This window comes from Pinus tabuliformis, chromosome 1_2, assembly GCF_031772625.1.
Source record: "Pinus tabuliformis cultivar Carrire ecotype Pingquan chromosome 1_2, CPIR1, whole genome shotgun sequence".
Lineage (NCBI taxonomy): Eukaryota > Viridiplantae > Streptophyta > Pinopsida > Pinales > Pinaceae > Pinus > Pinus tabuliformis.
This window is the reverse complement of record NC_142298.1, coordinates 29,837,155-29,909,243: the sequence shown is the minus strand read 5'-3', so window position 1 is coordinate 29,909,243 and position 72,089 is coordinate 29,837,155. Positions and strand designations below refer to the sequence as shown.

Here is a 72,089-nt window from a genome sequence, read left to right as displayed (position 1 = left end):
TTATAGCAGGAATTGGAGTAGGTTTCTCTTCTTTTTCTGCATTTGAAGTCTTTTTCTGTGGATTTTCTAATATGGTGTCTGGAGATTTCTCCACTGTCTCCTTGGAGGGGTTGAAGTGGATGGTTGATCATTAGGGGGTTCTTCATGGGTTATATCTACAATGGTGGGACTAGAAGGGTTCTGATTTGCTCTAGGGAGGATTTGGAGAGTTTTAGTAATTGGATCTACTTTGGTTTTCTTGGGTTGATTTGGTACTATTTTCTTGATCTGGTCAGGAGTGTCAGAATTCTTTTTACTCCTCAAATTGTATTGTTTATGTACCTCAAAAATGGCAGAATCATACCCTTGCTTATAATCAAATGATTCTTTAGATTGGGTCTGCAATTGTTGCATCATATGCATTTCCTACTCATCTTGGGTCAAAAAGATAGTTTCCTCATCATCCAATCCCATTAAGTTTATGTGTGTATCTTGTTCATGGTCATCTGAGTGGGATGTTTCAGCATAGTTTTCTTGAAAGGGAGGCCTAATATTTTGATCAGGTCCATTCTTTCCAGTATTTTGGTTTTGATTATTTCTAAAGTTTGGGTTTCTCACTGGGAGATAAGGTGTTGCTGAAGTTGGACCAGCACAAGGCCTCCCAAATGCCAGAGCTCAAGTTTGTGACTTCGGTATGGTGTGCTCGTGAATCAAGAAATCTGATTTTCCCTTTAGATTCTGGGAGGCTATTTGTCACGCCCCCAAGTCGGCAGTGGTCTTTCAACCACTCTTAGCAAGGTGCGACACCACCGAACACTTTCTTTTCACCAATACTTATGTTCGTGGACTACGCCTAACCACTTACTCCTACTTAGTTTGTGTTTCGGAAACAAGTACTATTACGTTTATCCTTTATACCAATGAACACCCATACACATTCATTATCAACAGCAATTATAAATGATGAACACAATTGCACAGTATAAAGGGAGGGGCAACTCCCTGAACAATGAGTTTGCCCGAAATATATATTATACAATCTTCAATGTTACAAGATTTTACAAGTATACTTGGAAGTAAAAAGTTTCATACTTATCCAATTTTACAATCAAGGCAAACTCGGTTGCCTTCCTTTGTTCACCTTCGTGCACACTTGCACGATGGGCGGGCGCTCACCCGAGCCACCAAGACACCCACACCAAGACTTAGCACAAATCGGGCGCTCCACACGTTCACCATGCACGCCTCACCCAATCACCGGGCGCACCTTGCCCGCACCTTCACCCAACACCAAGTGCAACCTTCCACCATGCGACTAGCCCAAGGATGGGCACATGAGACTTGTGCCTTCACCTTCTTGTCTTGCGCACTAGAATTGCACACTTCTACTTCTTGTGCGAAGATGTGATGATCGAATGTGATGCTAAAAAAATCCAACGTTTCCACAATATATACCAAAGCTTGGGGCTAAGTCTGCCCCCCCGCCGACTTGCCCAACGCTTATGCAAACCCCTTACTTCATAACCAAATTCCCACCACACATATCGACTTTGCTTCTATCGTAAGTTGGTCTCAAACATATCGTTCAATGCTCCCATGCGTATATACACCAACGCTCTCCTTATTATCATCGCATAATCAAGGTGACCGTCGCATAACTCATCGCATAAGTGTCGCACAACCGCAGCTCGCCCTCCAACCGGTCGCTTGCCCATGGTCGCTCATCGCCAAACGCGGTCGCACTTCGGGCAGAACTGCAGGATGTTACATCCTCCTCCACCTGAAGTCGTTGTCGTCCTCGACAACATATCATCCTGGTAGCCATCTACCAAGATCATCAATATCCATGATGTCAATTCCTCCACATACTGCAAACATCCCTGCAACATATGTAGAACCATCGTCTCCATCATGTCTCCCCTTAGCAACCATCTGTCACCAAGATAACCATGCCAAGGTATACACCTCATCGGTATGTCATACATCAAACATCATCTCAATCCATGATCATCGACCACCCTATCATAATCTCCACATGTTGCTCTCCATCGTGGAAGGTTGGCCCCTCCATCCAAGCTACATGCTTCCCGCAACATCTTGTTTCGACCTCATCATGTGTCATCATGTGAACTGCTGCCATGATACTCCAAATTCTAACACATTTCTGCCATGTGCCAGCGTGTCATCCCAACAGCAACATCATTCTGTACACTGGATCCCCTCATGACTCGAACTAGTTGGGTAGCTAATCCAACTGTCACGCCCAAACCATGAGAATGCACATCCTCATGCCACCATCAGTTGTTTCTCAGAAAATCCCGTCACATCCTCAACTCGATCAAGAATCCATCATCATACAAGTGTAAGCCATGATCAGGTCCATGAAGTAGTCCTCATCTCATCTGCAACATGTCATGATGCTTGATGCCAAGCAATCCTTGCATCATCTGTCATACCTGCTCAACCTGTTTTAAGGACTCACTTCCATGAGCAGCTAACAATGAGCCCCATCTTCTTGTCCATCTAAGAAGATGTGGAGGGAGTGGAGCCTGAAGGCTCTCGCTCACTAATCAACTCAATCCATCTGTTAGGATCCTCAATCTCCATCCTCTATAGATAAGTGACTCAATCCTCCTCCTGAAAATTCGGCCTCACATATACCTCATCATCATCATCATCCTCAACTACTTCTATCCTTCTTGACAAATCCAAGATGCTATCTGAAAGTGTCCTGATGACTAATGACTGCTCGGTAAGCTTTGTCTCAACCATGGACAACCGCTTACTCATATCTCCCATCCGCTTCTCATCCTCCATTTGCATCACTGCCAACTTACAATCAGGTCTTGTCACTCCAATGGTTGGCACACCAATGGGTACATCTTCCCTTCCATCATAAATGTACAACTTCCTCAAATGTGGAACAATCATAGCATCAAACTGTTTCATGAATTCCATCCTCGACACAGCCTCATAGTCATCAATCCACACTACAGTGAAGTCGACCTTCCCCATCCATTCACCAAGTGTTGTGTCCACCCTTTCAGCTATACCAAGAACTTCAGCATGAGGAGAATTGACTGTCTTCATCTGTACCATTGCCAGTACAAATTTTAGCCCAATTCTTCTCACAGTATCTTCACGCATGAAGTTGTTAGAGGCCCCACTATCTACCATAGTGAGTATATCAGCACCTCCAACCTTCATCCGAACATACTCCAACCTATTCCTCTTAGGATCCCTCTGAGGGACCACCTCTGTAGTAGTAGCAGCACCAAGTATCTGCGTCATCACCATAGAAGCTTCTTCATTCCTCGCATTAAATTGTGCAATCGCAGCCACTTTCGGTCTAGAAGGACAATTCTTCACCGTATGTGGTCCAACACATATCAAACACTTCAAGGCTTTGTTCATCTTCGAATCATCATTCAATTTTGAAGCATCATCCTTCTTCTTCTCTTTCGGCTTATCGGACTTCTTCTTCTTATCATCAAAAGTCTCATCATAATGCTCCACCAACCTGTTAACAGTAGAAAAAGCTTTCTCAAGTGTTATAATTCTTTGCCTCTTCACTTCGTTGCGTGCCCAAAGCTTCAACCCAATAATGAAATTGAACACATTTTCCCTCTCCACCATGTCAGGAAGTTCCAGAACCGCACTTGCAAACTCCCGCTGATATGTCTGTAGGTTCCGGGTCTGCTTTATGAACTTAATTTTCATCCTTGCTTCCCACGTTTCATCCCGAGGATTGAAATGAGCATGTGAAGCTTTATTCATGTCATCCCACAAAGTAATGTCACCAGCACTGCCATTACCAATCTGATCCATCAGTCTTTGCCATCACATCTTAGCATCCTTTGTCAAGAACTGAGCAGCTACCTTGACCCTCGTCTCATCATCAGATAGACCCAATTGTTCCAATTATTGCTCCATGTCCGATAGAAAGTTTCCAAGAGTCTTTGCACTCCTTGTACCATCGTAAGATTCTGGTTCCTTGACTTTCACATGAGGCACTCCTCCACTTGAGTTATGCCTCACGACCTTCTTCAACACCGCGATCTCATCTCTGGCTTTGTCAAGAGATTTCTTCAAGTCCGCGATCTCTGCCAGACCCTGGTCCCTTGCTTCTTCAACCTCTTTGACTCTTACTTCAATTTGTGTACACATAAGATCAGTGTACTCGTGTTGTGTCCAGAGCTGATCGAGCTCTTCCTTCATCTTTGAATTGGCCTCTTGCTCCTTAGTGAACAAGTCCATCTTCTTCTCCCAGGAAGTCTCCATAACCTCCATCCTCATCAACACCTTTTTCATAAGTGTTATTGTGGCATCTTGCACATCGTGACTAGACCCAGCCTGAGATTCAACTGCCATTGCTAACAACTTCCTTCTCTTTTGCAATCTAGTTTCAACCATCCAACAGCTTCACCAAGATGCCTACAACCTGAACCAACTCTTGTTTCACTTGTGTGAAACAGCTTCCTTCACCTGCAAGTACCTACTTCACTGTCTTCAATTTACAAGTGTCTACACACCTGCACTTCATCACGAGCAACCTTGCTCACCAGCTCCAACCGAGCTCTGATACCAACTTCACTTCGGTGAAGTTGTGTAGCAGCTTCAACCAGAATATCAACTTTGATACCAACTGTCACGATAGTGCAGTGGGATCAGCACTTCATCATCAACCCGGTCATCAGCCAGCTCTGATACCAACTTCACTTCGGTGAAGTTGTGTAGCAACTTCAACCAGGATATTAGCTCTGATACCAATTGTCATGCCCCCAAGCCAGCGGTAGTCTTTCAACCGCTCTTAGCGAGGTACAACACCACCGAACACTTTCTTTTCACCAATACTTATGTTCGTAGACTACGCCTAACTACTTACTCCTACTTAGTTTGTGTTTCGCAACCAAGTATTATTATGTTTATCCTTTATATCAATGAACACCCATACACATTCATTATCAGCAGCAGTTATAAATGATGAACCCAATTGCACAGTATAAAGGGAGGGGAAACTCCCTGAACAATGAGTCTGCTCGAAATATATATTATACAATCTTCAATGTTACAAGATTTTACAAGTATACTTGGAAGAACCAAGTTTCATAGTTAGCCGATTTTACAATCAAGGAAAACTTGGTTGCCTTCCTTCGTTCACCTTCGTGCACACTTGCACAATGGGCGGGTGCTCACCCGAGCCACCAAGACACCCACGCCAAGACTTAGCACAAACCGGGCGCTCCACACGTTCACCGTGCATGCCTCACCCAATCACTGGGCGCACCTTGCCCGCACTTTCACCCAACACCATGTGCAACCTTCTATCGTGTGACTAGACCAAGGATGGGTGCATGAGACTTGCGCCTTCACCTTCTTGTCTTGCGCACTAGAACTGCGCACTTCTACTTCTTGTGCGAAGATGTGATGATCGAATGTGATGCTAAAACGCTCCAACGTTTCCACAATATATACCAAAGCTTGGGGCTAAGTCTGGCCCCCAGCCGACTTGCCCAACGCTTGTGCACACCCCTTACTTCATCGCCAAATGCCCACAACACATGTCGGCTTTGCTTCTATCGTAAGTCGGCCTCAAACATATCGTTCAACGCTCCCATGCGTATATACACCAATGCTCTCCTTATTATCGTTGCATATGTTCGTCGCATAATCAAGGTGACCGTCGCATAACTCGTCACATAATTGTCATACAACCGCAGCTTGTCCTCCAACCGGTCCCTCGCCCATGGTCGCTCGTTGCCAAACACGGTCGCACTTCGGGCAGAACCGCAGGACGTTACACTATCCATTGGACAACACCTCCTCAGTCGATGTAGCCAATCTTGGTAGGCGCGTGTAATCATGCACGTTACATATCAAGACAACCTTCTATATGGTTGTTTTAACTCTTTGCAATAAAGATTTAATTTTAACCAAGTAAAAAGCTAACATTATTATCAAAAAAAATTGTTGAAAATATGGTTTCTTATAATAAGATTTTCATAACGTGTTTTTAATAACGTATGTGTCTTTCTGCTTAAAAAAGGGGGTAAATAAGAACTCAACTCTCCATTAGCTAACAAAAACCATTTTCAATATTTAATTGGCTGTAAATAAAACACGCTAAAACATGTGTTAAAACTTTAAGTTTAATGTTTTGAGTTCTGTGCTGCGGGTAATACAAACTAGCATGCCTATTATTATAGTCCAAAAGTCATAAGCAAGAAGATATGAACACATATATCCAAAAGTCATGATTGAAAAACTATATGAAAACTCTTCATTAATTCCGCACTGGGTAATACAAACTAGCATGCCCATTATTATAGTCCAAAAGTCATAAGCAAGAAGATATGAACACATATATCCAAAAGTCATGATTGAAAAACTATATGAAAACTCATTAATTCCGATAATCTTAAATCAGTCAAACTAGGAATATATGACTTGCACTCGCTTCCCTTTTTGTGGCACATACAATTTGAAAGTAAATGAAGAGATAATAGAGTGCTTTTATTCTAGGGATTTGAATTAAGTGCAGACTCATCAAAAGTCACATAATCATGGCTGTAAAATCATTCAATCTCAACTGAAATTATTACTGCCAGAGGTGGATGTATAAATACATGGTTGGTACTCTTATTGGGAAGATGATACTACGGGGAACTGTATTTATGTATACGGCCGGAATACTATTATGTGAATATTAAGGGCATAAGGCGATGTTGTAATTAGCACCAGAAGGGCAGCTAAAGGTGCTAGTATTATCGTCTTTCGCATAGCTATAAGCCTGTGGGCACTGCCCCTTGAAGAACATGGAATAGTTGAAAGGAGGGCAGTTGTCGGCATAGCCTCCCGTGCAGCAGTATTGGGGAGTATTAAGAGCAGCACAAGCACTGTCGCGTCCATCAACTACTTTCAATTCTGTGGGGCAGCTAGCAGTTATGTTGCTGCTGCAGACAAGTATTTGGCAGCTAGTATCCGAGGGAGTTATCGAAAGAGGGAGATTGAATCCATCAACGAGATATATGTCATACCTGTCTCGACCGTTGTCCCCAGAGTATATTCAGCCAGCGTTGCGGGAGGCCGTCCAGCGGCTTGACAGCTGAGCAAGCCTCCGCAGTCGCCAGTGTTGCAGCTGCCTTCACCAGAGGCGTCGAAAGAGCAGCCCGTGCATCCCCAAAATTTGCCTGTTCTTGTTCCTGCGGGCACGTCAACACTCCATGATTGGCCCTGCCCCAGCAAGGCCCAGGCGCAGGTGTGCGGGTGGACCGAAGCAACAAGGCAAAAGACAAAACATAACAACAGAAAAGCATTCCTGGTACCGCAGGCCATGTCAGGTCGAGGCACAGGGCGGGCCTTCCCGCGGGCAGGGATGCAATTTGACGGACATGTCATTAGGCATTTTGACCGTATTTGACGGTTGGATTTCGTGGATGCCGTTTCTTGTGAAGCACTGGGAAGGGTAGAACACTTATTTTTAGAAAATGTTCTTACGCCCATTTATTTTAGATCTAACAGTGTGTTATTTTAGCAAGTTGACAACTTGACATATTCTCACTGCAAGTCTGCAACCACGATAGATTTGCCACTCGATTAAAAAGGGAAACTTACCTTTATTAGCGTTTAAGAATATTAGTTGTTTGAGTATATCAGCGATGGCGGATGATTATTGATCTGAACATCCTTTCCATCTTTCTTTCTGCTCCCTTTTATAGAGTACACCACCTTTCTTCTACATAAAAAACACCAAAAAAAATAGGGCCAAGGTCGTAAAGTACCAGTAAAAATGCCAATCAGCGCCATTGTTGCCCCTCCATTTCACAGTTCGGAACGCAATGGAAATTTATGATACAGATTGATGGTGGCGTGGCTTCATCGTCAAACTGCGCAAGCGCAAAGAAAGAGCTCTGGGCTGTTTACTTCCCACAATCGCACTCTCAAGGAATATGCTCATTGAAAGCTACCCCAGCGGAAAATGGGATCGGAGGAAACTGCGAATTGGCCCCTCAGGTTAGGCATTGAATTTTTTTCTTCAGACACTCCGAGTCTGAGTCGCTGCCAACTTTTAATTTTTTTATTTCATAACCCTTGGCAAGTGAATTTGAGTTTTATTAAGTATAATTTATTTTCCTTTAATCTGAATATATGAACCAGATATAGATGCATCTTCTGTGTATAATTAAATTTGGGGTAATTTATTTCTGTGCAAATAAGCTCCAACTTTCCACCTTTGTCATCTTGAATTAAATTAGCCACTGGTTTTACTTCTCTTTTTCTGATAATCAATAAAATAAAAATCTATCACCAAAGAAAGAGAGGGAAAGAACCGAAATAATAATAAAGGAGTAAATTTCATTATTAATCAAATCTTATTGAAATTGGAGATTTATCATTATCTAAAATCTCATATTATGCAATCTTGCAATATCTACATGTAATAATAATTTGATTTTTTAGAAATATAATTGATTTGTATCGTATTTTACTTAAAAATCACGGCATTCAATTTTTATATTTATTTAATACTTCTCAATCATGAATATTCACTGTATTTTCTTTTAAAATCCTAAAAATCATCAGTTTCAACTTTTCATTTATTTTATACTTTTTCATAAAAGACTAAATATTAATTACAAAAATTATTTGAATTTTATCGCAATCATGAAAGACTAAATATTATAATAATTTGAATTTTATCAAGTAAAAAGTTTAAAAATCATTTGCAATTTAAACTTTTTAGTTATTATATGCTTTCGCTGGGAAGACTAAATTTGATAATAATTTAAATTTTAACGAACGAAAAGAACTTCCGTGGTATTTTCGTTAGATTTATTTTCGAGTTCTCTAAGAAAAATGATTTCTATATATTCTCTTTTACAACTCCTCATTCATCCATCTATTATATATACTCTCTTTTGCACTCGTCCATCTATTTGAAGACGAATTTTAAATTATATCGGAAAGGCGAAAGAAAAACTAGTTAATAATTATAACAAGTTAATAATTATAAAACTAATCTATAGATATCTAAAAAAATTCCTTTGAAATTAATTAGTTCAATACTAAATGCAATAATAATTTAAATTTTATTTAGAATAAAAAATTTCCATCGTTAGTGTCAACTTCACATTGATTTTAGACTTCTCAATGGTTGAATTTTATTAAACATAAACAATTTACATGATATTTTCCTTCATAAAAATTTACATGATATCCAAGGCATATAGGAAGTCCATATTTTAATTGAGTTTTACATTAAAAGCTAATTCATAAGAGATTTGATGTACCATATTTAATTACAAATATTCTAAGTTGCATTGGAACAAATACGGGTATATGATTTGAAACGGATACGGTAAATTTTCAAAACATTAGAATATGATACGGCAAGGAATGACATGCGTGTATATATATATATATATATATATATATATATATATATATATATATCAATTCAGCATAAACATTTTCATCATCATTAGTGATTATTATAACATTGAACATATTATCATCATCATTAATAACGTAATCAAAAATGCTACATCCTTTGTGCTTTCGGGTCCAACTCTTTCAAAGAACATGTCATGCATGGCAAATGATATCTATCTTCCTTGCATGACAATTAAAAGGCCCAGGGGATCATTGGAATATGCCATCAAGACCTATTTGAACATTTGAATCGTCTTAATGTCAGCATGGTCTCATGACTATATGCAGTCACAAGATTGGCTAGAGAACAAGGAAAATTTTAAGGATGGAAAAATTTCTTGAAGTTTAAAAACATTGGCGAATCTCACTAATCCCTAATATGCAAACTATAAAATGTTTATTGATATATTTGTAAAATTATTCAAATTTATAATGAATTTATATATAGCCTCTATACAATGTTGGCGATTTTTAAGGTAAAATAATTTTATATTCTAAAATTTGGGCGAATCGTCTTTTATAAAATTGGAAATTGGCGAATCTTTTTTGTGGAAAAATCATGGAAAATTAGCCCACTGGGCGAACATTAGCCCCTAAAATTTTCCATGCTAGAGAAGATTTGTTATATTGGAGGGATTTATGAAATCAGGGGCAAAATCAATGACAATTAACAAAACCTTAACCAAAATGAAAATTAATCACCCAAATAAATCTCTTTACGAAGACATTCATCAAACCCTTTTATTTGCATTTTTGAACATCTATCATTTTCTTACTAAGAATCCTTGATAATATATGGAGTGTAGTTGTTTCTAAAGATTTAGAAAATACTCTATGAGACTCTGTTTATAGTGAGTTTATTTGCATATCTGATTTCTTCATTTTTATTATTTATTTATGGCTATATAAATTTTCAAGCTTTTTAACATTTTAAGTGTGGATTTTGATCACAATTTTTGTGGATCCGTTTCCGTATTTCCAAAAAAAATTAAATCCCTTGGAAACATATCCAATTCCAAATCTAAAGTTTCTAATTTTTTGAAACGACAAAAAAACATTTTTACAGTGTTTTGGACAAGAATCATATTCCTTGATGTATCAGAAACAGGGATCCACATCTGGAAAATTCTTCAGGAGTTTCTAGTAACTTAGCAAATATTATGTTACAAATCTGTTAAATAAGAGTGCCAAGCCGCAGTGAGCTCTGTGATCATGGATTGGTGAAGGGTTAATCTATTATGAGAACATCAGGGTAAACTTTTAAACATAACGTTTTTTGAGGTGAAGCATAAAGATCCAAAAAGTCAAAAAAAAAATTATGACGGGTAAAGAGAAATCCAAATTCCAACCCTACCCGTGGGTGTAGTGACCAGGGGGCAGGTTGGGTAGTAAAAAAAATGTAGGGCGGGTCTGCACGGAGCGTTGGGCGGGCAAGCTGACACGGCCACCTGGCGTGCGAGTTGACACAGAACGTCAGGCAGGCGAGTTGACATAGATCGTCGAGCTGGTGAGTTGACACCGAGCATCGGGTGGGCGAGCTGACACGGGCATCGGTTGGCTGAGTTGAGGAAGCGTCGGGCACGACGAGTTCGGGAACGACGATTCGGTTGTGTGAACGGTGAAGTGCGACGCGGTTGGGATGACGCTGCATGGTAGGGTGGGACGCCCTAAACGGTGGACTTGGGACTTAGGCAAGGCCGCATATTACCATACTGAAAACCTACTAATTAAAGTTGTATTTTTCTTAAGTAGTTTCCAACCACACTAATGTTGCAAAGATACCTTCTAAATACATCTTCGTTTACCATGCAAAGATATACTATTTAGAAATTCATATTTGTTTACTATATTGAATGTAATAATATTGTTATCATTATGAATATGTTAGATATCATTTTTGGGATTCAACTGCGTTAAGTAAGTCATTCAAACGTATGACCATTTCCATGAGAGGTAGTCGTAACTGACTAATTTCTCATGATTTTTGAATAGTTCACTTAGCACTCATTGCATCGGGTGATGCTCACAGGGGTGAAGAAGTGGGATTGAAACTAGTGAAATGTGGAGAACGAATCACATAGCATCAATCATCACTTCCGGGGCTTGCACCCGGTAACCAGGACTTCCCAGGAGGTCACCCATCCCAGAACTCCTCTGGCTCAAGCGCGCTTAATTATGAATATGATTATATATTATTTTGATTTAAAATTAAAGTATTAAGACAAAAATTTGGAACACCTTATTTTTTCAATGCAAAGAACTTGGAGTATAAATATAATATATCATTGTTAAATTGAGACTTCTGTGATCCATAATAGTTGTAAGAAGAGCTTCGGCGTAAATCACATATAGAAAGAGATCTTTGTCGACGCGTTTCGAGCCAGCAAGTGTGGCTCTTTGACAACAACGATGAGCCACATTTGCTGGCTCGAAACGCGTCGACAAAGATCTCTTTCTATATGTCATTTACGCCGAAGTTCTTCTTACAATAATATATCTTATTAAATTGAGTAATTTTTTACATACTTTGTCAAATTAATAAATATAATCTATTGTATTAAATTGCTTTATTTTTTCCTTACTTTATCAAATTTATGTGTGTGAATGTTATATAGTTATTATTGTAAATATAATAACGCCTTATATAAATGGGATTTTTTTTTTAACTAAAAAATAATAAAAAGAAATTTATGTTGATGATAATTAATTGAAGATAAGAGTCACAATAAATTATTACTTAAAATTTAATATAAACTATAATAATAATAACCCTTTAAAAATATAACATAACATTAATAAAAAATATAAATATATCAATTGAAAATTAATTCTATTATTATTATTATTATTTAAAATACATCACATGATAATTTAAAAATAAAAAATTATAATTAATTAATTGATGATGATGACGGTTAACGTTCGCTGAGACCAAATAATGGTCTATCGGACCTAAAGAAACAAATTATCTATTTTTATTTAAGATTTTATTCCTATGCTCAAAAAGCTTGGAGAGAAGCCTCCCGAGCTCACTATAATTTTGACATTGTAAAAGGCTAGGAAGGTCAGTATTGTAACAAAGATTGTGAAACTGAGATCTAATGTGGTTATACGCAGGGCACTCTAAGAGGAAGTGGTTTTCATCCCTGATGTTCTTATTCTTACATATATGGCAGATCCTTTCCGTCCATGGCATTTTAGGAACTGCCCAACGACCTGTTTCACTATGGAGCTCATGAGAATTCGTTCTAATCTTTGCTATATTAATTTTCTTCTTTGAGCTAGTTAAAATAGAGAGATACTTTTGATCTTCTAGGGTGGGGTTGATGACCTTCTTATAATAACTTAATTTTCTTTTAGCCGCTAAGTCTTTCTCACACCATATTTTTTCTTTGAACTTAGAAGTAACAATATCTTTAATGTTATTTACGTTTTGCAATGCATCATTTTCGTTGATCTCCCAGTAGTTTAACCAAGCCCTTGTGTCTTTATGCCACCCTCGATTGAGCCTTAGGTGGTTTTGGCTAGAATTTAAAGCTAGCTTAGGAAGTCTATGATCGTTTATGTTACTGATTTTGTGCTTGTACAATAGAAACCTAAGCATAGCTAGGCTCTCAATAGGGGAAAGACCTGCTTCTATAAGGAGAATAGGATAGGGTCTATTACTTTTAATTTTCAGGTTATAAGTTATAAAACGCTTCTGGATTTTCTCAATCTTTCTCCATGATTCTCTGGAGATGCTGCAACCCCAAACCTCACAGCCATATAAGATAACAGGAGTGACTAAAGTTTCAAAGAGGAACTTCTTTTTATCCCATATTACAAGGTTTGCAATTTTACAATTATTTTCAAGACCATAGTAAGCTTTCCACCCCCCATTAATCCTTTTCTCAATGCTATGGTTCCAGTTGAGCTTGTGATGAATATCAATTCCTAGATACTTGTAAGAATACACTTCCTCCAAGTTATTATTGTCATACATAAAATTAGCGTAAGTGTCCTTCTTGGATTTGATAATCATAACTTTTGTTTTGTCAGTTTTAACAGTCATACCCATGGTAGAGCAGAAATCCTTAAGAAGCCTGAGTTGCTTATTAAGATCAGATGATCACCTTGCCAAAAGAACAATATCGTCAGCATAAAGAAGAAGGATGACGACTATCCCAGCTAAGATCGTGCCACCACATCCTGCTTCCTCTAAATAGCCTTCGAGCTTATCGATGTAAATTCCAAATAGGGTAGGGGAGAGGGGGCAACCTTGTTTAACTCTGATGTTACACTTAATATCTTTCGACCACCCTTCATTGCTCTTTAGCTTGGCAATTACATTCTCGTATAACCTTATAGGGGCAGCTCTCAACTCGAGAGGAACCTTTAGCTCTTCTAATTTATTCCAAAGGTTGGATCTAGGAACCGTATCGAAAGCCTTTCTAAAGTCCACAAAGCAACAAAATAAATTGGATTTATCATTACGACATTCCTCCGCAATGATCCTAAGCGTAAAAAGGTGGTCTATTATTGAGTGATACCTTCTGAAACCTGCTTGGCCTTTAGCCCGCTTACCTTCACTTTCAAGCCATATGCTTAACTTTTTTTCCAAAATACTACCATATAACTTGGCTAAGAGAGGGTTGATCATAATTGTTTGATAATTAGAGGGGTTATTTGTATCCCCACTTTTAAAAATAGGGATAATGAGGATCTCAGTCCAAGGTTTAGGGAACTCTTGCTTGACTGCTTGATTGAAAAGCTTGTGGATGTGGGGGATGAGGACAGGACCTCCAATTTTTAAGATTTCCGCTTGGTAACCTTCAATGTCCTTAGCTTTCCCATTAGCGAGGCGATTAACCCAAAACTTAATTTCTTCTAAAGAGAAATCTTATTTCGTTGTGAGAAGGGTTTCCAAATTATCCATGACATTTGGAGATTCATAAAGCTTTTTAAGATAGGAATTCCAATCGCAAAGAACAATTTTATTATTATTCTTAGTCTTCCTAGTTAGAATCTGCCTCCAAAATTTCTTAGGAGCTACCTTAGAGAGGTGTAAGAGATTCTCCTGTCTTTGACGAATGTACTGCCTCTTTTTCCTTTTAGTTAGGGCTTTGTATATTTTTATCTTGTCCATTTTAAGAGATTCATCAACAACTTCCTTAATTTCTCTCCTTGCACTTTTACAATCTTTGTCATACCATGGATTGGTTTTGCTATTTATTTTATTATTTGAAACTTCAATTGAGAAATTGTTAATAGAATATGAGAGGGTTGTAGTAAAATTATGATAGAGGTCTTCTATGTTGTCTATATTAGATAAAGGAAGCAAATTAGTTTTTAATTCATTTAGAAAGAGATCATTTTTATTTCTATCAAATATTAATTTCTTTTGGCTATAAGTATTATTTTCTATGGGAACTCTATGCATGAAAAAATTGAGAGTTATAAGTAAAGGCCTACGATCAGATTCAGGTTCATGGTCATTTAAGATGTAAAAATTTATTATTTCGTTGTATAATGGGAGATCGGAAATAACATAGTCTACCACGCTGCTACCAAGCCCATGGATGCAAGTCATCTTGCTAGAATTGGGCCACTTCTTTAGACCGTTGCAAATTATGAGATCCTGAGCACTACAGAGCTTGACTAGCTCCGACCCAAACAAATTTTCCCCGAGATCTTCAAAGTTCCTTTTGTACCTGCTAGCCAGAGTAGGGTCTTCATCTAACCAAAGAGGATTAGGGTTGGAATGATTGCTTAGAATAATAGCTTGGTTGTTTGAAGTTCGAGCATTAAAGTCACCTATTAAAAGGATATTACCGTCATTCCTTGGGCTAGAAATATCATTCTCTAAACCATTGTAAGGGTTAGTTTTATCTAGATTCTTCTTCTTATAGAAGTTAGAATTAATGGGGGGAAAATAACATATTGCTATGTAGGACTTTTTATTATTAATGTCTTTGATCTCTATCCAACTATATTGGTTGTGAGGGTCGTTTTTATAAATCCTAACATGGGGGGAGATGTTCTTCTGAATGTAACAAGCTATTCCCCCAATGCCTCTACGGGAGGATCGCTTGTTCCAGGTAGACCATAGCGTAAAGCCATCTATGTTAGGGGCCTTAGATTCTTCGTGCTCCCAAGTTTCAACAAGAAAAATAATATCAACATCATTTGAAATCCAACTTAGCCTGGGACCTTTGTTCCATGGGAAGCCCCGACAATTCCAAGAAAGGATCCGGAGCATGTTTAATTGCTATTGATTACTATCTTTTTGGTTTCTATCTCGAATAAAGGCTTTTCTATTTCTGATTATTGCCCATTTTCCTTCCTTTCTAGCTTCTTTTACCTTTTGAACCTCCTTTCTTAATTCTGCTTGGTCTTTTGGAATGAGATCTTCATTTATGAATATTCCCATTCCTTTTAGACTTGAGGTTTTACTAAGTATGTCGTGCTTATGATCAGTGGAGCTCACCTTTATGCGGATTAGTCTTCCTTTATTCTCGGTTAATTTCCCCAACCTTGTTGCTTCTGTGAGACACAATGTTTCAATTTGTAATCTATTATGTAGTTCTATCTGGGCTAAGGCTAAAGTATCCTCATCTACTTCCTCTTTTAAACCGAATATTATAAGGTTTAAGGCACGTAATTTATATAATCATTTACTTTAACGTTCATAACATCATCCAGAGTTATTTACTTAAACCACATTTATAAAATCATCCATAGTTATTCACTTTAACATTTATAAAAGCATCTTTAATCATTTGATAGATCATTTAAGATCACTTAAAGATATCCAAATTGATGGATATACCCATTAACATATCTAAAATAGCATTACTCATTTACAAATTAGAAGTAAAATGCCTTTGGCTTTGGCATTTATAGGAATTAGAAGTAAAACGCCTTTGGCTTTGGCATTTACAGGAATTAGAAGTAAAACGTCTTTTGCTTTGGCATTTACAGGAATAGAACTTCTTGCAACCATGCACGCAATTGTATTCTTATTATAAATATGATACTACAATCAACAACCATGCATGCAATGGTATTCCTATTATAAATATGATACTACAATCAACATGATTGTAATACTCTTATTAAAGGTATGATACTACATAGAAATCGGTTTACTAGCGATGGATTTTATGTAACGACTAGAGAATCAGTGTGATAAACTTCTAATAAAGGGCAGAATATAATGTTGTAATTAGCACCAGAAGCGCAAGCGTGGGTTTTCGTGTTACCACTGGGATATAGGTAGGCATCTGGGCACTTGTTCATTTTGCAAGTCAGTGCTTTGCAGCTACTGTCGGAGGGAGTTAGGGAAAGAGGGACATTGAAACCATCAATTACAGAGAGGTCATAGAAATCTTGATTGTTGCCCCCATTCAGAGTATATTCAACCAGTGTTGTAGGAGGATGTCCCGAAGTTAGAAATAATTGATTCCTACTTGTCTATTTTTGTAATTCTCCATTTTAGGAGTTTGTTCCTACATAATAGGAATATAGTTTCTCCTAGTTTAGTGTGTGGCTGAGAGAATCTCTCAACCACACTACTGTACGTCTAAGATAGCATCCTATCTTGAGACTATTAATTGTATAAATATGTGTGTAATTCCTTCATTCAAATTAATAGAATATATTATTGAGTGTGTGTAATTTTTATCTTGGTATCAGAGCCTGTGAGGGCCTGGCCCCTCCTAGGCAGAGGAAATAAAAGAGTGTATTTGGTTTTTCTTTAGTGTTTCTTCAAAACAGGCACCGGCGGTGGGCTCAAATTGACCGTTGGCTTACTTTGCCTCGGTTTCCGGATACGCTGATTGGAACCACAGAGCACCAAACCCTAGCCTCATGGCGTCAAGCACGAAAGCCTCAAATTCGAGGATAGCTCGAGGACGAGAGTGAACGGCGAGAGTTTGAACCCTGTGCTCTCCAGGAAGAGCGATCCAGTGTTGTATTTTTTTTCTGTTGGAGTCTATGATGGCCATGGCAGATTGGAAAAGGTCTCTGGCAGCATATAAAAACAATCCCCAGAAATGGCAGAAGGCCGTCAGATCTTTGAGTAACTGTGTGCCTTACTAAAGATACTTCCCGATGGAGGTCTCGGGTTCGAATCTCGTCCGGGCAGCATCGATACTTCTGCTTCTGCTTCTTGCAGCGGTGTGCATGGGTGCCATGGACGCCGACGATGACGTGCTGAACTGGGCGGTGAAGTAGGGACATTGCAAGTGGTTCGATCGGTGGTTGCTTTGACAAAGAGGAGGAAATGCTGATGGACTCGGAATCGAATCGGAGGAGTTTGTGGTGGAAGAGGACCTATATTAGTTATGGTGCCCTCGCCAGAGACAGGGTGCCGTGCGCGAAGCGCGGGGTTCCTTATTACAATTGTGGACGTGGTTCGCAGGCCAATCCTTATACTCGTGGCTGTACCCGGATTACGCGCTGCGCCAGAGATACTGGCTGAACTATGCTTCTAATTCTCTGCCAGGATTCGAGCTTGGTCATCTTACAATAATAATATTTCCTCTGTTCTTGTTGGCCACAACCCAGTCCATGTTTTATTCGCGTGTGATGTTTTATTTTGTAATGAGCGGAAGCGTGGAGAAGAATGTTGGGTCCAGAACACTGCAGGATTGGAGGAGATCGGCCCGGTGGTGTGTGACGAGAAGGCGGCCAATTACAGATCACTGGTTATGATTTATGACATTTCGGGACTCTAAATAGTTGTTGTTATGTTTGGGAAATAATCATCTTTGGGCAGAGATAGAGAAATTAAATTTGAAGAGTTTATGTTGTATTTTCTTGGAATCATGTTTAAATATTATTGAGCCTTATTGAGCCTAGCTGACTCAATGCAGGCAAAGTTATTTTGTTAGAATTCAGGACTCTAACAAATGACGGGTTAAGCATGGAGTTCCAAGAAGTTATTTGACAAAGATGCCCAAGATGTGAACTTGGGAGAAAGGAGCAGCAACAACGTTTATGGTGGACAACAAAATAAATGTTTGTTTAAGTTAGTGTGGTTTGTGGAATAAACTCCCTAATATGTTATAAGCAAACCTACTTGTTGTAATGGTCATTGTATGTACCCAGAAACTTCAAAATGTTGAATGAAATGTAAGCCTTTTAAAGGTATTTGAAAGTTCGTGGTGATCTTAAAACCACTTTGTAATGGATTGCCTTTGTGGCTAGTTGGTGGTGAGCCAGAAACCATCCATAGAGCCTTAGTGGCTACAGGATTTGCCCGGAGGTGGCACATTTAAGTTCCGGATTTGCCCGGTGGTGGCAGATCGGACTTGCCCGGTGGTGGCATATTGAAGTTGGCAGATTTTCCTGGTGGTGGTAGATCGGACTTGCCCGATGGTGGCATATTGAAGTTGGTGAATTTTCCCGGTGGTGGTAGATCGGACTTGGACGGTGGTGGCATATTGAAGTTGGCGGATTTGCCCGGTGGTGGTAGATCGGACGTGCCCGGTGGTGGCATATTGCCTGAGTGGCTAATGTGTACAGAAGAGCTTTGTGCTCGTAAGATCAGGTGGACTGCAGTAACACCTGGCTCACGGTCTCAGATATTGGTGTGTCTGAGCATAAGAGGGTTGGTGCACTTTTCTATCTGACAGTTGTGTCGAAACGCACAATCAACGCAATTGTTTGTGATTGTTATTTAGACATAAATATTTGGCTTAGAAAGGCACTGATCTTTCTTTGTTTTTGGAGGTTCTATACATGAAATTCGCGTGATGGTGATGGATTTGACTATCATGACAAGTAGTCATTAAGGGGGGAGTTAGAAATAATTAATTCCTACTTGTCTATGGTTGTAATTCTCCATTTGAGGAGTTTGTTCCTACATAATAGGAATTTAGTTTCTCCTAGTTCAGTGTGTGGTTGAGAGAATCTTTGAACCACACTACTTTACGTCTAAGATAGCATTCCTATATTGAGACTATTGATTGTATAAATAAGTGTGTAATTTCCTCATTCAAGTTAATAGAATATATTATTGAGTGTCTGTAATTTTTATCTCTCGGAGAGTGTACAGCTGAGCACGCCGCCGCAATCACCAGTGCTGCAGCTTCCTTTACCATAGGCGTCGAAGGAGCAGCCCGTACGTCGCCAGAATCTGCCTGCGCTTGTTCCTACGGGCACCTCAACACTCCATGCTGCACCCTTTGCCAACTCTTTGCCACCACCTACGGGAATCCCTGCGGCCCATACCGTGTCTGAACAATCGTTTTGGAACATAAATGTCGCACCTCGGACTCGTGTAGTTGGAAAAACAATCGAATATTTATTTATGATATATCAACACATACGGACCATCTATAATAGACATGAGGGCTCACAACTAGGGATCAAAATTGAACACATCAGAGCCCTTCAAAGGGTCTCTGGCACGTCAGAGAAGTAGGGAGAAAATTTTACCAGTCAAAAAAAATTTAAAAAAGGTTTTTTGTCATTTAAAAAAAAAATTGGAATAATATCTTAAATTTTTTTAAGAAGTGTTGTCAAATTGTCAACCTTTTTTTTAAATTTCATTTTTTCTGAAATTAGAATTTTAGGAATGTTGAATTTGTAAATTTCTTTTCATGTTAAAACTTAAATCCCATTTCAAAAACAACAGTTTCCTTTTGAGTTGTTTTTTCTAATTGTGCATATGATGCAAGTTCTTATTAATTATTATGTCACAATTACCTTTTGATACCATTACATTTGGCAGTTTCTGAGTTGCTCCCATTTCAAAAACAACAGTTTCTTTTTGAGTTGTTTTTTCTAATTGTGCATATGATGGAAGTTCTTATTAATTATTATGTCACAATTACCCTTTGATACCATTACATTTGGTAGTTTCAATTGAGAGCGACTAGATGTCAATATGGGCCATGTATTAGGTCTGTAATTTCACTGGGTTGTGCATGAACGCTACCCAAATCAAGGTTTGACGACGATTTAAGCTGGAGAGGAGCATAGATTCATCATTCAGCAAACGCCTGTCAAGCAAGGTTTAAGCACGATTTATGCTTGGCGAGGAGCGCATTCAACAGACTTCCTAACATACTGGATTTGATTTGTTTGCAGATTCCCAATTCCTGATATGTTTTCATATTAAAAAAGGAGATACCAAAAACATATACACCTTTGTACACTCTTTTGTTGAATCCTAAACCTGTTTAGAATTTTACTAAATTTTTTCATTCATGCAATAAACTTAAATTTGATTGAGCTACTCGTATATTGGCGTGAACGTTCTCGTCACAAAAATTTCCTACAAAATTAATCCTTATCTGAACTGGAGCAGGAATATAGGTTTCTTGTTTATCCATTAATGGTAAATGCATCCAATATATTAGTTGCAGCTCATATCAGACCTGCCTTATACACAACATCTATGGGGTTGTTGTTCCACCATTCTCCTGTGAAAAAATAAAAAGAAATTTGAAAATAATTTATTGTTGTCAATTGGATTGCTCTTTTTTATTTTATACCTTTTATTATAGAAGTGTGACCTGAATATGTGACCTTCTAAATGAAATTAAGACCTGCCCTTCAAATTTGATCACTGCGAATCACGACCTTACCTTGAATATAAACGTAAACACTAATGCTACTATTCCTATAATTAAACTATCAACTGCTAATGTTCTTCCCGCCATTGGAACGACCAGCGACAAAGCTAAACACTAAAATAATTCAACACAATAAAAATGATTTGCAGTTTTCATGCATGAATACCACAGGTGAGGAGAGGTGAATATGTTACCTGCTATATATAGGCAGGCTAGCAATTGATCGTGGAACTCCGTAAGGTCATGTTGTTAGGGACTGTTCGCCAAAAGAATGGACGAACTCAATGTCAATGAAAACAATTTGGCCATTGCGTACACAGCACAGATGTAGTTAATGTCCAGAAAAACAAATTGAGAGTAGCAGCGTATGTAACAGGGAAAAATATTGTGGAGAGTGTTGCGTAAAGCAACCCATGTGATAGCAACCGAACAATGAATAGTGTATGACTGGTCATGAATATTGACTAACGAGTGCATTTATGATCAGAAAGATGTCACGCATATATCTTGTTTACCTAGTACTACTTTTTCGTATTTGAGTGCAAATTGCCAAATATTTGAAAAAGAATCCAGAGCAATGTCAGATTTGAAAAGAGCTCACAACAAAGTTAGACAGTTAAGGCAACTTGTTTCCATCAAATCATTAAAAAATTTCAAAGTTAAATAAAAATAACCATTAATTTACCGATTGTTAGATTTTATTTTTCATAATTTGCAACTTTTTTCATATAATTCATGTCCCAAACTATTCATTTTAAAACTAGAATATTGGTAATGAAGAGATACATCGTATAACATATTTTAGGATAATTATAATATGTGGATGAATATCAATGAAACCATTCATAATTATATCAATCAATATCAATCTAGAAAATTTATCATTAAACTCTCCCCATTACCTTAAATACACTCAATTAACTCAAATCTATTTGCAACTATTTTACCCTGATTGACCGTGACTATAACACGGGAAACCGTAGGGCCCATGACTTACCAGAGCGGGTGGAGTTGTCACACGCGAATTGCATTCCTATTCATATTACGACTACGTCTGATTATATTCATTTTATCCAGGGCATGAGCATCATCTGCGTAAATGGGTGAAGTATTCTGCCGAAAGTAGCATATATATAGCGATGTCGCTCTCAATCAAAACGAGAATTTTAATATAAAGTTTTCTATTCATATTTTATAAACGTTTTTATCAACTTATTAAATATTGACAAGTATTTTCACTCGCCAACCATACCCACGGAAGCCTTTGGAATCTCATTGCATGAAAAAAATCACTTTTTCACATAAAGCTAAAATAAAGTTAAAACATAATCAAAGATGAAGCTGACTAATGCTATAGCAAGGGTTATCATAGTTCATAACATTTTAGGTTAAATTAATTTGTATTGAAAATTCTTTTATCCAAAGTTGTCTAGACTTTTTTAGGCCACTGTGTCACCCCTTTACCACTCAAGTGTCTTACCATTCAATTGTCATTGTTTGCTGTGACCTGTAAGGGACTTGCTACCACCATTTCTTTATCAGAGCGTAGAACTTAGAAGTGAACACAAAACGCTTTGAATATTTGATTGCCAAAGAGGGTATTTATATACAATGAAGAAGCTTCTCAAGTCGATGATAGTGGCTTCTTCTGGAAGCTACTTGAACTCTCGAAACTTCCTCAAGAATTCTCTCGGAGAAACTCGGCTCAACACATTTAATGCAGGTGATTAGAATTAATGTTTTCCAACTCTCCCACTTAATTCCAACCATAATATAAACACACAAAATACCCTATAGCACAATCCATAAGACACAAACATACTTTTAATTGACATGTGTGCTGGTTTAACTCTCAACTAGGCTTACAACATAATCTGGATTTTCCACAACACATGATTTGATAACACATCTTTCATTTTTTCTTTCTTGCTAAAGGGTCCATGCATGTTCATTTGTTGATGCAAATTCATATTCACTTTTCTTGCCATAAAATAGTGATGGAGTTTCTCCTTTCTTGATTGTGGATTAACATTCTTTGTATTCAATATTGCTAGAGGTTCTTGTAACTTATGCTTGTCCTTAATGCTTGCAATTTCTTCTTCTATTACTTCTTCTTGGCTGTCAATATATGAAACAACTTTAGATTCATAAAAAGAACCATACTGATTCTTGTCATTGTGCTCTTTGAAAAGAGATTTGCTTCCTTCATTTTTCTTTGTTGACATAGCTAGTCGATTCATGTCTTCAACCTCTTTAGTCAATTCTGTTGATGCAAGCATGTTTTCCTACATTTGATTTGTGTATGGAGGTACGCAACTCTTCTCACCAAACAACAACTCATAAATAAGATGTTTTTATTGCATGGAATTGAACCACTGTTCATGAGACACATAAGTAGCATCAAATTTCACTTCATATGTTTCTACATCACACGGAATTTCCTCACTATCATATGCTACTCTGTTGTCAACTAAGTTATACTTTCAGCTTGATCCTAGTTATGATGGTTTCAACACAATCACCATTTTTAACAACACCACTTTCATCATCTTCAACTTTCTCACTCCCCTCCATATTGTACTTCATTTCAAGGACATCCCAAAATATTTTTGCATTATACTAAACAAAATATTTTCATCTAAAGCTGATATAATGAGAAGTAATGCTATTTCAATTCTACACTTATCATCAGAATTCATAGAAGTTTCTTGGACAAATTTCCATAAATCTACTAAACCAAGAAATCCTTCCATTTTAATTACTCAAAGCTTAAAATTTTTACTTGAGAAAATTCACAAAACTGGCATTAATCGCTTCAATATTGCATTGCTGTCTTCAAAATCTTCATGTTGATTCGTATCTTCATTAGGCATAAATTTTGGAAACATTTCTAATTCTTCTGCAGCTTCTACCATTTCATTTTTTCTCCCCAAGTTTTTCAGTTTTCTCCGTAATTGGTTGAGTCTATTTTGTTGAACCATCACTCTATTACATAACCAAATCTTTGTAAACGTTCTCAACAACCACCATAACAAACTCAAATAGCCCAATCAATCACGCATTAAATCAGGCCTTACGATTCTCACTACCCGATGAGACATTCATATTACACAAACCCATTTTATATATACTTTCCTTTGAAAGAAATAACACAAATATCCCCCAAATATAAGCACTTTTATTTTAATAAACCCACTTAAAAAAAATCAAAAGTCCAAAATATTTTGACGGTAAGGTGTTTTTCATAACTTTAATGACATTGTGTAAATGCATTAAAATCTTTCCTTTATTTGAATCGACCCTCCTTTCTTTTCTTTTGTTTCATGCAACGTTGTTAATAAAAGAGCATTTAAAAATACATTCACTAGATTTAAAGAACATTACACTGGGTTTGAGAAAATTCAACTTCCACGCTACCCCAAGCCATATGGATTTTACTCCACACAATGGCTGGCTTTTACTCCATAGTTCACCAAGCCTCAAAAGCCACAAGATTTGCTATGATCTGCACCACACTGGCCACATACAAGCTCGGTGTTCCAACATTGGCTTTTGCAAATAGAAACCCAACCATGGTCAAGACTCAATGGCTCTCTCCTCCTTTCGTGGGTGGAACAAGGAAATCACATTCGACAGTATCTCCAGAGCCTTCACCCGCTGCAAACATTTTTTTGTTTTGCAACACAGGAATAACATAAAACAATAGCCACGAGCTGAGATTCCACTAGATTCGATCTAAAAAAGCAGCATAATAGTTCTACAGAATAGAAAAATAAGATAGAGCATCGCACTCGCTTACTCTCAGCAACCACTCACAGTGAACACTCCACGTTCTATTTGTCTCCACACAAGCTACATATGAGATCAATACAGTGCACTAACAATTGCTACAGGTAGAGAAGCAACCTCTTAAATGGGCTTCCAACAAACTTGGTCGCACCACACTACACTTCGGTCCATGACTCTCGAGCACCGACACTCTCTAACCAGTGCCAATAGCAAGGCTCACTACCCACAACTCACCTGAGCTCTGATATGGTATCAGATTGTAGGAATTTACAGGGTAAGTTCCTCAGACAGAACACCAAAGGACACCGCTCACAACTAGATCGCAGATCAATACACCAGTATTTTTGGCATGGTTAAAACCCTCAAAGAGGGAAACAGTCCACGGCCTGAGCCAACGCGGCCACTTCAAGCAATTTATTAATAAAAGAAGGAAAATTTACATATGCTTCTCTCATTCACGGATTACCCTACAAATGACCCTCCATGCGCTTTAAATAGAAATCATGGACCAATCGGGTGTCAAGCCACGGATCAAGTGGCGGTAATACCGAGGAGAGAATGAACCGTCGGATCACTACATATCGTGACCGTCGGATTGTAAGTTACAAAATGTACAACTGTAATGAAACAAACTTTACCTAACTCTATACTAGACCAAGTTGTACTTAACTATTTCCTATGTGTCGGAATATCTTAACATCCCCCCTTAAGAACAACTTGGGATAGGATTGAAGGATTTACAAATATGACAAAATAGGAGAAGGAAGGAGGCACTAGAGCCTATCCCCCCTTAGTGACAACTTCCTGAAGTCCAACCATAAATCGAAGTTTAGTGAACTTCGCCTCTGTGAGAGCCTTTGTGAAGATGTCTGCAACTTGATCATCTGTTGAACAATATTGCACTTCAAGAACATGGTCATGAATGAGCTTTCCGATGAAGTGCATGTGCAGTTCAATGTGTTTGTTGCACTGATGTTGGAATGGATCTTTGCATAGCTGAATGGCACTTTGATTATCACAACAAAGTGTAGTCAGATGATGCTTCTCAAAACCAAACTCTAACAGGATCTGACGAAGCCACAAGGCTTCCTTACTAGCTTCTACGACACCACGATACTCTGCTTCTGCTGATGAAAGAGAAATGGTACCTTGTTTCTTGTAAGCCCATGTAATAGGTCCTGAACCAAGAGTGAACACATAACCGCCAATAGACTTCTGATCATCAAGGTCACCAGCCCAATCGGAATCAGTGAAACCAACCAATAGAGGAGATGCTTCGGCACTGTAATGAATCCCAAACTGGACTGTACCTCGAACATAACGAAGTATTCTTTTAGCTGCTTTCCAATGACTTTCACGAGAGTTTTGCATGAACCGATCAACAAGGCCAACATCAAAGGAAAGGTCAGGACGAGTATGGGTTAGATACAAACGTTTTCCTACAAGTTGATGGTATAAGGTAGCATCAATTTCAGGAGAAGTACAAGTGACTGAAAGTTTGACTCCAGACTGAAAGGGAGAAGGGGTTGGCTTACAGTCTTCCATGTGAAAGTGGCGTAGAATATCACAGACATACTTGGACTAAGAAAGGAAAATACCTTCCTTGGATTGCAAGACTTGAAGACTGAGAAAATAATGTAAGTGTCCTAAGTCTGTCAATTCAAACTTCCTTTTAAGGCTAGAATTCACATGGTTTATAAGGTTGGGATCACTACCGGTAAGGATAAGATCATCAACATAAAGAACAAGAATGATAAGAGACATGCCCACGTTGGTCTAGACAGTATTGTCAGAATGACACCTAGAAAAGCCAGATTCTAAAAGAAAGCTATCCATTTTGGCATACCAAGCTCTAGGAGCTTGCTTGAGACCATAAAGGGATTTCTTAAGCCGACATACAAGGCTGGAGTCTGATTTTATGAAGCCAATGGGTTGTTCCATGTAGATTTCTTCATGCAAGTCCCCATGCAAGAAGGCAGATTTAACATCCATCTGATGGAATTCCCATTTGAACGATGCAGCAAGGGAAAGAACAAGGCGGATAGAGTTCATTTTGGCAACAGGGGAGAAGGTTTCAGTGTAGTCAATGCCTTCAACCTGTGAAAAACCTTTAGCAACAAGACGAGCTTTATGTTTATCAACTTTCCCATCTGGTCCGTACTTGGTTCTGTAAACCCATTTGCATCTAACAAGTTTTCATCCCTTTGGTAGAGGAACAAGATCCCATGTATCATTTGCCAATAATGAATGATATTCTTCATTCATAGCTGCTTCCCAATCTGGATGCCCTGAAGCTTCTGCAAAGGTGTCAGGATCATAATTTACTGGAGCTTGAGCCAGTAAAGAAGAGGCTCTCTTGAACTGAGAACGTGTGCGTCGCTGATCTGTAGGATCACCGGCAAGATCACCTGCTGCATCTCGAGTAGCACGAACCCATTTTGGAAGCTGAGGAGCTGAAGGAGGATCCTGAGATGGTGGGGGAGGATTGTCATCCTCACTTTCATCATCTGAAGAAGAAATGTTTTCAAAGGTAGAAGAGATAGGGAGAGGTGGCACATCCGCCAAACTAGGCTCGCAGGTCGATCTATTTTCATCAAATTTTACATCTCTTCTAATGATAACATTTTTGGACTTAAATGGAATAAGTCTATAGCCTTTGACATCTTCAGAATATTCAACAAAAGTACATTTTTCACTCTTAGGTTCTAAAGCTTTATGCCTTTCATCTGGAATATGGGCCCATGCTTCACTTCCAAAAACACGAAAAGTGACTTACATTTGGTTTGATTGAGCTCCTTGCTTCTTCTGGAGTGATATTATTTAAAGCCTTAGTAGGAGTGTGATTTATTATGTAATTTGCACAGTTAATTGCTTCTGCCCAAAAACTAAGACCAAGTCCTTTAGATTGTAGCATACAATTAGCCATTTCCTTTAAGGTGCGATTCTTCCTTTCAGCTACACCATTTTGTTGTGGAGTATACGGAACAATATGTTGCATTTGCATTCCATTCTCAGTGCAAAAGTTGATGAATGTGTTTCTAAAATATTCTCCGCCATTATCAGATCTTAGCTTAAGAATTTGATGTCCAGATTGTTTTTCAACAAAGGCTTTGAAGGCCAAAAATGTGTTAAATACTTCACTCTTGAGTTTTAAGAAGTATACCCAAGTGCGTCTGGAGAAATCACCAATGAATGTTAAGAAATACTTGTAGCCAGAGAATGAAACAACAGGAAGTGGACCACATAAGTCACTATGCACAAGTTGTAAAGGGGCTGAGACGTGCCAAGAGGCACGTTTTTCAAAACTGTCCCGATGATGTTTTCCAAGTACACATCCGGAACAAAAACCATCTCTGAAAGATACCATAGGAAGACCTGTCACCATATTTTCTTTATAGAGATGCTGAAGGGAGCGATAGTTTAAGTGACCAAATCGCTCATGGAAAAGTTTTCTCACTTCATCGTTATGAGAAACAAATACTGAGGGAAGATTTGATGACCCAAAGTTGTGAAACTTATACAACCTTGTAGAATCATCAACAATGCGAGTAGCCAAAATCTGTTTATGATCTCTTAAGTCCTTGATTACAACATCATGAGTCGAAAATTCAACGATTTTACCTTCACCTGAATGAGTTATCTGATATACAGATAGAAGGTTGCAGGATAAGGTTGGAACACATAATACATCATTAAACTGGCCATTGTCTAGATGAACAGTTCTAGTCCCTACAACACTAAGAGATCTATCATCACCAACATATATATTTTTGGTGTTACAATCATTTAAAGAAGAAAACATGACTTTGTTTTTGGCCATGTGATAAGAAGCTCCAGAATCAATGAGCCACTCATGAGAATGAGAAGAAGACGATACATTTAATGCATAGCCAGACCGAGATGCTTGAAAAACACATGCAGAAAGTGCCATTCCTGAAGATGAAGTTGAAGTTGAAGATTGCCCCAAACGGATGTTATGCTTATTCATTGCTGCTTCGAAGGCTTCCATCTTCTTAAAGCATTTTGATTCTAATTGGCCATCTCGATTACAAAAATTGCAATGTCTATCAGTCTTCTTCCCTTTGTTTTTATTTACCTTATCACTTTTTTGAAATGATTTTTCATTTTGGGACTGAAATTGCTTAGGACCCTTGTTTGGTTTAGGAACATTCTTTTTAGGATATGAATTATTAGGATTCTTTGAATTTGGTTGCTGCTGGGCGGCTAACGCTTTCTTGGAAGAGTTTCCAAGATTAAGAAGACCAAGGTGTAAGAGATTTTCTTGTTCTCTTATTAAAGAATCACAAAAAGAGTCAAAGGAAGGGGACTTGTAGTCTGTTCCTTGAGAAATGAAGGCTTCTCTTGTAGAATGGAAGGTGGAAACAAACACAGAGTAGGCTGGTCCCAACTTAGTAAGAATGGAATAGATAAGGTTACTATCTTCTTTCTTAACTTTAACACCTTCCAAGAGATATCTAAGGGTCTTGAACTTGGACAAGAAATCTTCAATGCAAGAAAAATTATTAGGGTCCAATGTAAGCAACTCATTTTCAAGTTCATGGGTTCTAAGTTCATTTTTAATCCCAAAAACTTTATTAATTTGTTTCATTGCTTCATCAGGAGTATCAAGTTCTACAATATGGAATCTAAGATCTGGAGAAATAGACATCCCTATCAATCCACGTGCTTGATCTTGCCTATTTTCCCATTTAGCAGCCTTATCTTCATCCTTCGGTTTCTTTTCTTGGCCTGAGGCTATTCTGTAGAGACCTTTATTTATAAGTAAATCCTCAATGTAGGACAACCATTGGAAGTAGTTGGTGCTGTCAAGGGTAACTTGGTATTTACTTTCCATTTCAACGAAAACTGAAGCTAAAGATGCTGAAACTAAGTGTTCCAATGGATAGATCTCGAAAAATTAGGCTGGTTTAAAAAAAACGGCTTTGAAAATGGCTTCCGGATAAAGAAATGGCTTTTTGAAAAACGTTGTTGAAGTTGCCAACGAAGTGCGGGAATGTGCGGCAATGAAAAAGTCCGCCCCCACAAAATGGAGACTTGAACCCAAGACCTCTACTTAGAGAGAGAGAGAGAGAGAGAGAGAGAGAGAGAGAGAGAGAGGTGCTTTGGGTTGCATGCTTGCTTTTAGAAAGCTCTTTTTCCCTACAAAACAAAAAACACAAAACCCAACACGGACATGCAAAGAAAACGAACCTTACGGCTTGAAGTAAGCTTTAGCCGAAAAACTAAATATTTTTAGAAATGAACCTTGCAGCTCAAAGTTAGCTTTAGCCGGAAGCTAAATATTTTCTTCAATGTTTCTGATTTTCCGAGATCACCCTACGGCGCAGGGAAAAGAGCATATGCATGAGAAAAAAAACTTCCTTTCTGTTTCTGATTTGCCCAGATCGCACAGAGTCGCAGGGCAAAGAGCATACGCAGAAATGAAAGGTATAGATCCGGTAATAAAAAAGGCTAAATAAACCGAAATCGAAATAAACAGAGAGAAAATAACTGTAAACTGCAAATAAACACTATATACCTCCAGATCCTAAAAATGACGCAACTAGGGCTACCAGAAACCTTCTCGCGTGAAACGAAAGGGGTTCCTCACTGGAACAGATGCTCCCAACACAACAGAGTAGTCCTCTCGGCCCGAAAGCAGTCAGAAACAGTAGATCTAGGAAATAACAGTCGGATGCAATTCTACCGGCTTCAGATTTAGATCACCAATAGACGCGGCCCTCAAGTAGCTCTGATACCATGTAGGAATTTACAGGGTAAGTTCATAAGACAGAACACCAAAGGACACCGCTCACAACCAGATCGCAGATCAATACACCAGTATTTTTGACGTGGTTAAAACCCTCAAAGAGGGAAACAGTCCACGACCTGAGCCAACGTGGCCACTTCAGGCAATTTATTAATAAAAGAATGAAAATTTACATATGGTTCTCTGATTCACGGATTAACCTATAAATGACCCTCCATGCGCTTTAAATAGAAATCAAGGACCAATCGGGTGTCAGGCCACGGATCAAGCGTCGGTAATACCGAGGAGAGAATGAACTGTCGGATCACTACATATCGTGACCGTCGGATTGTAAGTTACAAAATGTACAACGGTAAAGAAACACACTTTACCTAACTCTATACTAGACCAAGTTGTACTTAACTATTTCCTATGTGTCGGAATATCCTAACACAGATAACAAAGCAAAATACTGAACAAAAAACATACAACTTACTCATTCCATTACCAAGCAAGGAATTTTATACATCGTAGAGAAGTTTCTGGATTTTGGGTGTTGGTGGCTTCTTCAGGACGCTACCTAAAATCTCCAGAAGTCTCGAGTGAACTCTCTACTCTCTAGAAGACTTGACACCTAACACAATTAATGCAGACAATGGTTGGAATTAATGTTTTTCCAACACTCCCCCTATTTTTCTTTTAAACTAATATACTCCCTTTACCACTTTAAAAAACAATATATTTAAAAACTTTATCTCCTTCCTCACATTCACACATTTGTTTTATATGACTTTGTCTTTCAACAAAGAAGTTTTTCGCATGACTAGAAGAAATATGTTTACCTTTATCCAAAAAATTGCCCAATACCTTACAAAACTTTACTCAAAATCATTTGTCGTTGGAGGCTCTGCTACAAGCTCTTCTTCACGGCAGAAAAAAATAAAATAAAATTGTTCGTTGATATTTGAAAAGGTTCAAGGCACTGTGATTTTGAATATCCGCCTTCGACAATCCTCAAGCGGCTACCAGGTGGCACACAATCCACCACTCTCTTCACACATATATCTAATGATGCCTCACTACAATGGCACCCAAAAAGCCTCTGCTGCCTTTTCCTCGGCTACACAGCTTCCAGACATGACATCCCTTGTCGCCCCGAGCCTCGGCCTTGACACTATGCTCACATGATCATGTAGCCATAACATCTACAACAGTTGCAACCATGGTCTTGGGGAAAATTGTGGATCCACCCATGTACCACTTCCTTACCATGGAAGCTACATTCTCGTTCTCGTTCTCCACCATAGTCTTGGATAACTTGTTTACCTCATTCCCCTCTGAAACGAGGCTTAACCTGGACTTTGGAAGTTCTAGGTCTCACAAAAATACACCAACACAATGCTCCTACAATCGCTCCAGAACTTTCTTCACACCAATCTTCACAACACACAGTCAATCTTCTCCTCCAAGCACAGACCAGCCTTGAGTTGTGAAACTAAGCTGAAACCTTCGGCTCTGATACCATATCAGAAAGCGCAAAACTCAGAAGTGAACACAAAATTCTATTGAATATTTGATTTCCAAAGAGGGTATTTATATACATTGAAGAAGCTTCTTTAGTCGGTGACAGTGGGGAAGCTACTTGAACACTCAAAACTTCCTCATGAATTCTCCGGAAGAAACTAGGCTCAATTCATTTAATGAAGGTGATTGGAATTAATGTTTTCCAACACTCTCAACATCTGGTCCCTTGTCACCAAACATAAACTCATCACCCCAACCATTGTGTATGTGCTTCTGCTTAACCAATTTGCGAAGGTTAATTTTGCAGAGGTTGAGATTTTGATGTATTTTCCATTAACAAAGAGTAGGTGGAAAGAGAAACACTTGGTTTCAATCTAGAAAAAAAAATAATAATAATAATAATTGAATTTGCAAGTGTTGCAATCCTTGGAGTGGGCACTGATGATAGAATTGAATCACCAAACAAGGAAAAGGTAAACTAGTGGGCAATTGAATCAACAAACAAAAAAAAGGTAAACAATTGGGCAGTAGGGCACATGAAACCAGGGAAGCCTCATTGTTTTACCTGGTAATGGAGGGACGCCTCATTGTTTTACCTGGTAGTGTTCTCATTCCTTTTTCCATGTCAGAACATATCCTTCACAATTTTTCCAGTACTCATTTTTCCCAATCTTAACTTTTTGGTGGTTTTTATGGAATATTTATTTTTATATCTGTGCAAGATAATTATATTCTTGCATGGTTGTTTTATAGCTTCACATTGGATTTTCTATTTTTGTTGTTGTGGGTGCTCGAGTTGTCTCCAAAGGGAAGTCATTGGTGTAAGTATTTTAATGCTTCTGTATTTTAAATAAAGTGGTTTTGTTGGTCTTAGAACTATGAAGAAAGCCTGACCAAGAGTTTCTGCTACTAATTACCACAAGAAAATGAGTTATACCTGGAAGCTGGAATTCCATGGAGATACAACGCTTAATTAATATATATAAGATGTTTTACCCTCCACTGCTATATGGATCTTGCAATCAACTCGAGAATATGATATAGCTTCCAAAAGGTTTTAGCACCCTTATTATGTTCTCAGTTCAACAAAAAAAAATGTGTACTATTAACAACTTCAAAAAAACTCAACATTCAATAATAGTAATCATTTGAAAGTTTGATCTTCAATGAACCTGAGTAAGATGGATCCATGGATTATTAGGTGAATGTGATTGAGAACTTACATGACCACCAAATATTTTAAATATTTAAAATAAGTATATATAAAATTAAAAGTGATCATCAAATTATTATAATTAAATAAATTGAAATTATATAATATATCAAACTAGTTTCAAAATGTATCAAAATTAAAATTAACTAAATTTAATTTTCTCATATATATATATTTTGAATTTATGTTATTTAAATATTTTATTTTAATTTTATAAATTTTGTTATTTTAAATATTTTAAATAAATATATGTAAAATTAATATTTATCATCAAATTATTATAATTAAATAAATTGAAATTATATAATATATCAAATTAGTTTGAAAATATAGTTAAAATTAATAAAATATTATTATGTGAAATAATATTGGAGTAAAATATTGAAGAAAATATAAGTATAAAAAAATTATTTTAATTAATAAATAAAAAATAAAAATCAGTTTACTTATAGGGAATTTTTTGAGAAATAATATATATATATATATATATATATAATTTTATTAATTGAAATAATTTTGTGTAGTTGGGTGAAATGGCTATTATCTTCCTATTTAGGTTCAAATCTTGACATTTGATAAGAGGAGAAATACTATCTTAATAAATATTGTTATAATGGCTTTATGGCTATGAATATTGTTGTATTGGTTTCAAGCTCTTTATATATAGTAGTTGGTTGAAATGGCTATTATCTTCCCACTTATGTTCAAATCCTAACTTTTGATAATAGGAGAAATATTGACTTAATAAATATTGTTATGATGGCTTTATGGCTATGAAGATCGTTGTATTGGTTCCAAGTTCTCTCTGTATATAAATGAGAGTGATTTCTTTCCTAAACAAAGGTATAAAATCAATGCATGATTTTGTTTAGTTGGGTGAAATGGCTATTATCTTCCCACCTAGGTTCAAATCCTAACTTTTGATAAGAGGAGCAATACTATCATAATAGATACTGTTATGATGTCTTTATGGCTATGAAGATTGTTGTATTGGTTTCAATCTCTCTCTCTCTCTCTCTCTCTCTCTCTCTATATATATATATATAGTAGTTGGTTGAAATGACTATTATCTTCCCACTTAGGTTCAAACTCTAACTTTTGATAAGAGGAGCAATATTGTCTTAATAAATATTGCTATAATGGCTTTATGGCTATGAAGATTGTTGTATTGGTTTTCCTAAACTAATGTATAGAATTAATGCTAGATTTCTTTCCTTACAAAGTTATATAATCAATTTTTAATTATTAGACGATATTATTTATGTTATAAATTTACTTAATTCTAGTAAAAAATGTTATATATTTATAATCTTAATTTATTAAAATTAAAATATATAATAATGGGAAAAATAATTACTAATAATAATTTAATTTGAAGATTTTTGGAGTTGTATTTTTTTTGTTATGTAAATTTAAATATGTGTATTACATTGTTACTTAAAATTATAATTTAATTAGGGAAAACACATTCTAAATATTAAAATTAGCTAATGATAATAATAATAACAATAATAATAGTTTTTAAATAAATAAAATTTCAATAAATAAAATAATCTGAGTATATTTTCTTAGAAAGATGAGATATATTCTTATTAAATGTTGAAAACATATTTAAAAGGGCTATATTTAAATTTTATTGTTTCTATTAAAATATTGTCATAATCAATCTAAGAAAATTTATTCAAAGCACATCTATTTTAATTCTAGATTTATCATGCTCCATGAAGGATAAGATTGTAACATTTTTCTAGATTTTTTAATATAGAATTTTTTTTTACATGATCTCCTGATATGTGATAGATATGATGTTAGGATTATCTATGTGTGTATTTCTCACATGTCAACTATATGTTAAGCATAAAAGTAACTATACATCTTGAGAATCAAAATATTAAAATGTTTTAGCTAAGATCTGTTTCAACTCCTAAATCATCATGCATTAAGAGGATCAAACTTTCCTTTGTGTGATAGATTTGGAGTTGAGATAGATCTATATTGGTTCTTTATTTATCCATATATCTAAATTCCATTCAAATCTCGACTACCTTATTACACTTTTGTTCTTATTGCAAACTATTTTATTAATTAGAAGAAATTTTAATATGCTACTCAAGACAAACATTTGGAATAGGCTAGAAGATCTAAAAATTCCTTCTAATTTGAGAAACTATTTGTTATGAATTGGAAAGAGCGAGAAAAGTCAAGAAATATGGCAGAAATAACTCAAGAAAATGTATTGTATTGTATTTCCCTTAAATATTAATTGATAATACAATAATGACCATTATATATCTTCTAGATCTAGACCTTAGGTCACATTGACAACTCATTAGTGGATCATGATGATAACTCATCAAGATAAGAACTAAAATTCATGGTCTTAGAATTTTCGATTTTTTAGGTACCCAAAGTCTAACAATATTGTAAGGTTGTACAAAAACATTATTTTTGGTTTAAAAACACTTATGGTTGGTGAAAAGAAGTTAATTGTAATAAAGAACTAAGTGAGTGCCTCCCCTATCCCTATGCATTTTCGAACCAATGGATTGTTTCAAAGAAGTAAGTTGTGTATGTAGTATATTCATTCTTCTATACACTTACAATACAACATTTATGACAAGATATTCTAATGATCTTGGCGAGAAACTAAAATTTCTAAAGGATTTCTACTCTCATATGTCCCTGGATATTACAATGAATGTTACGATAATTAAACCCAAACTTGTAACTTCCGCTAATTTCATCAATCAAAACAACAACATGGAGGAAGTGATTTCGAGGAGATATCTCAGAGTAGATTTTCATCATAAAATTAATTAGAATTATATGACCAAGGAAAAGATAAAAGTACTATGGAAATATTTTTCTAGACTTGAAAACAATTTTAAATCAATTGAGCTATTGCTATGCAATAAGAAAACAATCCTCTTTGAGATTCTAATAACTTCTATTGCCTTACATGGTTGTGAATTTTTTGGTTGCACTCTCTTTTAAAATTTGTGGAAAAAGAGAGAGGAAATCTAAAAGTGTTTTATTAACTTATTATTTAAAAAATAATATCAATTTTCCATGTTCTATCCTCCTCCTTTCCCTTGTAGAGAGTATGAATATGAAAAGACACCTAATATATAGGAATAAGAAAAACAAAATGGAATACAAGTGGCTTAGTAAGATTTCTTCAAAACCTAGTGAAAACTATTGTGGATTACCTAAAGATGTAAAATATTAGCTAAATCATGAGGGGATAAAAGAGGAGGCCACCCTATGAAATAATGTTGTTATTACAAATACTAGTACATCTAATTCTAAGAAAAATCACCCTGCAATAAGAACTAAAGTAATAATAATAAAGATATGATGTTATAAGGAAGTGATCAACTCTAGTGAAGAAAAGTAATAAAAATAAAAGTGTGATGTTGTTAGGAGGTGATCAACTCTAGTGAAGAAAATCAAAAACATTTCTCTATTTTGACTAGCATAAAAAACAAGATTGATATTTTTAAAATTCAAATATACTCTCACAAGCTTCATAGTGAAATAGGGTGTTTAACAAATCCCAAAATATCATAGGCCAAAAGAATTAGTCATCTTTGTTACACTAGTGAAAACTTGTGTTGATTGCATAAATATGTCAAATCTTGGCTAAATCATTATGGAATAAAGGAAGAAGTCAAATAATGTTGCTATTAAAATATCACTACATATGAATCAATCTTATGGGCGGTAGCTATTATCAGTGTTATTTCTTAAATATTATATAAGTTGTGAGATTATGGGGGGTAGCTATTGTCAATCATAGTGTTATTTTTTAAATATTATATAAGTTGTGAGACTATAGGCTCAAATTCTCCTCTGCGTGTTTACCCCACAAAAGGAAAAAAAGTATATTTAAATCTAAGAACAAATCTCATTGATTTAACAACTAGAGTATTAAAAAAAAATTATAATGTTGTATGAAAGTGACTAAATCTAATAGAGAAGATTGACTATCACAAAAAGACGATATGTTTAAAATAAAAATATACTCTCCTTGAACTCTATTCTTAAATATTGAACCACTCCCAAAATACAATATGCCAAAACATTTATCATTTTTGTTATACTAATTGGATTACAAATAAAAAACATATTCAATAACTTAAATCACAAATTCAAAATAATTATAAAAATACCAACTTTCTATTTTCAATATATAGAAAGCATAATAATTTAAAAACAATTTTCTTAATACTTTTAAATCGCATAAAGAATACTTTAAATAAACCAAATAATTTCTCAATTCCCTTAAAATTAACCACCATCAATATCATTAAAAATTAAAACTAATATAACCATTTTCTATGCGGTAACATGAAGAACAAAAATTAAACAATATTTTATTACAATAATGGAAAAAATTTAATTATTTTCTTTAAACATTTTTATGGTGTATAATATAAATAATGAATATATAAATCATAATTTAAAAATATTCACTAAAAGTCAAAGTGAATAAAAAGTAGCTCTATTTTATTCGGTAAGAAATACATTTTTTTAGTAAGAATACATTCTTCACTAAGAAATCTCCATAATATTTTAAATTCTTTCAGTTAAAAGAAAGTTTAAAAATACCCTTGATGAAAATAAATTTTATCTTGTAGACCTCTTCCAGTGATATCTTGATATGCAGTTTTTTTCTTCGTACCCTAACTAATTTTTTATCATTTAAATTTTTCCATCGACTTATATTAAAAATATAAATGTTTTTATATTAATTATAAAATATTATATTATTGAAATTTTAAATTTTAAAAATTAATTGAAGTTAAACCTACGATAATCACATTAACCGTGGTCCATTAAAAAATCATATAAAAAGAAAAACATAATAATGAGAGTACTTAATATAAATGTTTTTATATTAGTTATGAAATATTATATGATTGCAATTTTTTAATTGTTTAATTTTATTGAAATTAAACCTACACGTATCACAATAACCATATTCCATTACAAAATCGTAGCGAAAATAATTGGAGTACTCTTCCGAAAATAATACCTAGTGCATTTTCTTAATATTTGAAGTGGTGTCTATAATGTTGAAAATACATTTGAAATCCTCTTAAATTTTCTTCGTTTCTTTTATGGTTCCCATTCATTTTTTAATAGATTTATTATTTACAAAGGAAATGTGTTAAGGTAACGTTTATCACAATAAATCAAAATTCAAAGAAACCTGAATAATATTTTTTATTAAAAAAAATGCTTGTACCAATTTTTTTTATATAATTTTATTTATCTTAAATGATTTTTAAACATATAAATTATATTTAAATAACAAAAAATTAATACAATGTGAATGAATAACAATTTCCAATTTTAATAAGAAACAATTAGTAGGATATCCCATACATTTTTATAATATAAAAATACTTTTAAAATTTAAATTTTTCTATAATATATGATTAAGATGTAATTATTATAACCTTTAGAATAATAATAAATAATAACAATAATAATAATTGGTTTGAATTTTACATAAGTATATTTTTTTATTATTATAAATTTACATTATTAATTGAATATTTTATTTATATATATTTTTATAGATTAATATTTTTATTCGTTGAGAGGATGGTAAAGGTTTGTTGATCTCTCATTTATATTACTATTCTTCTTGAGATCAAGGTTGAAGAATGTTTGGTTGGTACTTTGTAATAATATAAAATCTCTCAAATCTTTGTAAAGGAATAGGGTGTCTAGACCTAAAATCCAAGGTTACTTTATGGAGATTGGGTAATCAAAATTCTCTTTTATCCAACAACATTTAAAATCCTTAATAAGGTTAGTGTATTCTTTCACTCGTGGACAACTTTCCAAAAATATAAATTTCACCAATAAAAATCCTTAGTTGGAAATTGATGGCCATTTTACAATTTTCCCTCCCAAGTAACACATTAACATCTGTACCATTTCCACATGGTAGACAAAGGGTATAAATTTTCCCTCCATGTCCCCATTTGACAATTCCATGCCAAGTGCATGTGGCGAACAATTGGCAGTGCCTGCCGACACATCGACATTGTATTGGGCCATGTCCTCAAAAATACATGCCATCCTAATATTCACATATAGATCTAGTATTCCAAATTTCCCCATTATAAGAATTTTTTATATTTATGTTCTTTTCGATATGATATTCCTCTTTTTCTCCGTAGTGGTTGTTCCTTCTTCTTTTAGATTTCTTCTCACTCAAGATTCACATACAAACCTAGGAAAAACTAAAAATTCCAATTAAAAGGAATTATAGATTTCTATATCTCCACTATTTGAACCTTTTCCCATCCACATAACATCACCTTGCCTACCGTTTGGTGTCCACCTCTGTGACATTGTGCCACTTTGATCCATTTCACGATGCCACATCATAATCTATTAGTATCAATTAAACCCCATCTCGTTTGGGTGTTCAAGATTTTAGCTTTTCCAAATTTATCAAGGTCCATCTACATCTAGAAATCCGAACATAGTTCATTTTACAATACTATCAATTTCTATATTTTCATATTTCACATCACATGCTATGATAGGAGACATGCCAAAATGTCATGTGAGCAACTCATAAGCATGCCATATCACCAAAAACCTTACTTACATAGCACATTAGCACCTGCCTACTAGTAGGGTCCAAGAGTGCTCAAATGGACTCTACAGTTTCCATATCACTTACTACACTTGCATCTCTATCTAGTTCATTTAATAAATCCATCCTTAATATTTACTTGGAAGGCTATACTTCCACCCAATAAACAAATTTTTCGTCCCCAACACTTAATAGTATCCAGTTCCAACTTGAAGCTCTTGAAGAATTATGGATCCTTCCTACTGCCAATAACTAGTTTTGTCACATGAAGGTTCCACTATCTAAGATATGGAATTTTGGAAAAATCCGATTATGAAGTATTTTTGGATGTCGAAACTTTTGCATCATGATAGATCTCGATACCCACTTCCATCACTTGAAAAATTTAGGATTTCTCATCTACTACATTTTTCCTTAATCCCCTTTTTGCTAGCCCATGGAAATGGCTCCTTGTAGACCATCTAACAAGGAGTGGAGGCTAAAAATCCAATTCGAAAATTATTTAAGGAATAAAATGTTTCTAAAAGAGATTTTCTTATCGTATCTTGAGGATTGAAAAATGATCTAAAAGAGTAAGGAACTATCCAAAGGACTTATGAAGCTACCAAAGTCTTTACCAACCTATAAAATATTTCCCATCATTATGCATATTCCCATAAAAGGAACATAGAGATGGGAAATGAAAAAATACATAACTCCCCCTAACCAAAAATAGATCATTTCACATATTTGGGTTGAAAATCTAAAAATTTAAGCATTTACAATAGAGATGCTAGTAGTGTAGCTTGCCTCTTAAGGAAAAAAAGGTCGTAAAGACTCCTTATCAAAAAATATATAAAATATCTTCTAGAAATGCACCAAATAGGGAATTAACGACCCTTTTCAATGTATCCAATGAAATAAAGACTAACATCATTCTCATTTTAATTCTGGTATACATCGTATCTATTCAAACCCACTATTCGCGTAGCAATAAATAAGTACACGAATAAATTGTGAAGATATATTTGGTCTCAAATCAAATTATGCATCATAATGCACAAACCATACACCACATATCTATTCTAAGAAACATGCCTTGAAGCATACATTTATATACATAGTTAATTCATAATTGAATTAAAAACTAGTAAGCAAGTACAACTAAACGAACCACACTTGATGAACCACACTAAACAATATGGTCCTCATGATGAACCACACTCATTGATTTGAAATGCGTCGACCAACAATTTCTCTTATGTGATTTCTACCGAAAGACTTTGCTTAATTGATCCATCTCATCAATGCAACATACTTTATATCCCAACATAACAATAGCTATGGAACGTTAAAAAATAATTTAATTTCATTAAAAGTGAAATCATTACACATGTTTTTTCACTTTAAATTTTGTTATAAATTTAAGAATGGAGAGCCACTCTTCACCCAACTATACACTTATCTACATCGCAATTTCCTTGTATCTAGCCAACCAGAGAAAGATTCACTCAACGCTTAAGAAGATTCAATTATGTTAAAGAAGATGAAGGTAACTCTCCTTCACATAATAGAATTAGTATTCTACATTTCAACTAATAAATTAGGGTTGATCAACACCCATAGTATAGTTTTCATGGGTCTACATAGCACAATTCACTAATCCAATAGTTGCATTGTACTTGTATTTTCTTAGTACTTTATATTATTAGTTAAGTAAAGCTATATAGACAATGCTCCTACCATTTAGATCAAGTTTAAGTCTTCCATGCTTACTTTCTTATACAAATTTAGCAAAAGCCATAATTCCACACAATATTTTCATGACGTTGAAGGATTTGTGTCTTCTTCATCTCACATTCATATCCCCAACACCCACACGGGATTCTACTCTCTTATAAAAAGTTTCTTTGGTTCAATTACACACACTTCATTATCTCTCTTACACACTACAACTACATTTGATAGCTTATTTATATTATTTTCTACTCAAACCAAACATACATTGCATAAAATGAGATTCGAGGGTCCCTCCTTATGATGGGTTGTAAATTTATAAGCCTCTAGAATTGGTATGTATCACACACCTATGGATCAGTTCAATACCACTGCCAATTTGTTCCCATATTTGTTAACAATTGGTTAGTTTAACGATCAAATTATATATCTAGATAGTGAATTCAAATAATATAGAGAAATTCCCAAATCCCCCTTAAAGATTCCCATTAGGCATTAATATGCATGTTGACTACTATCTCTGTCATCCTTTGGAAATATATAAATGCTATTCAGATTACATAAAATAAAGGCTAATAAGATATCCTCCTTGACCATTTCTATCATTATAATTTGTAATTACAATTTCAATATTTTTAGATTTGAAAAGAGGTGATACCATTTCCTCCCCCTTAAAGGGATATTACCCTTAGTATTATACAATTGATGTCTTGGAATATTTTCAATAAATAAAAATGGATATATTTTTCATGGCCTCCTCTAGATTTCACATAGCCTCATCTAATCCAAAGTTGTTCCATTGCACTTTACCTACATGAAGGTTCAATTCTAGATTAGGGTCTCCTTACTGTTAATTATGCCTTCGGGTTCTAGCTAAAACTATGCTTTGGGTTCCATCTAGATCACAACCAAATAAATAACATAATTATAATCATATACATATTTTAAGAAAACATACGTGAAACACATCATGGGCCTTTAGAGTTGGGGGTAAAGAAAATTGGTATGCCACTAGCCCCTCTATTTCTAGAGCAATTTTAAGGACATATTCCCATCATGAAACACATCATGGGCCTCAAAAGTTCCATAGTAACGTGGTTCCAAATTAGGACATATTCCCATTTTAAGGAACTTATCCTAAGTCAAATTTAGATCTATACATTTTCTCATGCTTAGAATTACTTGTGATTTTATGATATACATAACTCTTCTACTAGTCTTGTGCCACGTTCATATTTTGCTTAATCCTCATCACTTACTTCTCTATCTCCTTTAAAATTTCTAGTCTAATTGTAATCCAATTCATTGGGATATCCCAATTTATTGGAATATTGCATTTTCAATAATACAATTCTTATGATGGAATAATATTTATTTCATCTCAATATCAATTGTTATAAGCAAATTTTATGAGTTGTAGGTAATCTTTTCACTTCTTGGGCTAATGCATAACATACAATTTGAGCTTATCTTCTGGTATTTTTTCACCCTCTTTTTGTCTCCAGTATTTTGAGGATGATGGGTTTTATTGAATTTTAATTATGTTCCAAAGTATGTAAATCAAGGCTTCCAAAATTTTGAAGCAGATTTGACATCTTGATCATATTTAATTACTTTAGGAATGGCATGCACCCTGAAATTTTCTTTCACAAAAACATTTACAATGTCAATTTCTTTATTGGTTTACTTGATACAAATAAAGTGGGTTTCCTTGTACACCAATATCATAAATGCATCATTTTACATTTTCTTCCTTGGTAGTTGAATGATAAAATCCACAAAATGACTTCCTCGTTCCAATTTGGAATTTGTATTGTCTATGGTACACCTGCTCAATGCCTATGTTCCACTATTAATTTTTAATATTCCAAATGACTTACAATATATCCCAAAATATCCTCCTTTATCCAAAGAGGAAAATAATATTTCTTGATGGATATAATCATCTTTTGTATCATAGGTGTCTTGTGTAAGGAATCTTATGTAGCTCATGCATTATGAACTTCCTTAAATATGATGAATTTTGTACATATAATCTACATTTGAGAAACAATAAGTTTTCCCTTCTTAGCCAATGTCCTTGATAGTTGGTCCTTTAGACTCTTTCTCTAAAATCCATCCATAGTTTTAAAATATTCTTCATCCCATAATTCATTTTTTTCATGCATTTGATGTCATAGTCATATGTACTGACTATATCCATATGAATAATATGCACACTCCTATCAAGTGCATTATCACAGGGTTATCCTTCCATTTCATATATTTGATCTCAAAGCCAAATTCACTAGTAACTGTTACTTGCCTAAGTTTCCTAGAATTCCGCAAGGGATGCTCAAACAAATAATTCGCTCTACTATGATTTTTCATTAGTACAAATTCCCTCTCGAATAAATAGTTCTTTCACATCTTCACAGTATACACTTTGATCTAAACTCTAAATCATTAGTTACAATGTCCTCATGAGGATAACCCAGGCCCATCCTAAACACGCTTTGCCTTACCATATGAATGATCAACACTTTCTGTCAATATCATGACTTCTTGACTATACTTGAATTATTGGATTATACCTCTAATTACTAGTTTTTTAATTTAAGGGTTATCTCAACATCACAAAGTAGGGTCCCTCCATAAATTCTACCATTATATTTCTCTATCATCTCAATATCCAACTATAACCCAAAATGACATATGATAGCTACCAATTATTACATATCAACTCTAGATAATGTTTTGCATGGCAATTAAATTTTCTAGATTGATATATAATTACATGGCCTTGTTACATGAGCATTCCACCATGCCCTTCCTTACAATAAATCTATACACACCAAAAATTCCTCATTTGAATTTTTCCTCTTCAATATATGAGCATTATTCAAAATATGCTCCAATTTTTGGAAAATTTCTTCACATTTAGTTAAACACACAAAATTCACCCCCTTTATTTATAGGGAGGTGATTGGGTGACCAATCTTGGAAAATCCTTGGGTAAATATTACGAAATATCCGAGTAATACAATAAAGGATTTCAATTTTGTTACATTTTTAAGCATATGCTAATTTATGATTACCTAGGTATTCTTGATGTGTACTGCAACCAATTATTCTAAGTTTGCATGCCCTAGACAATGCAATTTTCTTTGGAAGAATTCACACTTACATAGTTTTCCATACTCCTAATGTTTTCCTACACTTGCAATATTATCTTGAGATTTTCTTTGAACTCCTCTTTCGTATTTGAATATACATTGTATTTGTGAGATGCCAACTATATGTTAAGCATAAAAGGAATTACACATTTTGAGAATCAAATTATTAAAATGTTTTATTCAAGATCTATTTGAAATCCTAAATTATCTTGCATCAAGAGGGATCAATGTTTCCTTTGCAATATAGATTTGGAGTTAAGATGTATCTATATTGGTTCTTTATTTATCCATCTATCTACATTCAATTTAACTCTCGACTACCTTATTCCACTTTTGTTATTCGTGCAAACTACTTTATTAAATTTAGAAGAAATTTTGATATGGTACTCAACGCTAACCTTTGGAATATAATAGAATATCTAAAAATTCCTTCTAATCTAAGCTACTATTTGTTAAGAATTGGAGAGAGAGAGAAAAGTGAAGAAAGATGGCAAAAATTCCTCAAGCCCATGTTTGATATTGTATTGACCTCAAAATCTTAATTGATAATATATCAATGACCATTTTATATCTTTTGTCTCTATCACATTGACAACTCATTAGTGGATCATGATCACACCTCAAGAATTACAAATCATGATATCATACTTTTTTATTGTCTAAGGACCCACATTCTAACACTATTATAAGGTTGTACAAGAACATTATTTCTAGTTTTAAAAAACTCATGGTTGGTGAAAAGAAGTTAATTGTAATAAAGAGCTAAGCAATTGTTTCCACTATCCCTATGCATTTTGGAACTAAAGAATTGTTTCAAATAAATACGTTGTATCTGTAGTGGTATAGTCATATTCCTTCTTCTATACACTTACAATATTGCATTTATGACATGGTGTTCTTATGATATTGATAAGCAACTAAAATTTCAAAAATATTTCTACTATAATATGTGCATGACTATTATAATTAATGTTATGATAATGAAACCAAAAAATATTAGTTTCTCTAATTTCATCAATCAAAACAACAACTTGGAGAAAGTGACTTTAGGAAAATACCTCAGAGTCAATTTGATTGTAAACTTAATTGGAATTATATGATTAAGGAAAAGATATAAGTATGATGGAAATATTTTATAGACTTGGAAACAATTTTAAATAAACCGACCTCTTCTTATGCAATAAGAAGAAATTTCTCTTTGATATTGTAATCACTTCTATTGCCTTACATGGTTGCAAAGTTTGGGGTTGCCCTCTCATTTAAAATTTGTGGAAAAAGAGAGAGGAAATCCAAAAGTGTTTTATTAACTTATTATTTAAAGCTTTTTATCAACAAGCCATGCTCTATCCTCCTCCTTTCCCTTATGGATATTATTACTATGAAAAGGTACCTAATATATAGGAATTAGAAAAAAATGGAATACAAGTGACTTAGTAAAATTTCTTCAAAACCTAGTGAAAACTAGTGTGGATTGCATAAAGATGTAAAATCATGGCTAAATCATCAAGGAATAAAAGAAGAGGTCACTCTATAAAATAATTTTGTTATTACAAATATTAGTGGATCTAAATATAAGAACAAATTACCCTGCAATAAAATATGATGTTATAAGGAGGTGATCAAATCTAGTGAAGAAATCAAAATTATTTCTCTATTTTGACTAGCATAAATAACAAGATTGATGTTTTGAAAATTAGAATATACTCTAACAAGCTTCATAGTGATGTAAGGTGCTTAACAACACACAAATTGTCATAGGCCAAAATAATTAGTCATCTTTGTTACACTAGTGAAAGCTAGTGTTGATTGCATAAAGATTTCAAATCTTAGCTAAATCATTACAGAATGAAGGAAGATGCTATTATATAAAATAATTGTGTTATTAAAAATATCAGTAGATATGAATCAATCAAATAGGGGATAGCTCAATTTTCAATCGTAGTGTTATCTCTTAAATATTATGTATGTTGTGAGATTCTAGGATCAAATTCTTCCATGGGTGTTTACCCCACGAGAGAAAAAAATAGTACACCTAAATCTAAGAACAAATAACCTTGACTTAATAATTATACTATAAAAATTATTTTTATCATTGATATATAGAAGTGACTAACCCTAGCGCAGAAGATCAAAATTATTTCACTTTTTTGAGTAGCCTAAAGAATATGATATGTTTAAAATAAAAATATACTCTCATGAGCTCCATTATGAAATGTTGAACAACTCCCAAAAGGTCATACGACAAAATAATTAGCCATCTTTGTTACACTAATTAGATTACAAATAAAAAGAATCTTCAATAATTTAGATCACACATTCAAAATAATTGTAAAGATGCCAACTTTCCACTTTTAAATGTATGGAAAGCATAAATATTTTGGAATATTTATCTTAATAGCTTTGAAGCACATGGAAAAAAATTTTGAACTAATATAAGCATTTTCTACGTGGTAACATGAACAACGAAAATTAAAACTATTTTATCACAATAATGGAAAAAGTTAATTATTTTCTTTAAACATTTTTCTGGTGTATAATATAAATCATAAATATATAATCATAATTCTAAAATATTCACTAAAAGTCAAATTAAATAAAAGTTAGCTTTCTTTTATCTAGTAAGAAATACATTTTCACTAAGAAATCGATATAATATTTTAAAGTATTCCACTTAGAAGAGAATCTAAAAATAGCCTTGATGAAAATACATTTTATTTTGTTACGTTGTAAGGTGTTCCCTTTGAGAAGAACTCCCCCAATTGCTACTCTGCACCTCATGGCACCATCGATCTTGTGTTAGAAGACAGAAATATTATCACTCGTCGGATGTAAGTTTTGGCTGATTAGGTCTGTTAGTTGCCCCATTTCCGAGTAAGTTCATGATGAAGAAGCAAGTCGCTCACTTTTCTTCATGGTCTACTAAAATAATGTTGTAAATCAATTGATACTTGTGAGATCTTGGAGCAATGAAAGTTGCTTGGCTCTTTTGTCTTCATGTTGAACCTAAAGAATTGTGCCCATCAGGATATTTATGAGTTCTTGGAGCAACAAAATTTTATTGGTAGTTGTGTCAGATGCGAGCAAGAAGACAGACCAGGCCCTTGAAAAGATGGGACATTTTACTGAAGATGAGAAACCAGAAAATCAAGGGTAAAGGTTAAGGTACTTTGTAGAAGATGGTCGAGCACCACTGAGTTTGAGTAAACATAATGTCCAAATCGATGAACCATGCCAACCTTTACCCTCTCACATTACCACTTGATTTGGATAAAAGTGTGTCTTCCACACATGATTCTTTAGGTATTTCTTTCGTGCAAGAAATTTTATTCAATCTATAAGCAGGAGGTCACTCACTTGTCTTTTGTGATGTACCCAGAGCATGACGACAATCAATTAATAGCCACAAGTCCTTGGAGTAATGAAATATACTTGGTTTCTTTGTTAGATGTGAGTAACCAGAACAATCAGGCTCTTGAAAACCTAGAACATTTTACTGGAGATAAGAAGCCATACGATTGAGGGAAAGGATTAAGGTACTATGTAGAATATGGTCGACCACCACTAAGTTTGAGTAAACATAGTTTCAAAATGGATGAACCATGCCAACCTTTACCATGTCAATTGCACACATTACCACTTTATTTGGATAAAAGTGTTTCTTCACAGAGTGTGTGTTACCATTCCAGTGTTTTCACAGAGTTTTTCTAGTGATCCATATGCATGAAACAAGATATGTGGGCCTCCTATTGCCCCTTGTACGAGAACTCACATTCAAAGCCATTCTAGACTGGGCCTTGGTGAAGTTGGAGGGATTGTTATTGGATTGATGAAAAACGTTGTTGTTTGTGTGTCCTTGTTGAGAGGCATTGGAGGTTCCCATAATATGAAAGTGTCGGTAGGAGGAGGGGACCCCTCTTTGAATGAATTGGAAGATGAAGAAATAGGGGAGGAAAAATTGCTCGTTTTTAAAGGTGGGGAGAATCTCATGGTGGAGGATCTGTTGAATGCAACATTTCAAGTACTTGGTAAGACCATCTATGGCACTATCTACAAAGCCAAGCTTAGCCAAGAAGGAATTGTTTCTTGACGCTTCTCAAGGAAGGGACTTTCAAGGACTGAAAATAACTCCTACATGTAATTAAAGATTTGGGTTTCCTTCATCATGAAAATATACTCCCTCTCTGATCATTTTATGAAGGAACAAGAGAGAAGATTCTTGTATATGATTATTAGAACAAAGGAAGCTTGGCTGACCTTCTTGATGGTAAGTTGTCATTTTGAAACCCGAGTCTAAGGAAGAATTTATATGTTGTCTTTAGTTTCTTCTCCAAAAATAGGAAAATTGATTAGATTGCATCCTCAATTCATAGGATATCAATTGTACATGGATTAAAAAGATTCAAAAAAGTATGTCATTGAAAGTTGGTTATATCCTCTATGAAAATATAAAAACATTCGCAGGGTACTGTGAAATAGGCTATTGCACTGATATAACTCATGGAATTTTTGGCCTTTTCATTTTATAATTTTTCTATTGTTGACAAAACATGAATTTCACTTCCAAAACAAATGTAGTTCTCCAAAAGATATAAAAAAAGTAGCAAATACTAGAAATTTACCCGGAAAGTGTTCATAGTTTTCTTCTACTTGAAAATTGAGGTTCAGATTGCAATAATAATATTGAAGAGGCCACGGTCCATCCAGATATTAAAAAAAAATGAAGAATGAACTTGAGTTCTCAATCTCAAATACACTTAAGTTATTCTCTAGATTCAATATGAAGTATTGCAATTCTCTCTTCTTCATTCAAGGAAATCCTCATCTTGTAGGTCTGTGGGTTGGGTCCTTACTTTGTCTTACTGATGCAAAAAGATCATTTATTCTGCACATGCTCGAGGTGGGAAACCCTCTTTGATTTGGGCTCACATCCACAAGATTGTTCTTCAAGCAGTAAGAGGACTTTCCCACCTTCACGCTGGACTTGAAACACCCATTAAAGGAAATTTAAGCCTAAGAGTGGCCCGAGAGAAAAAAATCAAGAAATTAATAAAAAAATGCCATGTAGACAAATTTTTAAGATTACATTATTTTTATCTATGTTCCACAATATTTAATAGCACAACATTTAATAAAAAAATTAATATACTAGCTAATTTTTTACTTTTATCGAATTCACTCAATATATGGCACTTTTATTAAAATAATTGTCTATATATTTTTTATATTTAACTATATTTTAGTTTTTTAGCGTTGTTGTCTGCTGAGGTCACAATTTCGACTAGAATATATTTTTCGGCTAGAATATGGTAATTTGTCCTTTATGGAATACATTGTTTAACTATTTAACTATTTTATATTTAAATATATTTAACTATTTAACTATTTTATATTTAAATATATTTAACTATTTAACTATTTTATATTTAACTATATATTTAATAGTTTTGTTTGGAATCCAGTAATTTGTCCTTTCTGGAATGCATTTTTAATTATGTAACTATTTTTTAACTATTTTATATTTACTATATATTTTAGCCATAGTCTAACTTATAGACAAAATAGACTTCTTCACTGGAATTCAGCAAAACAATTTCAAGAAAAATGTGATTTTTTGTTGTTTAAAATGCATTTTTGAATCCATAAATGGATTCAACACCCTGAGAAACCCCCTGACCACTTGAATTGTACAGATTAAACAACTTAACAACTTAAACTCAAGAATTTGAAAATATCTACAGGATTTCAGTTAAAATTAACCAGAAAATGTCCTAAAAAAGGCCATTTCGTCTATAAGTTACACTACACCTATATTTTATATTTTTGTCAGAATTCAGTCATTTGTCATTTCTGGAATATATATTTTTTAAGTATTCAACTATTTTTAACTATTTAATTATTGTATATTTAGCTATAACTATATTTTATTTTAAACTATTTTATATTTAATTATTTTTTTGGTATCTTTGGGGCATGGCTAGTAATGTCAAATGGAACTTCATTTTTAATTTATATTTTTTCACTAATATCAATATTTACATTTCATTAACAAATTTTTCGATATTCTAATTAATATGAGTAAGGTATTTAAATAATATTAATAAAATATTTCACGGATACCCAAATTAAACAATTTAAAATTATTTAATACATGTACCTCTTTTTAGATTTAAAAGATTTTGATTGGTTTACGTATTATGACATGAAAATTATGTGAAAATTTGAGGGGTAATTTTAGGCTGAAATTTCCTTTAATGCATCACTCATGGGAACCTCAAATCCAAGAATGTTTTAGTGGATGTTTTTGACCAATTAATGAAGCCATCATCTACTGCTCATATGATGAATGGAGCTACAGTTTAGGGCTACAAGGAATTCTCCTATTACAAATACTCGTTGGCAAGAAACCAGGAAAGAATGAGAGCTCTTACAGATTCGTTGATTTTCATTCTATTGTGAACACTACTGTGTTGGAGGAGGGTTTTTTGGAGCTATTTGATGTTGATATCTTTAGGGGATTGAAAATTATGGTAGATGATGGATTACATTGAGCACTTCAACTTGCCATGGGTTGTTGGGCACCTTCTCCATCAATGAGATTGAATATTAAGGTTGTCATCCAACAATTGCAGGAGATAAGGCCTAAGAATCATTCTACTTTATATACTCCCACTGATACTAGGAGTGAACTAGAGCTTGCATTTTATCTTTAGGTAGTTCTTTGCCTCTCCATTTGCATTTTTTATTTTCATTTTGTATTGCTTTGATGGCATGTTTAATGTAGAAGACATATTTCAAAACCATGGGACTAAGCGCCTTAGGAAGGAACAATGGAAAAATCCACAATTTTCATGGTTACACCATATAAGTAGCAATGAATTTAATTTATTCTCCATAGAGTTAATGTATTGGAAGGTATTTCCGATTTCTTTCCATTGTGAGGACCTATGCTTCTCTTTAGTGTGTGGGGTTTTTAGTGAATTTCCCAAGTCATTTAGATTTGTATGGCAGGTGAAGAATTTCATCTCAAATGTTAGATTAAATGGCAACACAAAGTCCGCCCAGAATAGCAAGAGGAGTGGTGATCATAATCTCCATTTTTTTTGCTTGTGTTATGGACGTGCACATGAATATCAAAGAGAAATCCCTAACATTTGGTGTTCTCCACTTCGACCGAAGCGTAGGAATTGTTCATTCCATGACATGGCTTAAGTAGGATCTCATGAACGGATAATGAAACCAACTTTGGTGTGTGGACCAGAGAGTGAGATAATTTTGTGTAACTCAATCCATAGTCAAATGGGTACATTTACTTCCTTGTGTAAAATATGTAAGTTCATCTTGCATAACCAATTGCAGGATCAGGACACATGGTCATGTTTTTCATGGGTACTTTTATTGCAAACTCTTCATGATACCATGTTATAGGAAATCTCCGACATGTGTAAAATTCAAGAAGGAATTTGACTATTTCATCATGCTAGAAGTTATGATAGTGATTATAAGCTTCTTGAAGAATTGGTTGTAAAAACATTGAAATTAATATCTGTGTAAATTTGATAGTTCTAGGGACTCAATAAATTTGAGGTTAAGATGAATCTATGGATTTTAGGTTAAGATTAATCTGTGCTAGTTTAGAAAGGTCAAGATAGGCATGTCAATATACCTTGATTATGCTAACAAAAACTTATGTCAATCAATGCATCTCCTCTAGCTTGGACCAAATATCCCACCCACAAAATGTTGCATATCTTCAGATTAAATCTAGAAAATGAAATGTCCATTGGTCCCCTTGACATTACTACTAATATCATTTTCCCTCTTACTGCAACTATTGTGTCTAATACCAGTTTTTCTTGTTGTCTAGGAAATAACAAGCTCACTCTCTTAAGCCCCTCTACTTCTAATGTTTGATATTCTCCTATGGTTATCATTGTATCATCTTCTTGAGGTGATGGCTCAGAAGCTTCACACATCTATCTTCCTTCATTCCCAAGAAATGGAATCAACAAAACATGTAATAAACTGGACGAAGAGAATCTGTCATTTTTGAAGTTATTACCTCTACATTTTTCTTCTTATAGTGAGGAAAGAGGTCTCAGCATATGGAGAAGAGTGAGGAAATAAATTAATTTGATACTGCTACTACAATTGGTGATTTGTAGATATTTGGTTCATGTAACATGATGTAAAACATGTCTCTTTATTTTTTGAAAGTATGTTAGTGTCTATGTGTATTATGTGTGGCTGCTAGCATAAATGGGGCAACTATATGAGCGAATAAGAGAGAGGAAACAAAAAGGAAGACCAACCACTTATATGGGACCATAAGTTTTAAATATATGCATAAAACATGCCTAACATATTCACCTCCATTTATAATGACTTCACTGTGCTTTACTTGATGCATGTACCTTGCTCCTCTTCTTGTAGATTTTGAGGCTTAGCAGTCCCCTCTTTGTAAAACTCAGAAGACAATTCTCGTTTATTAAAGATAGATAAAATTAAGATGACAATATCCAACATTCAACGTAATGTTAAATGATACACTAATAAATAATTTCATTCATTGTTATTTTAATTAAAATGATTGAAAAAAATCATAGAAAAAGGATGCATCCAATATTATGAAACTCCAGAGATAAGGGTACTGCTTAATACAGCCAGAACTAAAACTCCAACATATTTCCACTTAGAGCCAATGCTACAAATTTTTTGTCATTTAGAGTGATGTAAAAACTCCTTTCATACTTCCAAGTAGCGGCAACAATGAAGCTCCACCAACTTCCACTTGCCCAACCTTGCACAAGCTTTCAAACTATTAAACTACACCACAAAAATCACACCCAATTTTTGTAGAAATTTTAAATAATATGACACATATTCAATGGAGATTATCCTGATCATGTACTATTGTGGAATACATACATAATACATAAACTCCTCTACGTTGATCATCAATTTACAGAAGCAGAAACATTCACAGGCGCACATAGAAGCATCAATCAAACTCATTAACACAGTATGTATCCCGGGGAAAGCATCTCGCTAAAAACCCCAACTATCTGTATATTATATTGATTGAATAATGTAACATTACAAAATACAATGCTTATCACAAGCAATCTAGTACCAGGTCCACCTGTTACACACAATACAGCTAAGATCTGATCTCCAAATCTATTCCACTACTTGCCTGCCTCTCCAGCTCAATACCTGCTCAAGAACTGATGAGAATGGTTTACCAAACTCATATTTGACCTGAAAATAATCACTCACACTATGTTGGACATGAGCAGAGGCTAAAATTCTTGGTATTGGAGAATTCATTGGCATACTCAATCCCTTTGATTGTGCAAATCATCATGCACAACTATAGTCACAAGTGATAGCAATCTGATCCTCTAACACCTGTCCCTGCTGAACTGAACATGCACTGACATGCACCTAAGTCAACTGATGTATTCTATAGTTGCATTATGAGTTAATAACTTGTGAATTAATTAATAACTAATTCACCCAACTCATCTCTAGTCTATTGATCAGTTAGACTAAATACAATTAGTTTAACAAATTTAAATTGAACACAACTCCATCAACTGCACCTCCAGTCCACTAAACTCAACTCACTTGAGTTCTAACTGAAGTCCTGCATGCAAATATTAGTCATCCCATAGGTAACCACGTATTTCCTTCTGGGATCTGCATGTACCACATTCGTAGCTCATCCTGAAGTGCTGCAAGAGAATAAGAAAAAGTTTATAGTCCAAATATTATCATGAGACAATAATATTTCACTTTTCTATTTTTGATAGCTAGTCTAAAAATAGACTCTGATCACTCATAATGTGATCACTCATACTGTGATCACCCATACTGTGATCACCCATACTGTGATCATCCACACTGTGATCATCCACACTGTGATAAAAAATAGAACTTGCGCCATAATTTGCCTGCGGGCCCACTTAGTGAAGGCGACTCTTTTCACTAAGCTCCATCATCTTGTTGCATTCTCAACAAGCATTTCTTGTTGCACACTTTTAAAAACTCCATCTCAACAAGAAAGGCTTCCTCTCAAACTTGATCCTGTAACTCTGGAATTTTCTCCATGCAACACATCTGGCCGGTCCACTTGCTTAGTCATCAAAGTCTATGACTGCTATTGCCTCTGTCGACTGAAAACTCTGCATCTCTGTGCTCTTCAGTATCTGACTGCTCTAGCCTCTGTTACTTTGATCTCTGACTGCATCTGTGCTACTGCTGGTTCTATGTCCCAGCATTGCATCTGCACTGCACCTCCCAACTGATCTCCCTGTTGAGCTAGAAACACCCTCTGATGCTGAAGCTCTACCTGCTGCTGAAAAGTGCTCCCTCTCTGACATCTGCGCTACTGCAACATCACCATTCATCTCACACCATTGCACACCTCTCTGTGCCACCTAGCACTGTGCAAAACACTTGTGCCTCTCACATTGCTGCAGCTTGCTAACTATGCGCTGTCTTGGGATTCCCTGTACTGTCGCTCTCTATGCCACTCCATCCGCATCTGTCTCTACCCAATCAGTCAGTTCCTGCTACTACACAACTGGGGCTCCCGTAGCAAGGTCTCATCCAAGAGGTTGGGTACCTCAAGGATCCTGCCCCTCCTCCTTGGGATGATCAATCCACATCACCCCACCTCCTACCTGGAGGTATGGCTGCATGCGATCCCTCAGCCCACCTAGCTCGAAGTTTCCCCCTACTGGAGGTCTCTGGATGAGTATATGTCTCTACTCGATCTCCTCTCAGATTCCCCTACTGTGGCTCCTCCACAACCTCCTGAAGCTGCTACCCCAATTGTGGCTCATCCACAATCGTTTGAGACTTCTTCTGGCTCTGCATGTTGAGAGGTAATATACGCTCCCTCTCAACCACCAAGTCTCCATCAATTGCCTCGCTGCTCAAGGCTTTGCATGCATCTTGAACCTCAAGAGCATACAGGTTCTTGACCCGTGCACCCTCCTCATGACAACAAAAGCATCTCGCCTTCGACTTGTCAACCTTCTTCCCATCACTGGAAGAATTAGATTCACAAAGAGAAACCTTCCCCTTCCCCTTCTTCGCCTTACTCGCTAAGGCACAATTTTCCTCATCATGCATAGATGAAGAACTGTCTCTGGTGCACCGTCTAATCTCCTCCTGCATCAAATCTGACCATAGTCGTTCCCAACTTGGCAGTTTCTCCCTTCCATTCACCGAGTCCTGGTAGCTCTGCCAACTCTTAGGAAGGTCAAGGAGTGCTAGACTCACCATCCTCATCCGACAGTCACCCCCACACTTCCTAGCTCATCCCGGCATTGGGTGAACTTCGTGAGATACTGGGGCATACTATCTCCATTCTCACACTAAATGTTTCTGAGTTTTATCTCTTGCTTTGGAATCAAATTCGAATTCCACCAGCTCAAAACTCAACCGCTTCCAATCTAGAATTCGTGAGAACAAAGTATTTCTTGTATAAAGATCGACTGTATGGGCATTCACCGGATATCTCACCTTCCAAAATAAGGATGAATCCAGAGGCTACCTGGCCCGATTACAGACTCTGCATGAAGAAATAAAATGTAAACACTTTCTGAATAATAGATCTGATGATCAATCCTCGCTTGATATCCTGTAAAAATCTCTTCTACAAATCAAGCAGCTCCGATACCATGTAGAAATTTTGAATAATATGACACATATTCAATGGAGATTATCCTGATCATGTACTATTGCAGAATACATACATAATACGTAAACTCCTCTACGTTGATCATCAATTTACAGAAGCAGAAACATTCACAGGCGCACATAGAAGCATCAATCAAACTCATTAACACAATATGTATCTCGGGGAAAGCATCTCGCTAAAAACCCCAACTATCAGTATATTATATTGATTGAATCATGTAACATTACAAAGTACAATGCTTATCACAAGCAATCCAGTACCAGCTCCACCTGTTACACACAATACAGCTAAGATCTGATCTCCAAATATATTCCACTGCTTGCCTGCCTCTCCAGCTCAATACCTGCTCAAGAACTGATTAGAATGGTTTACCAAACTCATATTTGACATGCAAATAATCACTCACACTGTGTTGGACGTGAGCAGAGGCTAAAATTCTTGGTATTGGCCAATTCATTGGCATACTCAATCCCTTTGATTGTGCAAATCATCATGCACAGCTATAGTCACAACTGATAGCAATCTGATCATCTAACACCTATCCCGGCTGAACTGAACATGCAATGACATGCAACTAAGTTAAGTGATGTATTCTATAGTTTCATTATGAGTTAATAACCTGTGAATTAATTAATAACTAATTCACCCAGCTCATCTCTAGTCTATTGATCAGTTAGACTAAATACAACTAGTTTAACAAAGTTAAACTGAACACAACTCCATCAACTGCACCTCCAGTCCACTAAACTCAACTCACTTGAGTTCTAACTGAAGTCCTGCATGCAAATATTAGTCATCCCATAGGTAACCACATATTTCCTTCTGGGATCTGGATGTACCACATTGGTAGCTCATCCTGAAGTGCTCCAAGCGAATAAGACAAAGTTTATAGTCCAAATATTATCATGAGACAACAATATTTGACTTTTCTTTTTTTGACAGTTAGTCTAAAAATAGACTCCGATCACTCATACTGTGATCACCCATACTGTGATCACCCATACTGTGATCATCCACAATGTGATAAAAAATAGAACTTGCGCCATAATTTGCCTGCGGGCCCACTTAGTGAAGGCAACTCTTTTCATTAAGCTCCATCATCTCGTTGCATTCTCAACAAGCATTTCTTGTTGCACACTTTTCAACAATTTTTAGAAGTCATTGCTCAATAATTTCACTGAGATCTCTAATATTAGATAATCCACTTAGGATATTACACATTTTGAAATATATATTCATTTAATTTCAACATGAAGGGCATGCTTGGTATCACCAACATGAAGAAGGTTATAACCCAAAATCAATTTATTCACACTACTCCCATCCACAATACTCAGATATTTTCACACATCAATGCTAAAATGCACACTTTTTGTGCCTCCTGCACCAACATGGACCTTTCTGAAGCTCATCATGCACTTTTATGAAGTTCCCTTAATAGAAATAGGACACGCAAATAGGAGCACAACATTATCCCCATATTTGTTGCCTATATTATGCATGTTTGCATGGAGGTCAAAGAGAAATCCTTGCCACTTGGTGTTCTCCACATTGACCAAAATGGAGGAGTTGTTCATTCCATGGCATGGCTTAAGTCGTATTTCATGAAGGGACAATGAAACCAATTTTGGTGCGTATACAAAAGAATGAGAGGATTTTGTATAACTCAATCCATAGTGAAATGGTTACACTCATTTCCCTATCTAAATATGTAAGTTTGGCATAGGTAACCAGTTGCAGGATTATGACCCATGTTCATGTTTTCCATGGATACTTTTATCGTAAATTCTTCAAGATACCATGTTACAGGAAATCTCCCACCTGTGTAAAATTCAAGAAAGAATTTGACCTTTTCATCATGCTAAAATTTATGACATTGATTATAACTTTTTCATAGAATTCATTGTAAGAAAATTGAAATTGAAATATCTTGGAATTTGATAGTTCTAGGGAAAAAATATATTTGAGGTTAAGATGAATATATGGATTTGATGTTAAGATGAATCTGTTCTAGTATATAAACATGAATATAGACATGTCAATATTCCTGGATTGTGCTGACCAAAAATTATGTCAGCCGATTCATCCTTGGGATTGGCCCAAATATCCCACCCAGAAAATGTTGCATATATTCAGATTATCTCTGGAAAATGAAATCTCCATTGGTCTCCCTGAAATTACTACTAATATCATTGTTCCTCTTGCTACATCTGATTTTTCTAATACTAATTGTTATTTTTGTCCAGGAAATAATAAACTCACATTAGTAAGCCCCTCTTCTTCTACTGTTTTGTCTTATCCAATGATAAAACCTAGATAAGTAAATGGATAATATTTCCTAAAATACCATCCGTATCCTATAAATTTTTAGCCATGTAAAACATAATGGTGGTCTTTTGGAGACTAATCATCCCCTCGTGTTGTTACTTTGAATCTAAGAGATTCATCCTCTTCATGCATTAGGGTTACTTTGAGGTTTGCTTTGCGACAAGGAATGACAAGTCAACTTGGGGAGATCTCTACAAGATCATCTAGTATTCTTGGTTGAAAACTCTCATATTCACATTAATAGAATAATATACTATTTTCCTATATGTGTTATGTTACTTTTACATTCATGTACTTCAAAGCCTTGTTGATCCATTGAATAGAGTAATTGAATAATGCTACATAGATGTTGTAGATCTTTGGCTTGTGTTGATTTTATGTGTAGGTTCTAATTATAGCAATCAGAGCTACAATTGGAACTTACAACCCGAGAGGAAAATAAAACGTGTGATAGATTCCAAGTAAGCCTCTTTCCATTCTTCAATTTCTCTAAGAGAAACTTTATATTATTTGATTTTTGTTGTTTTAGACCATTCCACTAGGTCTAGGGAAGATACTTCTGTTTGTAGTCATAAATTCTACATAACACATGGTAATGGCCAAAATTCTCCTAATTGTCTCAATTATTGTTGTAGCACCCCTATGAATCTACTTTTTAAGCACTTACTATTTTTATACATTGAACTATTATTATATTTAATGGCAAGGGAAGCCATGATGACACTTATGTGATTATGTAATTATTTTATTTGTGTTAATAAATAAATTGCTTGGAAATATTCAGGAAAGACAACTACAATTTAGAAGACTTATTTTCGACTTAGAAAAAGTGGTTAGTGGTCAAGTCCACATGATGGACATTCACTAAAGGTCTCCTAAAAATCCCTAGGAGAAAATATTGAAATGAAATAAAATTAACATAATGGGAGAAATATTATGTTAATCATTTATTTGGAGATAAATACTAAGTGGGGTGGAATAAAAAATAGCGGGAGAGAAAGACGTGCTTTAAAGAAAAAGAAAATAATATTTTTCAAAAAATCTAAAATAATAAGGCCCAATCTTTATTCAATTTAATTTTCTTAAATTGTAAGCATAAATTGTTGACTAGGGCAGGAAAACCGATGAAGTGCAAGTGCATTGTATGTGCTAGAAGTCTTTTATGTTGTTAAGATGATTATGTTATCGTTATCTAAGTTAATGTCAGCTCTAGAATTAGTGTTGAAATGATGTTATTATCTATACTAGGATGTTATTTCTAATATTTTATTGTTAAGTGATTATCCGAAATTTTATCTCTAGAATTAGTTCTTATTGAATTGAGTTTTTAGAATGATTGGATAATGATTTTAACTCTTTTCAATGAATATGTTCTTGATCTTATTTTAAACTTATCAATTGTTTTTGGAATTTTATGTTGCAACTAAACAAATCTAATTATGAAAGCATGAAATGACATAAAGAAAATCCTAATTTATCAACTTGAAAATGAAATGTGCTTGAATTCAGAAGCTGAGAAAGATTGCCACTCTTATCTACTACACCTTTATTTCAATGAAAAAATAAAAAAAGAAATGTAATTACTGAGTTTTTGCTAGGTATTAAGCAAATGAGATTACTGAGTTTATGCTAGATATTAAACAAATGAAATGAATGATACATAAATCAATCAAGTGAACCTAGTCGTGAACCTCATTGAATTGCATCTTAAAACCAAGAAAATAGGGCATCCATGAATTAAATCTATGAAAAAAATAAAATCTAATTACTATGAATCAATGACCTGATCTGCATGCAGGGGCCCTCCATGAGGCATTCAGTCACCTTAAATCAACAACACATCAAATGTATGAAACAACAGCTTTTCATTAAGCAAAAAAGAGTTCTACAGGATGCTCAAATTACATATGGTGGCGCACATGTTACACAAAGATGCCAATGTTTTTATAGAGTTATTTGTTAACAATACGCAAAATTAAAACCCATAGGACTTCACTATAGTCCTTATCAAAACTAAATCATATCACTTATTTGTTGATTTTCTATTGAAAAATAAAATTGATGAAATCTCTTAAGATTCAGACTTTGTTTCAACGTGGTGTCTTTTTGTTGACTATCATGGTTGACCTTGTTGTAATGAGGATCTTCTAATGAATTAGATCAAGTAAATAGGAAGAAAACCATGAGAGGGTCATGCCCTATCTACCCATATACTCTTTTGCTGATCATAGATTTCTTGTTATAGAGGATCAATACTTGGGCTTTGTACTGGACTCTTTGGAGGTGAAATAAAGGGAGGTGGTGATACCCTTTGTGATAGTCTCAGTGATTCTCTTGGAGAGTCCTCGAGATATTTGGATTTCTCTTTTGACTCAAGATCGATATGTTCTACAACTTCCGAGGTTGCTTCTTTCACTATGTTTAATCTGGTGCTTCTTCTCAAACATGCAGTCGATATTCTTTTCCTTAGTTTTTGAAATTTGTTTCTGAGGCAGGGCTTTTACTTTTGATAAAACCTATGTTTTCTTGCAGGATTTGTTTCTTCTAAGACTTTCTATATTCACTTTCTACAAAATTTCTACAATTGGTAGATCATCCTCTGACAAATCTTGTTGATGTTGTGGTTCATATTCTATTGTTGTCTAATTTTTTCTCTTTCTTCCCTTTAGGGTTCTACTACCACTTGGTTGTTCAGGGGTTTTCTCTTCAAAGTGATTTCTTACTAGAAAATCTTCCCAATTCTCACCTATCCTTTGAAGAGGAAACTCAATCAAAAGTTTTACTAACCCATGATGGTACATTGTGTTGTCTATAAGATGGATTTTCTTCTGAACATTTACTGACATTTTCTTAAGGCTATGCAACAAAAAGTATTGAAGATTCATTTGATGTTCTTCAAGGAAATTCAGCAATAGCCTAATGTGATAGAAAAACATACACCAAAATCAGTCTTCACAAGTAACAAATTTCTGAAGTATAATGCACAAATTTCTCCACTTACTTTTGAGGGCAGAGCTAGGAATTCCTTTTCTGAAGGTAGTAGTATCCATGCTTGGGTTTTTTAAGAATATTTTCTAGTCTTCCCCTTCGACTTCTCTGTTCTTGAACAACTTTTCTCCATCTCTAGGCAGTCTGGTAGCTTTTGCAATCAGGGACTCTGTCACTGTGAACTTGACATCGCCTATTTCAACTTTTGTTCCATCAAAATATCGTGCAAAGTTTTTTGTCACCTCCCTGTGGAAACCATCAAACTTTTCTATGAAATCTAACCATTAAGCTTTCTATAAAACTTCTTTGCTCAGGGGGTATCCTTAAAAAAAAATTATCCCTGTTGGTTTTGTTCCAACAATAACACCCATGGTGAGAGACATTTTGTGTCAATAACTTTTTTACTTTATAGGGAAAATAGTCTTAGTAGGGATTCACTTTAGGATACATAGATTGTATGAATTGAAATATTGAGAGAATGGGTAAATATAATGAAGGTTCGCGGGAATGAGTTAGCCATTTGAGTGCATTTAATTCAATGATTCGGCAATCAAATCAATGGATCCGAAATGAGTCCGGGATAGGAGTTAAAATGGTGATGAATTATAATGGATTGGACAAGAGAATATCATCCATGAACTACAATGATTTAGATTTTTTTATAATGTTATGTCCCCGTAATTCATATATGCAATATGTTAACCCCTATTGTAAAATTAAAGTGTTACATACCTTAGATTTATTTTTTAACCATTATTTGTCCTTTGATGTCATTTTCAGATACTTTTCACTTTGAAAGGAGTCAATCATTTCCTCAATTTGAGCCACCAAGTGTCCCTGTTAGATTGGTTGCAGAAACCTTATCAGAGTTGCAGAAACTTGCCAGAGCTGCAAAAAGTCACTAATTTTGTAGTTAATTATTTTTCAAGAAAGGGATGTTTAGAAAAAGGGATTTTTAGAAAAATGATTAAGAGAAAATTTAAGGTGCCAACAAGAGTTTGTTTTCACTTTAAATTTTTTGTATAAGCATGCGAGAAACTTGTTGGTTTTCATGTTCATGCATTATTATTATTTTTTTTGTCTTTTAATTTTTTTTATGAAAAAAGAAAAATAAAATTTCTAAGGTGGAAAAGAAGAAGAATTCCTCTCAACCATTTTCAATTCTGAGTTATCTTGGAAAATTTTCACAAATTCTTCTTTTGTCAATGGCTTTTGATAAATTCTAAGTCGATGTCCATTCACTAAAAGAGGAATTTTCTCTTCATCAATAGTCCTGATTCTTACTTCACCATTGACAAAGACATGTTCAACTTCATAAGGTCCAAGCGAGTGAGTTTGGAATTTTCCTTGGAAGTTCTTGAACTTTGAATCAGAAAGTAATTCCCAATCTCCTGGATGAAATTTTTTTTCTTTAATGTATTTTTCATGCCATCTAGATCACTGTTGTTGAACTAGGCTAGTCTTCTGAAAGGAATTTTGTCGTATTTCATCAAGCTTGTTGAGATGTCCCATCCTTTGCTTTTGTGCTTCTGATAAGTCGAGATCCAACTGGGCTTCTCTTTTATAGGTCTGGATCTAGAACTCTATTAGAAGTAAGACTTGCTTCCCATAAACAAGTTCATATAGAGCATGTCCTGTAGTGCTTCTCCATGTAGTTCTATAAGCCCACAAAGCTTTTAGAAGTTTTTCTTCCTAGTCCTTCCTATTTAAGTGTACAGTATTGGCGAGAATTGCTTCAATCACATTGTTTGTAGTCTCAACTTGTCCATTGGCTTGTGGATGGTATGGAGTAGATTTTCGAAGCTTGATTTTGTATTGTTCAATGACCTTTCGCACTAATCTAGATGTAAACTATGTTCCTTGATATGTTATAATTTATCTTGGAACACCAAAACGAGTGAAAATATCCTCAAAAATAAATGAAACTACAACATTTTCAGTAGCAAAAAGAAGTGCTTTATCTTCTACCAAATTAGTGACATAATCAGTACATACCAGAATATAGCTTTTTCATTTTGAAGGTGGATTGGTTGGACCAACAAAATCCAGCACCCATTTCTCAAAAGGTTCAATGAGTACCTGAGGTTGTAATGGAATTTCATTTGAAAGAGTGGGTTTCCCCATCCTTTGACAACTGTCACATCTCTTAACATATTCCTTGGTATCCTTGAAAATGGAACACCAATAATATCCTAAGAGAAGGATCTTATAAGCAGTTTTTCTATTAGAGAAATTTCCTCGACATGGTTCACCATGGCATGCTTTAAGTATTTCCGATATCTCATCTTCTCGAACACGTCCTTTGATGATGAGATCTGGTCTTGTTTTGTACAATTCTTCATTTATCGATGGTGATTTAGTAGATCCTGCAAAAAGATATTCATTACAAATTTATCCTCTATACGTTTATCATTGTTATCATTTTGAATTCTAGATAAAAAGTCAGCAATTTTATTATGTTTTCTCGATCAATATAGAATGGGGATGTTGAGTTCTTGCAATAGTAAGAGCCATCTAGTTATTTTGCCATTAGTGATTGGTTTATTCATTAGATATCAAATTGCAGAATGGTCTGTATGAATGAAATTTTCATAACCAGTTATATAATATCTCAATTTATTAATGGCATGAACTACAACTAAAAACTCCTTCTCAGTTACAATATAATTTAGCTCTATTGGAGTTAAAGTTTTACTTCTATAATAGATTTCATTAGGAGTATGGTATTTTTGCCCTAACACAGCTCCTAAGGTTGTGTTTGAAGCATCGGTTGATATATGCAAAGGAAATTTCCAATTAGGTCCTTTTAAAATAGGTTCTTCAGATATTTTCTTTTTTCAAAGTTCCAAAGGCACTTTGACAATCATAATACCAATTGAATTCATAGTCTTTGGTAAGTAGTTTAAAGAGTGGAGATGCAATTTTTTTGAATTTTCTATGAACCTTCTATAGTATCCACTAAAACAAATAAAACACCTAACATCTCATTGAAAATTTGGCACTAATAATTTAGAAATGACCTCTACTTTAGATGAGTCTACCTTAATTACGTCTCCTAAAATATGGTGGCCTAAAATAATTCCTTCATTAAACATCATAAAACATTTCTCATGAATTAATGAAAGATTTGTTTCTTTACATATTATAGAATTTTTTCTAAATTTTCAAGTGCTTCTTCAAAAGAATATCCATAAACTATGAAATCATCCATATATACTTGCACACAATCATGAATAAGATCAAAGAAAATTTTGAGGACTACTCTTTGGAATGTTGCCAGAGCATTGCATAATCCAAAAGGAAGTACACGGTAAGCATAATTTCCCAAAGGACAGGTAAATGTGGTTTTATCTTGATCCTAAGGTGCTACCTGAATCTTCTGTATCCACTAAAACCGTCCAAAAATGAAAAATACTTTTTCCCTGCTAATGTGTCTAACACTTGATCTATGAAAGGAAGTGGAAAGTGGTCTTTTAATGTTTCTTTATTGAATTCCCTGTAATCGATACATACTCTCCATTTCCCATTTTTATTAGGAGTGATTAATAGGGGTGAAACCTAAAGACTGTATGATATTGGATAGATGAAGTTTACATTTTGCAGTTTTTGTAATTCTTACTTAACAATTTTTTTCAGAATTGGATTCATTCTTCTTTGTGGATGTCTAAATGGTCTTGCACTCTGTTCAATGTAGATATTATGAATGCAAGTTTTAGGATTAAGTCCTCTCATATTAGTGTATTCCCATGCATAAGAAGAAGAGTGTTTTTTGTAAAATTTCTACCAGTTGGTTTTTCTATAATTCTCCCAGGTTTTCATTAATGTTCAAAGTTTGGCATAGAAAGATTTCTATTGAATAATTTCCAAATTTTTCCATAGAGTGTAAAGACACTTGCCTAGATGATATATATTCGATTTGACTATGGTCATAATGTGAGGAGGGTTCATTATTTTCCATTAGATTTAAAATTTGGTCCTCCTCACTTACTTGTTTAGTAGTGAAAATAGGTTTTATATCAACTTCATCATCTATCCATTGCTCACTTCTATTTTTATTGTTGTTTTTGCAGGTGGATACAATGTAAATTTCTTTGTATAACTTCCATTTGGGATAAACATGTCATCTAATCTACAACAGATGAAAGCATCATTCGTAGCTAACCAAGGTCTTCCTAAGATTAATGGATGTCCTCCTAAATTATTCTTGGGTGTTAAAACAATGAAGGCAATAGGATATTCCCAAGAATCCAAGGATATGAAAACATCTTCTAACACACCATCAGGTTTAATTACAGAGGTATCTGCTAATTGCGACAATTTTGGTGGGTATTGAAGGTTATGAAGCCTTAGAGAATCCATGATTTGTTTACTCATTATTTTTTTGGTTGTTCCTAGATCAATTAGTGTGTTTGGTATTTCAATTCCATTGATGTGAATTTTCACAATGGGGCTCCCTAGATCTAGATATTATTGTATTGTTTCTTTCCCCATCATGATATCTACAATTTTCCCAACTAATTGAATTATTTTTATGTCTTTTCTTTTTCCTCTTGATATTTGAGTACTCAATTCCTTGATTGTTTTTGCAAAAATTAGTATTTATTTTATAGATTGCAATAAAGGAATTTTTATACAAACATTTCTTAATTCATCGAGCATATTATAATCAAGCAATGTGATTTGTTTTTCTACTCCTCCATCAATTTTCAACCATTCAGGAAAAGGTGGTTTAATGGATACTGAGGGTTGTTATATAATAGGAGTATCATCTTAATTTATAGGAACATTCTCTGTTTGGTTATTTTCTTTCTCAGGAAGAGAGATTTCTCCTTCTTCATATTGATTTTTATCTTTTTGAAGATTTGTCCTTGCTTCTTGAATAACAATAGGGGCTTTTCTTTTTAATACTCTAACAGATCTTAATTGAACATTATTTAGATCTATTGGAGTTATTACATAGGTTTGAGGATTTTTCCCTTCCATATTGTAAACAGGTTGTGACATTTTATTATTTGGACTCGGAAGTGTTTGACCAGGTAATTGATTTGGTTTTTATGTAAATGGTAGGGACAGTTGTGGATTTTGATTTTGGATTTGAACTTGAGGTAATTTATTACCATGAGGAATTTGATTAGACTGAGGAATTTGATTAGTTTGAGGTAAGAATTATGATGGGAAATTAGGATACTATGGTGAATATTTTTTATATTGAGCATAAGCCCCTTAAGGATTTTTCCATCCCCGATTCCAAGATTCTGATTGTGGCTCAGCCTAAGGTTACCAAAATGGATTCCAATTATTTTGTGAAGACTGATCAAATTGTTGTGATTTAAAGCCTTGTGGTTGATTTTCTTGAGAGTTTTTCCATGGTATTTTGGCAATAAAATAAAGGCAGTCTACTTTTTCTGGTATTCCTTCATCATTAAATACAACCTTAAGATTTGGTAGAGAAGGAAATTATTTAGTATCATGGTTATATGGACATATGCCACAATTTTCTACGGTTTTTAAGTCTAAAGGACATTCTCTTAGAGCATGCTCCTTTCTACACCTGGGACAAAATATATATAATGCAACATTTTCGGACTTTTGCTTGTTTTTTATTTTAAGGATGTCTATTTCTTCACTCAGACTCCCTAAAATATGTCTTAAAACTATAAAGAAAACTTCCTAATTTTTCCCTACTGACTGTCCCCGCTGTAGATTTATTGATTCTTGATAAGAGAGAATCCCTAGGAATTTTTCCAACTCGTGCTTTACCCCTTGAGATATGTACACATAGATCACAAATATCTGCAAATGGTAATTTAGAAATATCTCATTTTCCTGTCAAGTTAAATACATCAATCCACTCATTTATGATAGATTTGAGTAGGAGGGCTTTCAAAGTTTCCTCATCTATACTATCCATTTTTTCCCTTTTAATATTATAAACAAATCTCTCGACTAAGTCTTCAAAATTCCCATCTTCTTTCTGTGTCATTTTGAAGACTTCATCCCATATTTTGTGAGGCATACAATAGTCCCTATATTTCTTTAAGAATTCTTATCTCATTTGTGCCCATGTCTTTATAGAATTCGTTCCTAGACTCATCAACCATTTAAATGCCGAATACTTTAAGGCAGCAGGGAACAATTTTAATTTTTTACCATCATGTAGGTAATCATATGATCTGCATAATACTTCAAATTCAAAGAGAAATGTCTTTGGTTCTTCACTTCTTTTTCCATGGAAATTAGGAAGAATAGAAGGTGAAATATTCTTCATTGTGAGGGTTGTATCTTTGTCAAATATAGGAAATCCAAAAAGGTCTTGATCTCCTCTACCTGTACCTCCTCCTCTGCCTCTATCTCCACCCCCTCCCCTACCTATACCTCTTCCTCCAATCCTGTGTTGTTCACCATTGACATTGTGTACCTTTCCTTTTCCTTCTTCAACCATGATAAATTCTTCAAAACTGATGTAAGGATATTCTAATTCTTCTAGTTCCTCTATCAATGGATAATCAAGATGAGTTTCATGTTCCTCTCCTTCACTAGGAATTTCTAATTATTCTCCAAGAATTTGTTTACCAATGGAAGATAGAAAAATTGCTTTTGTAGTTGGGTATGTAGGATCTTCTTCGATTATAGCCTCATTAGATGAAGTAGGTGAAGTTCTGGATTGGATTTCGGATCTTAAGACTTCAGGAAGTCTTTGTTAGCCTACGAATAGAATTTGAGTTTGAGTGGGTGGTGTGAAAATTCGAAGTCGTGGTGGAGTGAGAGGATTTGTGGGAATTAAACTTCTTCCTCGTCCTACAAATCTACCTCTAGAGTCTCTTTCCCTATTCATATCATGTTCTTATTTGATTTTTTTTTTAAACTTTACTTGCACTTCCCCAGCAACGACGCAAAAATGTTCAGTCAATTTAATGTTATTAAATTGTAAGCATAAATTATCGACCAAGGTAGGTGAACTAATGAAGTGCAAGTGCACTATATTTTCTAGAAGTATTTTATGTCCTTAAGGTGATTATTTTATCATTATCTAAGTTAATGTCAAACTCTAGAATTAATGTTGAGATGATGTTATTATCTATACTAGTATGCTATTGCTAAGATTTTATTGTTAATTAATTAACCTAAATGTTATCTCTAGAATTAGTTCTGATTGAATTGTGTTTTTAGAATGGTAGAATAATGGTTTTAACTATTTTCAATGAATATGTTATGTTAATCTTCTTTTCAACTTAACAAATGTTTTTGTATTTTTATGCTGCAGCTAAACAAAGCTAATTATGAAAGCATGAAATGACATAAAGAAAATCCTAATTTATAAACTCGGAAATGAAATGTGATTTAATTCAGAAGCTCAGAAAGGCTACCACTATTATCTACTGCAACTTTATTTCAATGAAAAAGGAAAAACATAAACGAAATTACTGAGTTTATTCTAGGTATTAATAAAACAAGATTACTGATTTTATTCTAGATATTAAGCAAACGAAATGAACGATACATAAGTAAATCAAGTGAACCTATTTGCGAACTTCATTGAACTGCATCTTAAAAACATGGAAATAGGGCATCGATGAATTAAATCTATGAGAAAAAAGAAAATATAATTATTGCGAATCAAAGACCTGATTTGTGTGCAGCGGCCCTCCACGAGGCAGTCAGTCGCCTTAAATCAACAACACATAAAATGTATGAAACAAAAACTTTGCATTAATTGAAATAGAGTTCTACGGGATGCTCCAATTACATACGGTGGTGCACATGTTACACATATATGCTAGTGTTTTTATATATTTATTTGTTAACAATACGAGAAATTTAAGCCTAAAGAACTTCACTATAATCCTTATCAAAACTAAATCATATCACTTATTTGTTGATTTTCTATTAAAAAACCAAATCAATGAAATCTCTTAAAATTCGGACTCTGTTCTAGTGCGTTGTCCTACTGTTGACTGTGTTACAGTGCAGATCTACTAATGAATTAGCTCGAGTAAATAGGAATAAATCCATGAGAGGATCATTCCTTATCTACCCATATACTCCTTTGCTGAGCTGACACACTCGAACCTTGTCTATAATGGAACTAGTTGCAGATCTATGGATTAGCTACAGAACCAGGTCAATTTTGTAGTTGCATGTAAACTTTAACAGAACAATAAGGCATATTGAAAAATATGAAAAAGAGGACATATGAATGTTTACTTTGTCAAAACCTTATGCGTACTGCATTTATTTGGATGATAGCGGTAGGAAAAAGGAGGCAAATATGGAAAAAAAGGATGTCAAGGTAGAACAATTCTTGGACTCTCCACTTATATTGGAGAATGGGATATATTGATCGTGTTATGAAACCAGCTCACAAAAAGATAGAAAAGATAGATCAACACCTTAGAAATAAGCCTCTTTGAGGGGCCAACCTCCTTTACATTAGAAAAATGAACAGTTCTTAGATGATATAAATGACAAGACCTCCTTTCTATATATAGGAGTCTAAGGGGTCATAATATAATCATAGTCGAGATAACAATAATAATTTAAGGGCACAAAATTAACAATACTAGGCTTCTATGGGGCACAATAATAACAATATGGGGACTACATGGGCACAACATAATAATAAAGGGGTTGTACTAATAACAATAAGGGGTTACACTAGTAGTATAGGTACCTAACATGCCCCTCTCCTTCAAAAAGTGTTGTCCTCAACACTTGAGTAGTTATTAATGCTTCTATGTAAAATTCTTGTCCTTCCATGTGGAATCTTAAGCGAGTAAGTTCTTCCACTTTATGAGATACTCTAAAATTGATTGATCTCATAGCTGTCAAGTTCTTTTTTCTGTGACTGCTCCAGGTTCCAATATGATCTTTCACTCCTCGTCAAGTTCTGGCAATATTGTTTGAACTGGGATCTTCTGCAACTTTTGAATGAGTGGCCACACTTCTTCATCCTTCTTCCATTCATCCCTTGCTTCCTTTATCAAATTTGGTTGGATAATAGAAATAGCATAAAACAATGCTTCCACATAGTCATCCTTTCTTGAGAGTGCATCTACAACAACATTTTGCTTCCCTTTTTTGTAGATGATTTCAAAGTGATAACCCAACATATTTGTGACCCATTTTTCTATTCTTCTAAATAAAATTTTTGTCTAAAACATATTTAAGACTATCATGATCCATTTTTACCTTGAAGTGTCTTCCCATTTCTTAAGTTCATGTAGTATTGCCAACATTTCCTTCTCATAAATAGCTTGCATGAGATGTAGCCATAAAAATAACCAATCACCTACATCAAAACTTCTTTCACTACGATGTTGATATACCTGTTGTTTCATTCGATTTTGCACCAAAGTGGCATTATCCTTTAAAATTAGGAGAACTTGTTGTTGATGCTCGATGTGATCTTTCACCTCTTGAATCATTTTCTTCTTGATATGTCCTATATTGAGAGTTTGAGTGGTAATTTTTTCCAATGCATTACAAGATATGGCTGGATTCATTTCTTGATTTTCGATGTGATGTTTCACTTCTTGAACATTTTTCTTCATATGTCCTTCTGTATTGAGAGTTTGAAGAGTGGTAATTTCTTCCAATGCATTACAAGATATGGTCGGATTGATTTCTTGATGCTCGATGTGATCTTTCACTTCTTGAACATTTTTCTTCTTGATATGTCCTTCTATCTTGATAGTTTGAGGAGGGGTAATTCCAGCCAATGCATTACAAGATATGGTCGGATTCATTTCTTCTTTCTCGATGTGGTCTTTCACTTCTTGAACCTTTTTCTTCTTGATATTTACTTCTATCTTCAGCGCTTGAGGAGTTTTAATTCTTTGCAATGCTATACAAGATATGTTCAGATTCATTTCTTCTTTCTCTGGGGTTGTTTCCTAGTGTATATCCTCTTCTTTTGATGTTTCTTGATCCTTTTCTTCCTCCTCTTCACAATATATGTAAAGTAATTACTTCTCAGCACACTTATGACCTTTAGTGTATTTGCTATCACAAATGTAATAAAGTCATTTTTTCTCTTTTTTCTTCCAATTGTTGTCGTGTAAACTTATCATGTTCTTATTTGATTTTTCTTTAAACTTTACTTGCACTTCCCCGGAAACGACGCAAAAATGTTTAGTCAATTTAATGTTCTTAAATTGTAATCATAAATTATCGACCAAGGCAGGTGAACTAATGAAGTGCAAGTGCACTATATTTTCTAGAAGTATTTTATGTCCTTAAGGTGATTCTGTTATCATTATCTAAGTTAATGTCAAACTCTAGAATTAATGTTGAGATGATGTTATTATCTATACTAGGATG

At 34.7% G+C, this 72,089-nt stretch overlaps 1 protein-coding gene and 2 pseudogenes across 1 annotated transcript; 1 reads left to right on the top strand and 2 right to left on the bottom strand.

Moving 5' to 3' along the window:
- Nucleotides 1-6,685: 6,685 nt before the first annotated feature.
- LOC149204237 (pathogenesis-related 5 protein Cup a 3 pseudogene) lies at nt 6,686-7,482 on the bottom strand (annotated as a pseudogene).
- A 9,069-nt stretch (nt 7,483-16,551) lies between these two features.
- On the bottom strand, nt 16,552-21,965 carry LOC149204236 (thaumatin-like protein). Its single transcript, XM_089397077.1, has 3 exons — nt 21,923-21,965; nt 19,442-19,664; nt 16,552-16,837 (listed from the first exon to the last, which is right to left on the bottom strand). The coding sequence occupies exons 1-3, from the start codon at nt 21,963-21,965 to the stop codon at nt 16,552-16,554; spliced, it is 552 nt and encodes a 183-aa protein (XP_089253203.1).
- A 25,809-nt stretch (nt 21,966-47,774) lies between these two features.
- LOC149204235 (putative kinase-like protein TMKL1) lies at nt 47,775-51,453 on the top strand (annotated as a pseudogene).
- Nucleotides 51,454-72,089: the final 20,636 nt, after the last annotated feature.

What these genes read in the sequence shown, in the direction of transcription:
- LOC149204236 (XM_089397077.1), bottom strand. Translation starts at nt 21,965, where the DNA reads ATGGGCCCTACGGTTTCCCGTGTTATAGTCACGGTCAATCAGG. An exon ending in TATAGTCACGGTCAATCAGG is followed by an intron (nt 19,665 to 21,922) that starts GTAAAATAGTTG and finishes CACGAGTCCGAG; the next exon opens with GTGCGACATTTATGTTCCAA. An exon ending in GGCGTGCTCAGCTGTACACT is followed by an intron (nt 16,838 to 19,441) that starts CTCCGAGAGATA and finishes ATTATTTCTAAC; the next exon opens with TTCGGGACATCCTCCTACAA.